The sequence below is a fragment of the Topomyia yanbarensis genome, chromosome 3, assembly GCF_030247195.1.
Source record: "Topomyia yanbarensis strain Yona2022 chromosome 3, ASM3024719v1, whole genome shotgun sequence".
Taxonomy (NCBI): domain Eukaryota; kingdom Metazoa; phylum Arthropoda; class Insecta; order Diptera; family Culicidae; genus Topomyia; species Topomyia yanbarensis.
In genome coordinates this window covers 53,550,274-53,611,221 of record NC_080672.1, presented here as the reverse complement: position 1 = coordinate 53,611,221, position 60,948 = coordinate 53,550,274, and the positions used below count along the sequence as shown (strand labels likewise).

At 41.8% G+C, this 60,948-nt stretch overlaps 1 protein-coding gene across 2 annotated transcripts; it reads right to left on the bottom strand.

The window, feature by feature from the left end:
• Positions 1-1,835: 1,835 nt before the first annotated feature.
• On the bottom strand, positions 1,836-25,472 carry LOC131688432 (chitin deacetylase 1). Of its 2 annotated transcripts, none has more exons than XM_058972651.1 (5): positions 25,204-25,472; positions 5,791-5,926; positions 5,343-5,473; positions 3,734-3,883; positions 1,836-3,660 (listed from the first exon to the last, which is right to left on the bottom strand). In XM_058972651.1, exons 1-5 carry the CDS (start codon positions 25,253-25,255, stop codon positions 2,507-2,509), a joined length of 1,623 nt encoding a protein of 540 aa, XP_058828634.1. In that variant the 5' UTR covers positions 25,256-25,472; the 3' UTR covers positions 1,836-2,506. The 2 variants fall into 2 exon arrangements, with proteins under 2 accessions (XP_058828634.1, XP_058828635.1); XM_058972652.1 differs by lacking the exon at positions 5,343-5,473 and adding an exon at positions 5,002-5,114.
• Positions 25,473-60,948: the final 35,476 nt, after the last annotated feature.

Genomic DNA, 60,948 nt, shown 5'->3' with positions numbered 1-60,948 from the left:
CGCAATTCGCTGCTATAATGAAAATGTTGATAAAAGGTCGTATTTGAAAAAAAATGTAAAACGTATTTATTTTTTTTCCATCTCTGGCCCTGGCCTGCTAGGGGGAATTGGTAGTCGAAAATCGCCGAAAAAAGCTACGTCATTTGAGTATGACCCCTTTACAAAAATGTTTCGGTATCATCTCGTATCTGAAAATGATTTTTTATAGATTTTGTATCAATGAACGGCAAACCAAACATATTAAATTTTGAATTTAAATTTTTGGATTAATTTCGAATTCTTTTGGTATATCAAGAGTTTTTGATGACTCATTTGACATTGATCTCTCAAATAGAGGTGGGGTTGCCGCCTCTAGTGGTACTTTGACCAGCGGAATTTTGCTGAGCAAGGGATAGACTTGAAGAGACACATGCGTATACGTTGAAATCAATTAGAATTTCGAAATAAATTGATCACTCGACAAAATTTTGGAGCGCTTCCATTGCTTTTTATTTTATAAAACGCTTAAAAACAAATAAATATGCACTGTTTTATTTCTTATGTAGCTCGTAGCACTAGGAGGAAAAATATATTATTTTTTTCACATTCACCGTAGAGTGTAATGTTTTGGTAAAGCACTTCACCTTTCTGTGCCGTTCACATTTAGTTGTATGTTTTTGCATTTGTAAACAGTTTTGTTGATTTAGTTGGATGTAGTAATTCGCTTTCTCGGATATTCACAAAGAATCCAAAAGCATCAACCACTCTCGCTGTGAAGGATAACCCGAGCGAGCTTAGCTCTGCTCCTCAGTAAACAAACATGGGGTGTGAAATCACACTTCAGTTTCTTTCGAGAATCTTTGTGAGGAACACTAATCCATTGACGCGAAGGTTCAATGGGGTAAAGTAAACCCAAATGGCTCCTTTAAAATAATATTTGTCAACGCCAAGAGGAGCCCTCCTTAGCAATTAGGGCCTGCAACCCGAGGATGACGTTTATGAGGACTGGGTGCTGGGCGATTCCTTGTAAAGAAAAGGTCAACGCAAAATTGCAAAATAATCCAATGGATTCTTCCGGGCGAATTTGGATGTAAATGAACGAAGACACGGAATTCGTCTGGTGTGGCAACCCTAAGCAGGGTTTTTTTTCTTTCAATAATTACTTTCGATACTAATCCAGCGCTTTCGAAGATTGGATTCAATTCAATTCAATTCAATAAATCCAAAAAAATAGATTTCAAATTGGCGAAATTTGAAGACAACTTCATGACTTCTAATCAAACCATTTAATTGTTTAACCCTGACAAGTCTGATCATATTTTTGTTTCGATTATAGACATTTTAATCTTAAGTTCATTCGCTTCTTGATTAAGATTAGAAATTTTCCTATAACAAATCTCTATTCCTGTGTGCGGGGTTGCGATTCGAACCCAGGTGAGCTGCTTACATGACATTCAATGTACATATTCCGCTATACCCGCTCGAGCCTGATCTTGTTTCGATGCGAGAATTAGGTTGGTATAAACATAGTTGATATCAAATATGCAGTAGTTTAGAATTTTCTCTATTCTAGTTATCTCATACACAAGATATTTTTAATTGTATTCTCAAATAAATTTTTGTCGGAAAAGTATTTGTCAAAATTTTAGTTTCTGTTAAAAATCCGGGCCCCCTTCAAAACTCCGGGCCCGGGGGGAAACACCCCGGTCCCCCCCCCCCCTCTCGGCGGCCCTGGTTCTTATACGAACTTTCGTTTGTTCGTAATGATTCCGGAACCTATAGACGTGTACTAAACTGCCTCTGCGCAAAACTCTGCCGAAAATGTCATCATGTTCAAATAAAAGTACGTATAAATGTATGTTTTGTAGTTTTGTATTCAAAATCTATCATCATTCTCTGTTTGACGTCATCAGCCACAAGCACTTTACCACTATAGGTTCGATCATTCTACCTGCGAAAATCGCAGCGCACACTATGAACAGAAAAGAAAATGCCTGAAACTTGCGGCTCTGCGATGTTCTGCCTTCAGCAATTTAAGTTAACAAATTTATGAATAAAATAAAATAATTAGCAAAATTATTCGGACCTTTATTCCCTAGTTAAATAAGGGGCTTTGAATGGCCGTTTCTCGCTCTCTCTCTATATTTATCTTCCGAGTGCATGCGTTGATAGTTTGCAAAGATAGTGTTTAGGTAGACAATACAATTATCACGGTCTAGCATTTTCTTTATTTTATTTAGTTGTTCCCGCCAATTTTTCACTAAACAAAAATGGCGACTTGTGAGCGTCCAGGAACTTTTCGGAAGGGGTCGGGATAGGGATTGGGAATAGGGTAGGTTAGGAAGGGATGTAAAAATATTTACAACAGATGTCTCTGCCCTGTTGGGAATAAGAAAGGAGACGGTGGAGATACCCTTCGAGCGTCTCCATATTCTGTCTTCGTCGAGTGTTTCTTTTGTTTAACTGTTCTCTTCACAGAACTAAATCAGACTTTCGGTGGATTGGAGTGGCTCCCCCTTGGGTTGGTTTACTTGGTAGTAAAACCATCTCCAGTTGGATCCAGGATCCATGGGTAGTTGTTCGGGCACTCCATGCAGGTGAAGAGACGCAGTGTTTCACCAGGCAGTTCGCGGGTCGTCAGCGGGCAGGCATTCGGCAGGGAGCAGTAGGGTTGTCCCTTGACATCGCACTTTTCCTTCCATTCCTGGAAGTCACGCAGAGCGTTCAGCTCAGTTGGATTCTGCATCCACTGGATGACCTGCAGCATGGTAACGAAGAAGACGTCGTTGCGGAGAAGCATTTCTTCAATAAACTTGATCAGCTCTTCACGGTATTCTTTCTTAGATTTCAACCAGGAAGCGTGGAAGTGGAGACCCAGAGGCGCACGGTTGGTATTGTAGTGGCGATTGAAGTTGTGACGCAGAAGACGTCCGAATTGTTCTCCGGATTGTACGTTGGAGCAGGAATCTACCATATGACAACCGGGGAGGGATTCGTCGAAGGTTGGATCATCACGACGATCGAGCTCATTCATGACCATTTCCCAGACCGGGTGGCTACGGGATGGACAGTTGTGGGCATTACCATTGCACTTATGTGGCATGCGGAAGTATAGCGTGTAGGGCCAGATGGGAACACGTCCCAGAGAGGCGGTGATCGATGCATCATAGACGAAGAACTGGTCGGCCATCATTTCGAACTGTTTGTTGCCTCCGACACGTAGATAGGGAGCTCGAACACCGATGATTGAACCGTCGGTGATGTTGGCGAAGCGTTCTATAATCAGTCGAGCACCAGCCATTTCCGCTAGCCAGTCATCGTAGGTTCCCTGTGTCCAGTAGTTCGGGTCATCTTTGTGAGTTAGCGAGAAGACGGAGATCTCGTGTCCTTTGCGGTGCAGATCTTGCACGGCCGAGTAGTTGGTGTACTTGTGCGAAACGAAGAACGTACCACGGATCTGACAACCGTTCGGATTCTGGCGCTGTCCGTTGAAGATATCCTCGTACAGATCAATGTTATCGACGTTGGCGGCACCGTTGAAGGTGATGGTGATCATCTGGGGAACCTGTTGGGGTTCGATGTTTCCAGGGATTCGGGTACCGTCAGCAGAACAGAAACAATCCGGCAGTACGCACTGGTTGGTGTCGCAGTCCGGCGCACGGTTCGGGTCCAATTCAACGGCTGTGGATGAATGATTGTTAAACTGTAGTGAGCAAATTGGCTGCTTAAAACAAAGATGTCAAGTCGAACTTACTACACGCATTTTCGTCGGATTCATCCTTGCAGTCGGGTTTGCCGTTACAGAACAGCTCCTTATCGACGCACTCTCCGTTGCCGCAGGATAACTTGCCATCCGGGCAGATGGGTTCATCGGTTTTCAGGATCGGCAGAACCTTTCTTGGTTCTTTGTAAGTCGACGTCAGGTTGAAATTAGAAAAGCATTAGATACGTGGTAAAAATCTGGTTTTGTCGTCGCAATAAGGGGGGTGTGGGCGGTTGGAAACGTGTGAGCGTTGCTCGCACTAGATTGGGAGAAAGTTGTAGAACGTGTTGTAAATAGGTGTGTACGTGTGACGGGGTGTGAACGATTGGAACATTCGACTGGACGAAACGCGCTTGTTTGAAACTGGAATATAACAACCTGGGTGTTTTCATCATCAGAATTTGCTGAACCTAGCACTGCCTTCGGTGTTTTTGAGTGTCTAGTGTCGCTTTATGTGAATTAGTTTGACTTTAGAGTGTTACACGAATTTGTTGTTTTGTAATGTATAAACAGTAACTATAATTTATTTTGGTTTTTGTTTGTCTTTGTGTAGGAAAATCATGCGATAATTGATCAAACTTTGAGGTGCAATGATATTTAGAAAGCCATTCGGTTTAGATAATATGCTAACAGAGAGCTGAAAATGTGTGATTTGAAGTTCTCAAAGATGTGTAAGTTTTAGAACACCTAATTTTGCAAACATTCGAGTTTTTCACATACTTCTGTAACCCGAATCGAGGCACATGTAATCTTTTCATTTTTCAGAAAAGTTGTGTTATATTTAAAGCGTAAGTGTTCAGTGATCAGATATGTAATTTACAGACACATTCTACAAGTGGGTTAGTAGACAATGGAGATACTTTTATAGCGATGTGAGTTAATTTTCCTTCACCCGTTAGTTAAGGTTAGCCTAAAAATCCTACACTTAGAAGAAGATACAGTTAACAGGACGATGTTAGGTTATGTCAGTGTCACGTGTCTTCCTGTCGAAAAGCTAAAATGTATACTGAACCGTTCGTTGCCTACTGGGTTGTGCATTCCCGGTACCATTTTAAGCCTTGGACGATAGAGTAGCTCTTATATTTGTTCTAAAAAGTGCTAAAATCCCAAACCAACTCGCGTGTAGATAACTAATGGTAATGTATCGAGTGCAGATAGCGTTTCTCTCTTGTCAGAAAGAAACGTATGTACAAAGCGTGATCTCATTTTGGCAACACTGTTTTTTCCCTGGCCGAAAGTTGCTTGGTTTGGGGACTTACTTTCCTTCTTGTCACACGATTTGACCTTTGCTTTCCAATCGCAAGTTTGTTTTTCAATGTCGAACGCTAGACCGGATGGGCAAGTGATTTGCTTCAATCCGGCACGGGTACACCTATTTATTTTGCAACACGGGGCCGAAGATTTGTGTATTTTTTATTGGGGAATTTTTACAGTTTTTTTTATAGTTTTTGGTCAAGACGATGGAAGTACACAAAAAAAAGAAAGAATGGTTTTAGTGGTGACAGTTTGTATCCGGTGGACAGTCCCGGGATGGAAGCTTGAGAACCAGAACTCGGAATCATCCTTCCATCCACGGGCCAGCCCACCGTAGTGGACTTACTTCCTAGCTCATCGCAATTTTTAACATTCGTTTTCCAATCGCAGGTCTGACGGTAAACGTCAAAGTACAACCCGGTTGGGCAACGTACGCGTGCCAGTCTTGTGATGCCATTTTCACCAGCGTTATCGCACCTGCATCAACGAGCAATCGAAATATGTCAATCTATGAAATCTTCATTAACAAACAATCAATAAAATATCCTAACAAGTCGGACTTCCTACAGAGAACATCCGGTTCGGCAGGGGTTGCCTTCTGCTGAGCAAAGACATCCACTGCGAACCGGTTGTTCTAAACTATAGTGCTAAAATTCTTCAACCGAGGGGTACTAAGGCATCACAAAGAAACACATGGCACACACATGCACTACACGCTACACTTTTTGTTTCGTGTGAAGCGCGCGCGTGGTGGAAGGGGGAAAGCGTGCTTCCGGGACGGTGGTAATTATCACCTCACGACTTCACGGCAATCACCCTCGGTACTCAGACGGAAGTACTCATCCGCCGGTCGGTCTTTGCACAGCTCCTCGATGTTGTCCTCCTGGTCGCCATCATCGTCCTGTCGCTTCACGCGATATTCGGCACCAGCTGAAAAATAAGAGAGAGAGAGAGAGAGAGAGAGAGAGAGATAGAAAGCAATCAATGTTTATGTCTCGGGGTTGATTAGATAACACGAGACGGTTACGGCATTCGTGGTCTGCTTGCGCCGAGTATGCAAATGCGGTGTTGGGTAACCGTTATTGATTAACGTATGGGTTGGTTCTCGAAAGGTGCTTATTATGGAGTAGCGAAGTTTCCGATGCTGAGCTAGTTTAGGGTATGAAAGTTTAGTTAATGTTTAACAACTTTCATTTGCCATTACGTTATGGTAGAAGTAGGTGAAATGGGTAAAAGTTGGTTTTGATTACAAATGCTTCATATAAAGCAATTAAACGTCCCCGGTTAGGCTGCTTGTTCTAAAGAACAGGCCCGAAGCAAGGATTCGGCTTCGGGAGGGTCTTGAAAGTTCAATGCATAATGCATTTCGTTGACATTGGTTGACCGGCCAATTATTCACAGAAAATTGAATTTCGAAACGCTTTGGGAACAAATTCGATACTAATTGAAATGACTCCTTCAAGAACGATTTAGCAAGATGTAGTACCGTAAAAGTATTACGGCCAAGTATTGCGTGTAGCGAATATAGAAAGGAACGATAGACGAGCAGTATTCCAGCATCGAAACATAAGGTGGTGTTCTCACGAGAAACGCTAGCATGCAGCCAGTTGTAACATTTTGGTCGTTCTTTAAAGTTTGGATACTTTTCATTGTGTCAAGTCTACTTCGGAATTTGTCACCAACGATGGAGAGCGACTGAAGTGTTGCTACTGGTTGCAATTTGAAATTATTCGTAAAGGCACATGCTATAAGAGAAATCAGATACCAAAATTTATTTTTTTATATATATTTGTGACTACAAAATTTATGTCGTTAACCCTTTCATGCCCAACTTTATTCTAGTGCATGTAGGATTTTAAAACTATTTTTCCTTGAAAACGGTGGGGTCAAGAAACACGAAAAGCCATTTTTCATAAAGATAGGTGCTTCCTTCGCAGTGCTAGAAGCAGCTCAATTTCCAATTATCAATACAATTCTCCTATAATATTTACAATAGTCCACTTGTGTGGAAAACGTAGCCAAAGGCACTCTAAATTGATAAGTTTTGTCAGTTTTCAATAATATTGCAACATAACGAAGATATATAAAAAATTCATTTTTCGTCGTCAACGTAAACTGTCGCTGGCAGCACTGCTCCTATAGAATGTAATCAGACTAACTGCAATAACTTCAGTTCTAGAGCTGATCCTTGCAACAGTTAGTACTCAAATGAAAGACAATAGTCACATTTATTAGCCTTACTTATTTTTGTGAGCAAATCTTGCCTCAATCAAAAGTTATAGCTGTTTAAAAACGTTGTTGTCCACAAACAACATGGACATGAAAGGGTTAAATACGTGCAGCTTTTCACATTGCTACTGTATGCATAGCAACTCACTTAACTCGATTTTGTACCAATGGTTATTACTGATTTTTACAAGGTTTGTTTATTGTTTTGCGTATACTGTCCATTATAGTTCCTATATTCATAGTTAGGCTGAGACAAAAGCCAGAGAACTGACAGCTCTTATTTCAGAAATAAAATACTGGCATCTCATGCAAAAGCTCAAGCTATGTTGAATGTTTTCATTGTCAACGTCGTGAGCGTAAATCAAAACGATGGTAGATTCGGCAGTGTCTCCTCCTAACCACGGCTCACAGAAACGAGGTTTGCTACTCCGCGAATTGACAGTTTTCGGTGACGTCAGAGAAATCGTTGAGATAAACAAACGGATTTCTCTAAAGTTGTTAATTGACAATATTTGAGCTCTTACAGTGGAAAAAATAGTGTGCAATGGATTATTGATGTAAATTACGCCATAATTACACTAGACACAGTGGATAATCAGTGAATCTGTGTAACTATTAGCGAAACTCGGGAGTTTGGCTGCATGCCATAGAAAACATATCCCACCGTAATTTTCTGTTCACAGCAAAGGTTTTGGACATCGGCATAGCTTCCTTGTGATTTATCAGGCGTCGATCATTCGTTAGCAGCAAACAATGCAATGAATTTCATGTAATTGTTTTCGCCGACGATTTCTATGACGCGCACTCGTCAAATGTTTACACTCTAACGAGCTAGCCTAGTATACCTAGTATATGTAAGCCGTGCTCCTAACTATGAATATAGTAACTATATTATCCATTACACTGTTTTTTTTAATCCATCCATATAACACGACTCAACGCGTCAGTTTAACGCAGCTGCGTGTCTTATATTTATATTTATAGTATCCCACTATTAGTGTCTGTCAGATATTCTGCAATACCCGCAGCTTATTATTGCGCGTGGAGATTTTTTTCGTGACGGGGAGTAATTTTTACTCACCAACTGGCCTGTGTTGAGTCATACCACACTAAGTAACATTGTATCGATTTAGAGAGTTTAAAGTTTGAATCGCAGCATGTTTTACATTTGGCATATCGTGATTGCTGTTGTGTGTGTATACAATCCATTTCCCACTGTCCAGCAGTGCTTTTATGGAAGAAACTTTTTTTGCATCTATGTAATGGTATGATTGTTTTCATCGATAGATGTACACATGTTTGGCCCTGGAAATGAAAGGCGATAGCTCTATTGTACATCCAACGACCCCTTTTCAAGAATGCCTGTTCCTCCTCGTACATTCTGAGGCTGCCTTCATATACAATAAGCCCCACGAGAAAACATTCACGTATCAATTGGATATGTGCAATATATTCGCACTTCCAGAATGAAAAACAATATTTTTGATTCTGGCACGTATTTCCAATAAGGTAAAACATAATTGAAAAACAACACAAAACGATCTCACCGGCGTGTTGCCCTGAATTCGTTAATTGATGTACTTCGTAATTCATTCTGATTTTTTTACACAATCTTCTCAATATAATTAAAAGTCTAATAATTCAATTTTTGGTCTCTTGACTTAAATCTTAAATAGCGGGGAAATTAAATAGATCAAAAATGTTTTGGGGTGACCAGCTGCCGTTGTGCATGGTTCTCGCTTTGCAGGCAGGGTACGATCACCGTCGCCAGTGGGATAATCATATGTTCTTTCTGGGATGTCACCATACTCAGGGATAGCATAAGTGTTAGTGCATTGGGCCGGAGTCTCAAAGGTTGCGAGTTCAAATCTCGCCTCTGGGGAGAATTTTTGAAGTAGAATACTTCTAACGTTTCTATATGGGGGTCCCTTTTCAAAAATTTCCGCTGGGATATTTTCCCAGTGTTCAAACGCGACTAACTTCTGTTGTACTGATCGAAATCGCTATATTTTTGCACTATCTGGTCGGAAATATGTGCACGTATATTGCATTTGATTCCGTAAAATGTACGTCTATAGTCCACTTGTGTGGAAAACGTAGCCAAAGGCACTCTAAATTGATAAGTTTTGTCAGTTTTCAATAATATTGCAACATAACGAAGATATATAAAAAATTCATTTTTCGTCGTCAACGTAAACTGTCGCTGGCAGCACTGCTCCTATAGAATGTAATCAGACTAACTGCAATAACTTCAGTTCTAGAGCTGATTCTTGCAACAGTTAGTACTCAAATGAAAGACAATAGTCACATTTATTAGCCTTACTTATTTTTATGAGCAAATCTTGCTTCAATCAAAAGTTATAGCTGTTTAAAAACGTTGTTGTCCACAAACAACATGGACATGAAAGGGTTAAATACGTGCAGCTTTTCACATTGCTACTGTATGCATAGCAACCATAGCAACTCACTTAACTCGATTTTGTACCAATGGTTATTACTGATTTTTACAAGGTTTGTTTATTGTTTTGCCTATACTGTCCATTATAGTTCCTATATTCATAGTTAGGCTGAGACAAAAGCCAGAGAACTGACAGCTCTTATTTCAGAAATAAAATACTGGCATCTCATGCAAAAGCTCAAGCTATGTTGAATGTTTTCATTGTCAACGTCGTGAGCGTAAATCAAAACGATGGTAGATTCGGCAGTGTCTCCTCCTAACCACGGCTCACAGAAACGAGGCTTGCTACTCCGCGAATTGACAGTTTTCGGTGACGTTAGAGAAATCGTTGAGATAAACAAACGGATTTCTCTAAAGTTGTTAATTGACAATATTTGAGCTCTTACAGTGTGCAATGGATTATTGATGTAAATTACGCCATAATTACACTAGACACAGTGGATAATCAGTGAATCTGTGTAACTATTAGCGAAACTCGGGAGTTTGGCTGCATGCCATAGAAAACATATCCCACCGTAATTTTCTGTTCATAGCAAAGGTTTTGGACGTCGGCATAGCTTCCTTGTGATTTATCAGGCGTCGATCATTCGTTAGCAGCAAACAATATATTAATTTCATGCAATTGTTTTCGCCGACGATTTCTATGACGCGCGCTCGTCAAATGTTTACACTCTAACGAGCTAGCCTAGTATACCTAGTATAACATATACCGTGCTCCTAATTATGAATATAGTAACTATATTATCCATTACACTGTTTTTTATTCCATCCATATAACACGACTCAACGCGTCAGTTTAACGCAGCTGCGTGTCTTATATTTATATTTTCGGTATCCCACTATTAGTGTCTGTCAGATCTTCTGCAATACCCGCAGCTTACTATTGCGCAAGGAGATTTTTTTTCGTGACGGGGAGTAATTTTTTACTCACCAACTGGCCGGTGTTGAGTCATACCACACTAAGTAACATTGTATCGATTTAGAGAGTTTAAAGTTTGAATCGCAGCATATTTTACATTTGGCATGTCGTGATTGCTGTTGTGTGTGTGTATACAATCCATTTCCCCTCTGTCCAGCAGTGCTTTTATGGAAGAAACTTTTCTGCATCTATGTAATGGTATGATTATTTTCATCGATAGATGTACACATGTTTGGCCCTGGAAATGAAAGGCGATAGCTCTATTGTACATCCAACGACCCCTTTTCAAGAATGCCTGTTCCTCCTCGTACATTCTGAGGCTGCCTTCATATACAATAAGCCCCGCGAGAAAACATTCACGTATCAATTGGATATGTGCAATATATTCGCACTTCCCGAATAAAAAACAATATTTTTGATTCTGGCACGTATTTCCAATATGGTAAAACATATAATTGAAGAACAACATAAAACGATCTCACCGGCGTGTTGCCCTGAATTCGTTAATTGATGTACTTCGTAATTCATTCTGATTTTTTTTACACAATCTTCTCAATATAATTAAAAGTCTAATAATTCAATTTTTGGTCTCTTGACTTAAATCTTAAATAGCGGGGAAATTAAATAGATCAAAAATGTTTTGGGTGACCAGCTGCCGTTGTGCATGATTCTCGCTTTGCAGGCAGGGTACGATCACCGTCGCCAGTGGGATAATCATATGTTCTTTCTGGGATGTCACCATACTCAGGGATAGCATAAGTGTTAGTGCATTGGGCCGGAGTCTCAAAGGTTGCGAGTTCAAATCTCGCCTCTGGGGAGAATTTTTGAAGTAGAATACTTCTAACGTTTCTATATGGGGGTCCCTTTTCAAAAATTTCCGCTGGGATATTTTCCCAAACGCGACTAACTTCTGTTGTACTGATCGAAATCGCTATATTTTTGCACTATCTGGTCGGCAATATGTGCACGTATATTGCATTTGAGTCCGTAAAATGTACGTCTATTATAGATAACGAAAATAATGTATTTTGTTAAGGTGGTAATTATCTGCGCTGATTGGTCCATACAATTCAGTCAAGCAGCGAGCGTAGCTAGGAACTTCGCCAGGTATAAAAACGGCACATAAGCGAAAATTCGTCAGTTTGCTTTCTGACCTCGTAGCAGCTGCAACGTTTTGTGTCAGCTCAAACTCCGGTTGGAATATATTCAATGACTGTCACCAGTCATCATTCCATCCAATGATGCACAGGCGTGGCGTGCATACAATGATCAGCACACATCGCAGAAAAAGCAGATCGCTCTTTTTTCGGAGTTCAATACGCGGATTGCAAGTGTGCGCGTGCGAAGGGGTGGTTGAGTGCGAAAGACCCCGCTCTCTTGCTCTTTAAATTATGCGTGGCGGGCTCAGATAAATTCATCATGTGGTTAATTTTCTTTTGGTAAGCGGTAGTACCATTGACGATGACGATTTTAATAGCATTGGTTGTTGTGTTGTGTGAAGGAGATGATGTTGGCTTATTGGATACTGATATAATATGTTTCTGCCGTTGATTTGATACTCCGGGCAAACTGGGACAACTTTTTACATATCATCTATGTATATGCTGCTGTAAACACAGTTTAATTGTATAACTGCTGCATGTATGACGGGATTTGTACATCCACATTAAGACCGGTTTATTTTATGTTCATATAAATGATTTTACTTATTTCGCAGTTCAACTAGTGAAATGTTCCATTAAAAGTAATGTCTTGGCACCAGCGATACTAGATTTACAGACATGTCGGAATTTTACAGACTTTTGATAGCCTCCTACAGACGTAGTTAGAAATCTACAGACTTTTTAAAGAGTAATAGTATTTAGCAAAATTGTACTAGAATAACTGTATTCGACTACGAGTGATTCCTTCATTAATAGTATTCTAATTTCAAACCATTTTTAAATTAATATTCTAGTGTAACTAGGATTTACACAACCATCTAGAGACATTTGCAGGCATTTTAATTATTCCTCTACAGAAATTTCATAAAAACATGTAGCATCGCTGCCTCGCACTACATTCGTTGTTGGTTATAATCATACGTGGCAATTGCAGGGTTATTGCGAAAACTTCATGCTAAGAAACCTGCTTGGTGAAAGTTTGAACATATTATGTAAAGGGCATTCGCCTCTCTAATGCTGACATTGCACACGCAAATGCCCTTCTGCTGGCTCTTAACTGTAGAGTAAGTACAATTTACAGTAAGTCCAAAAACTATTTGTTTTCCGATTTGGCCCTTAGTTTACTTTATTTGTACATACCATACTTTAAAGTGGCCTATTTCTAAAAATATTCAGCAAGACGAATGCATTTTGATCCCACTATACATATGTGTAATGAAATATTCAATAATCAGGGCCAGTGGGTAATGTGAGTAGTAAAGGTAGTACTATCAACTTGTAAATAATCGAGTTGGTAATTACCCACTCGAAACTATGGAACAAACCCAACATTTGAATTTTGCCATGTATGTGTCTCGGGTGCACGTTTGAAATTTTCGAGGTATGACCAAGATTCCATTTGCACAAACGCGTCGCGAGTAATTTATGTGAATGTAATGCAAGCGTATGTAGAGGTAGATGGGGTAAAATACACCCCTAAGAAAATATAATCATAACTTAGCTATAGACCATCAATTGGGAGAATTTAATTAATGATATCATTTAGCCAACATTTTACTCTGAAATCACAATCGCTGTGCAAAATATTCAGGGACATGAAAAATATTCAATTTTTCAAAATCATTATAAATTGCTCTTTGAAAAATGGGCAGGGCAAAACGCACCTGTGCAGGGGGACAATACATCATAACAAATAACGAAATAGCTGGCTTTTAATGCAGAAGATAGCAAAAATTGCAACATTCGAATTAACAGCTTAAGTGTATTCTACTTCACTTCGGTTATGTCTCTGATATTACCTACCCATTTTTTCACCTCTCGGCGTTGTCCACACTCCCTCCCCTGTCTATGATACCCAGAAGTAGGAATTCGCCACCGCTCCCCTCCCCTGAATATCTTCCCGGCATTGAGTCACTTTAAACAAAAAAGTATATTATTCAATTGGCTTAATCAGCATGAGTTCAATGTTATCTTTATGTGATAATCTTTTGAAATGCTTGGCGAATGGGTTTGGAAGGGAAGGGGGGAGGGCTTAGCAGAGTGAGAGTGGAGGATGCTATGTAAGGATGTAAGGGTAAGAGGGGGGTGGGGGTGATGCAACACTCAACTGCTTATTATACCTTCCATTTGAGACTTAGTTTGAGAAAATCCGTTTAGTCATCACCGAAGAACCAATATGACTTTAATTGTCGAATATTTCCGAATTACTGCAACTTGCGTTTGAAATCAAGTTTATAAAAATCGGTCAAGAATTCGTTGGAAAATATGTGGGACATTATCTTAGGACCTGGCGAGTTCCCCGGGGATACTATCAATAGGTACCCAATGTGGTTGTCGTGATGCTTGGAAGCCATTTTGTGTCTGCTAAATATTGGAAATATTTAGCAGACACAAAGTGGCTTTCAAGTGTCACGACAATGGCGCCGGTGACGCTTCCACAAAATAAGTATATTTTTTCAGAGATTACTTCGTTATGGAATTGATATTACGAAAATGCGTAGAGGTACACTGACAAATTAGAGAGAATTATTATCAACAGTAATTTGGTTGAAGAAAAGATTGGCAAAAGAAATATAGATAAGCCATTCTGTGTTATAAATTTGAGGCGAGCGTCGGACCGCCTGCCAATATTTAGCAGACACAAAATGGCTTCCAAGTGTCACGACAGTGATCAAAGCTACTTTGATTGGACATTAGTGATCTAGTAATGTTGCATCCATTTTAAAATGTATCACATCGTTCGGTCATCATGGTGTTACCAGTTTACCAGTTACTAGAACTGCAAAAGATGTGGAATTGTTTGAAGCTATTCCATAAAAACGATTATATAGTCAATATCTATATAGTTCTATTAAAAGTTTACTATAACAATTCCAAAGGAAGTAGAGCAATAAATTAGTCATCAAAGTTCAGTAAAACAAATCGATTAACATTATTGTAATGCCCTAATTTAAAAAAATCTAAAATGTAAAATGCGAAAATTGGCACCTTCAAGCAATAATGGTATCGTGTCTTTTCAAATAAACAGACTGAATTAAGGTTCGCAGTATCGACCCTTTTTGGCGAGAACCGGTACTACGGTACTGAAGCTCCCAGTACCGGTAAAGTACCGGTACTCGAATATTTTTTTTAAAAATTCGAAATAAGCTTCAAAGTGAAATTGAATGCTCAAAATGATGACCTTATTCTCAGATGATTGATTTGTGCTGATCAAAAAAGTATGTTTATTGTTTTCAATTGCTTCGGAATAGCATGACTCATCCCAACAGAAAATATTTTTCGTATGCGGTACCTTCTTTTATTTCGAAATCTAGGTCACTTTGAAATCAATAACTGCTAAGCGGTGCGACATTTGTCGACTTCAACAGATGGTAAATGTAAGAAACACTATTAACAACAGTAAATCAAAGCGAGAACAGTAAATCAAAGCGAGAAAGGCAGCAGGTTATTCGCATTTCCTCTCTTGATTTTCTGTAAATTGGTTTCGACCTGCATACCAAGGGTCCTTGCTTTCCTGTAAACTATGGAGTTTTGCTGAATTTTCCGATCACCAATAATTACAAAATGGCTCCATTTGGAGTAGTTCATCAAGTCTAAAATTATTAGCTACTATATCGCTGTTCGTTCTTTTATAAATAAAGGTTAAAGAGCAAATCAAAGACATGACTTAGACCATAGTCTTATTACGCGCCACCCAGTGAATAATGAAACCTATCAAAATGTCGCTAATAAAAAAATTCAAGGCAAATTTTTACGTCTCTTACGCTAGATGTGAATATATTGAAATTTAGTACAAGATCGTCTAAATTTAATTTCAACAATTTCAACAAAATAAAGCAGGAATTTAAACATACCGTTCAGTACAACGGGAGCTAGTAATGTTTAACTTTTAGAAGGTAATTAATATAATTAAAAGTCATCTTGCAGACCGATACTTTCAAACAGGTTCCCCTAGAGAGTACACTTATTTTTCAGAAAAAAATTGTATGGTACCGAAAATACCGGTACCGGTTTTGTTCAGTACCGATATTACGGTACCAAAAATGGGTCGGTATTCCCTGGATTTTCATGCAAAATCTCACGATAATATTGGAAGGTTCGGACTACTGCACTGAAAATCCAATGCTTTGCCGAAATATTTGCCATGCCGTAGGCTAATATAATGCGGTCGAGTAAGGAATTGAATTGATATTGAAATTGCCCAGCTTTTTTCATAAAAATTCTAAAATAATCTACTTCACAAACTGTATTATCAAATTCTCGTCGTTATAGATTCTCAAAATGATTCGAGGGATGAGATCTGTCAAAGTGAATTGTATGTTTATTTTACGTTATTGGAGAATCAAACGAGCTCAATTCCGCAAAATAAAATGGTTAGCAAACAAAACATGTTCAGTTTGTTCTACACTTCGTAGTGTCCATGGGCCTTCTAACAAGATTTGATACGCAACCAACGTTTATAGTTAATATAAGCTTCTATCAATTATGACCCATTATATCAACACAATAGGTATTTTCCAAGCAACATGTGAACATTGCATATGCATTATTAATTTTTCCCACCAATTTTCCTGGTCGCATTTTCTTGTCTGACCATGACCAACCAAAGGAACGAACATAGGTGTACCTACCTACTTTTAATATTTTTTGCCGACTATGTATGCTGTTGATAATCGTAAGGCCGTCCACAGGAAACAGTCATCATTGTACTGCATGGTTGTGCGAATTCGAGTCTGTTCAGTTATTGCCAGACGATGGACAGTAAAATCATTTTAGACAAATAGATATCTATGCATCCCTCTTTATTTGCATAGTTCGAAGCTCAAGATTCAACAACACAGATGCTGAAGTATTAATTCGAAGACGCCACAATTGTAAATTGCGGAAATCACTCAGTTTTTACTCGTCGTAAACCTAAGCCATTAATCAAAAGTTGTATATACTACTCCAGGCAATTCTCCTGAAGATCATCTCAACTGGAGTGCCTTATGGACAAGGCTCCATGTCGCGTCGAACATCACCGCGGGCTCGGAAGAGATTTACAACAGATCTGCACTTCCAAGGTCCAAGACACTTGCGCTGTATAACCCGAGACGATTCAGTTTACTGTATAGGAACCGGTAAGCGATCGAGTAACTACACACGTACGTCTGCTTGCATCTACATATACGATCAATCCTTTGATTGATGTCTGATGTCATAGCCTTTCACAAACCGAACCGGTTGGGTAAGTGACGGAAAGGGAATGCTCGCGACGTACTTATAATACTTGGTTGGTGATCGATGACTGTACCTGTAGGCGCTAGGAACTTCAAGCTCCAGAAAATGAGTTGAGGCTCTTTTTAAGGATCGAACGACCTCCGTTGCCGAGGGGAAAGCTGTTTGGTAAAGGACCAAGCACTTGTGAACTTTGCAGCAAATGTTCGTGTTTTAGGTTGGCATGAAATTACTGGTGAGAGATTGCGGGAAAAGGAGATGGTGTAGAACGAAACTGGTTTCGATTCACGACTCGCGTCGTCGCCATCATTGCAGCCAAAACTGCAAAACGCAGCTAAAAATGAAAGCAAATAGAGACGGGAGTTACAGGTGGAGGTGATTGTAGTGGTCGTAGACCCTCGAGTAATTTGCAATGGACTGTGCCGTAAAAGTGCGGTTTTTGGACTGACTGAGGTTGACTAGTTGAGTGGTGTTTGCTGATTGAGAAATCGTTGCGGTCATGTCATTGCAGCAACATTTCTTTACGTCGTTTTATATCGTAAATATCAGACTAATTGTTTCAACGTTGTCTAAAAAGCAACATCTGCTTCTGACTGAACTTCTAATGGTTGAGCTCGAAAATACATTTCGCGAGAACATACGACGCCACATATTTTTTTTAGAATATTGCAAAAACACACATGCAAGCAAGGTAAATATAAATTTGCCCCACGTATGTCTTTTGTTATCGTCTGTTAAATTGTTGGCGAAGATTGAAATTCAATCAGTAGTATTCTAATAATGCTTTGAATATCTTGTTTCTTGATTAGTGAGGGTTGTCATTTGCCACATTTTTCGGGTTAGGAAAATCTCTTATGAAAAGCTTCTAACCCTATTTGCGGTTTTGGGAAGATTGTATAGAAATTGGCGAAAAAACAGGTTTTTTTTCGTTTTCAATGTTCAAGCCTGATTTTTTTTCGTTTTCATGAACAACTTCGAAATCCGTTTTGATATCACTTAATCCCATTGCAGATTTTAGAGCAAATGCAATGAAAAGGCGTTTCGAAATATTTTTCAATAAGAACAATCTCGCAACCAGTAAATTGTTTGACTGAGATACTTCCGTGACTAGTTTGTATTGGTCGATGATGATCATTTTTTCATTTTTGTGTGCCCCGTTGTTACCTACAAGTTTTGATTCTATTGTTAATTCAAAATAATGAACACTCTCGGCGGCCGGCTGCCCAGAGTTTGGAAAGAATCAAAAACTAAACAATATCTTATTCGAGCGATCATGTTCTCGAAGACTAACTAAACTACTACCTAGTGCTTTGCAGGTCGCATCGCTTGCTTGGAGCCCATTCCCTTCCAAACCACTAACTCCTCGACACCTATGGAAGAGTCTGATGAACCTTCTGTATAAGATTCCGCATTTTATTCAAACGATCGCCGGGTAAAATCAGCACCGACACGATAGAAACCACGAATAAATTCGTCGCGTGATTGAATATTATTAAAAAATATAAGCAGTGCTCCTTATAGCCAGCTATCCGGAGTTCAAGTTGCTCATTATGCTAATCATATTAATACAACAAATGATAAATTTCCCATTTTGGGCAGCCGGCTGCCCAGAGCAATTATTACATGATAACGCTATTGACACATTTACTAACATCTCTCCCCTTCCCGTGATACATGTGGAGATGCAGAAGACACCTCGGTCTCTAGTAGCAACATGTATCGGACTAACATTCCTTCCTTTCCCAGAAGATCTGCATTCGGACGTAGCCGGCGTCGATATTGATCAGCATGCAGGGATCAGAATAGATTGTACAATGTGGCTCATCATGTTATTCCCAAGCATGTTGTTCCAATGAACATTTTGCAACCTAATTTTGTTCTGGTCAATACCGGAGTAGCAACTACGGGCGATCGCTTATGCTTATGCTTTTATGCTTATTTTTAATTCAAAATAATGAACAACCGAGACAGTCGAAATCAAAGACACACAATATTCGCTTCCTTTTTCAACTGTGAAAGTTCGAAACATAATTAATGTATTATTATAGAATCCTTCACACGCATTTTACCGCGACGAGCGGAGATTTTTTTTCCGCGATAATGGAAAATTTATAGCGCTACCCGCCTCAAGGTTATTCGCGCTGATTTCCCTGATTTCGCTTTCATCCATACTGTTATTACTACTGTTATCTTGAAGATCACGGTCGATTTGATTAGCTTCTTTGATTTTCAACTACGGTTCTGGAGCCTTCCTTCTTCTTGTACGCAGGGCCGGCAGAATACTTTTTTCCCGAGTGGATAGTAAGATTCGGAGTAATTTCTACTCGCATTGATGAAAGTTTAGACGTGGCGCGTGTAAGTGAAAATAAAAACTCCCTGATAATAGCTTGTATTCATTTGGAAACACCTTTTGTTAACAGACTGTATCACCGACGGCTTAGCGAAAATGTGTTTATTGATACTACCTATAACATTTGTACAGCTAAGTATCAATCACTCCATTGTTTTCAGTTTCGTTACATTCCCTACGCTAGAACCTTCTTTAGTGGCTATTAAAGTCCGCATGATAATATTGGCTAATGGGAAGGTAGCTCCGACGACCGACAGAGAACGATTTGAATATTTCTCCGATCACAAAAATAATGCCGATAAGTCTCCTTTTCAATACAAACCATATCCATCATCCAGCCCTTGGACGGTCTACTTCCGGACCATATCGCGTGATCCAACTAAACAACACTCGGGCGTGTACGAATAAGTATTTGTATACGTACCCGTCCGGGAAGTAGAGATTGATGGTGTAGTCTCAGGGAGGGGCCCTAATTGCCAAATATGGGATTGGCTCCTTCCAAAACCCTTCGCTTTACTAGGTGAAAATTCTGGTTTGCAAGCAATTGCGTTAAGCAACAATCGAGGAGTATAAGAAAACAATTTATTTTCCATTGGCCTCATTTCGAGCCTTTCGCCGGATCTGTTCTTCCAAATATTGTTCTTTCGAACGGGGCTCGTCTAGCTGTTCGCCTTTGTGTTCATGAACTACCGACGTTGTAAATAATAGGGTTATATAGCTACCCATTGTAGAAACAAGGCACGGAGCACTAATTTCTACGCTTACTAAAGAGCGACATTCTGACAATCCCATTCAGGAAACATCTTGTAATGTGCCTATAAATTTCCTCTCCGGAGTTTCCTCGTAAACGCCTGAAAGTGTCCCTTGATGGGTGCTATTACGAAACCGAAGTGAGTGCGTCACTTCCATTATTTTCACGATTACATAATGTATTTACATAATAGAAAACCTGGTTAATTTTCGACGCAACTCTTCCACAATTTAAAAATTATTCGTCAGAGCCGCGAAAACACTATGTAGGAGCGTTTTAGGGATCAAATTATGCTATTATTTCAATCGGATTAGCCTTTGTTCGGTGCCAGGTATTGAAGTTGTCGCTTGTCAAATCCGAATCAAAGGCAAAGACTTATTGATATTGTTTCCGTACTCATCGCACCTCCGCGGGTTCTAGGCGATTTTAACTTCCACTGTATGTCATGGGCTTGTCTTCACGATGATAACCGATCTATCTTAATGAATGATATTCGCGACAATTTCAATATGACCGTCTTGACTACGATGAAGATGACACGAACGCCAATTCCACCAACTCGGTCTAGCGCGTTGGATTTATCATTGTACTCGACCTCGCTACATTTGGTGTGCCCGCGTCCACTATATCCGAAACAATCGAATCAACACAAGAAATTCCTCCGGTGGAAGCGTACAACGTTTTGACTGGCATGATTCAGACGAAACGAAAAATCGTACCAGATTGCCAGATACTAATATTAGTTTGAGTTCTTTCACATAGCTTCAATCCGGGAAATGAGAAGGCGGATACTTAGGCATTAGAAGGAGATATTTATGAAAGATCGCGTAACTTCAACGAATTTTTCAGTATATCTTGTCAGAGGACGCCTGAGAATTTATCAAATTTCGTGAATTCCTTTGAGTGATATATCGGTTCATGTCCAATCATGGTACGTTGAGTGCGCATCTTCGGAGCATTGGGTTCGGGGAGAACGGTCTCGGCGCTTGTGGTGACGGTTATCGCAACATTCAACATGTTGTCTGGTCGTGCGCATAGTGTTCTAGCGTCAGTTATCCGATCCTGTCATACACATATTTTTAAAAACCCGATAAATATACGAATTTAGTTATCTATTCTCTTTTGGTTGACATGCTAACATGGACATGGAAATCTGATCCCAAGAGTTCCCGGCGGATCCAAGGAGGCCAGTTGGCGATCCGGTTCATGAGGGTAATTTTCTGTTTGTCAAAAAACTGCAAGTTTGAAGGGCGAACACGAAATTATTGCGACACATTCAACAGGGCATAACTTTTTTATCATTGGGTAAAAATCAACCAAATTTTGCACACTTTCTCATTGATGTGTATTGTTTACATGCTGTCAAACTCGAAGTCGTGTTTTTCGATTCAACGAAAACGGAGGTGAACCAGAGAGAAAACAAATTCTTTCCAAACACCTGGAATTTCCCGACCTGTCGCACCGGCAGTTGGGAAAAATGTTGAACATTCACCATTCAACCGTCTCCAGAGTGTTGAAGCGGTTCCAGGAGCGGTTGACGTTGGACCACGGCAAAGGAGCTGGAAGAAAACCGGGACCGGAGAACAAAAAGACGGAGGGAAAGGTGAAGCGGATGATTAAAGCAAAACCCAACGTCTCAAGCCGTGATTTGGCTAAAAAGATCGGCATGTCGCAGAGCTACGTCCAGAATGCAAAGAAGAGAGCTGGACTACATACATACAAGGTACAGAACTTCCCAAACCGCGATGAGCGGCAACAATCGACGGCTAAAACTCGGGCTCGGAAGCTCTACGAGAAGATGCTGACAAAATATGGCTGCTGTGTGATGGACGACGAAACGTATATAAAAGCCGATTTTAAGCAAATTCCGGGGTTGGAGTTTTTCACCGGCAAGAGCAAGTTCTATGTGGACGACAAATTTAAGAAGAAGAAAATGTCGAAGTTCGCCTCCAAATATCTCATTTGGCAGGCCATCTGCTCTTGCGGACGGAGGAGTGAGCCTTTCGTGACAAAGGGCGCAGTAAATGGTGAGATCTACAAATCTACAAAGTGCCTCGAGAAGCGCCTTTTGCCGTTCTTGCAGCAGCACGACGAAGCTTCGCTATTTTGGCCAGATTTGGCATCATGCCACTATTCCAAAAGTGTCTATTTTGTTCCAAAGGACATGAATCCGCCAAACTGTCCGGAGCTGCGCCCGGTGGAGCAGTACTGGGCAATGATGAAGCGGGAACTTCGGAAGAGCAAGAAGACAGTCAAAGACGAGAATGACATGTTAAGAAAATGGAAAAAAAACTGAGAAACTGGTACCGGATGACACTGTAAAGACTTTGATGGAGGGCATCAAGCGAAAATGCGTTCAATTTTACACTCAAGGCTCCATCGATTAACTTTTCTTTTGATTTTTGAAGTAAATATATGTATAAAACTACCCCAAAATTAGGAGCTTTATGGTTAAGGTGCATAGAGCACCATGTTCCGCAATTACAAAGAAAGGAATGAAGCGGTTAAGTCGCATTTTCACCACTGGAACACCGTTTGCAATGACGGGGAAAAGATCCCTCCAAGAATCGTTTGAAACGGAAACCAGTTCACTGTATTCCGGCATGAATCTGTAAATTTCGCTATTCGGTGACATATCGTGCAGTCGAACCTCGACTGTATCATTCTCCAGATACACTAGGATCTCGATCTTTGCGCTATCATGTTCAACAAAATGTTACATGTTGTTCATGTAGATAATGTTACCTAATTGGACTCGTGGAATAGTATTTGCATCACATTCCACATGTTGGAACCGAATAAGGCGAAACATTTTGTAATAGACAATACACATTTTTCTTTCAACAAGCACTTCCTGCAGAGTATTTGCTGTAACGACAAAACATGCTGTAAAAGAATGAAAACTTTCAATAATTGCACAAATTTTGGAACTTTGCGAGAATAATGCTACAAAAAATCAACCGATTGAGTAGCTAGGCGCCAATCTGCGTCAGGACGTAATGAAGCAAATATCGGACAATCTGGCGTGAGTGTTACCAATAAAATTGGAGGCTTTTAAACAATCGAACTGAACCATAAAGCAAAACATTATGAACAAGACACGAGCCAGAAAGCTGTATAACCTCGATTTTAGCAAATTCAACGAATGCATCCTTATGGACAGTGAAATGTATGTTTGTGTTGCCAGAAGATGTCTCCTAGAACTATAAATTTATTTTTGGGGGACTTTTCCGTTAAGCTGACTATCTGGCAGGGAATGTGCAGCTGTTGCCAGAAGACAATTGTACATAGACGATTGCCGGAAAAACGTGTATTGACGTTCAAGGTTTGGTTAGATTTATTGAGGCTGATATTACTGTAAGAATGCGTAACATTTGTTCCGCGATAACGACAAAGATACCATTGAGAAAGGAATGAACCTCCCAAACTGACCGGAATTCCGCTCAATCTAACTATATTTGAGTTTCATCAAACTCAAGCAAAACTCAAGAGGAGTGCAAAATGGTCAGATACTGAAAAAAGCAGTGTAGAAGGTGATAAACACGTAAAGTAAGGTTCAAATTTTCGAGGAGAATTAACATCGTGAATCCCAGATCTGATGCTTAAACTACAATAAATAGACAACATTTTCTTCTAATAATAGATTTTGAGATAAAGCGGTCCGATTCTGTATTGGCAGGGTTATACGTACAAGGTTCAAAACTTTTCTTTCAAATCACGATGAACGTCAGTAAATTGTTGTCAAAACACGTGCTAGCAAGTTCTATGTGAAGATGCTGGCCAGATATAGTTGGTGCATTATGGATGACGAATCATACGTCAAAGCTGATTTCTAGCAAATACCAGGACAGAAGTTTTCCACCGAAAATGACAAGTTTGAAGGGGAGGAAACAAACGTCAAAATTTGTCTCGAAATATTTCATTTGGCAGGCAATCTGCACCTGTGGAAAGCGAAATAAAATGTACTACAGAAAATGTACTATCAACAGTAAAATTTACAAAACGGAATGACGCACAGTAAACTATGCTGAAGACATGTATAAAATTTTCCTACAAATTTGGTTTCCATTCGATATATTAAAGAGATTTGACGGTAAATTTATTATGTTACAATAATTTCCTGTTCACCCCTTATTGTGGTTTTGTTTGTCTCTAAAATTCGAAACTCAGTTTAAAGAGCACTACTTCTCAATATAATGGAATGATGGAAATCCAGAAGCTTCGATAGAAACAATCACAACACCCGTTAACTCAATCCAAACTAGTTTAACTAGAATGTTTACGCCGCAGTACATAATAAGAGAAAATTATCATAAGTTGCAACCAAAAAAGGCAAGATCAAGTACTTAGCAGATCGTTCTAACGAGGTGCAGCAGTCTCAATGGCGCACCTTTGGAACCCCCATAGCTTGACACTTAGACTCGAACATATGCACATAAACTCGCACCGCATCCCGCGAGCCAAAGCAACTGGGGAGTGTGATAGCAAACAAAAGTGAAACCAGATCCGCTGCCACACCGCACCGCAGCTAATGTTGAGCTAAAAGTTATGCAAATACTTGCACTCCGAAACCACAGCTGGGTTGGGCTAGGTCGGACTGGGGCCGGGGCCGTGTGGTTTGGACAAAAACTGGTTTAAGTTTTTATGCTGCTTCACATTTTCGCCACCTGTAGCGACTTGCTAGCAAGCGTGTCTCGCCCAGGGATATGTTTCTTCATTTTCCAGTCAGTCTCCGCTCCCTCTCCCCATCCGGACAGGGGGGGTTACCCATTCCGTAACAATCTGCGCCGTGTATCCGAATGAGAAATGCAAATGGGATATTATATCATCGCTGGTTCACTTTTACCACATTATCACCATCATCATCGGTGATGGGACGGCGGCTTCGATTGGTTCGACGGCACAATCGGAATGGATATTAGAAACTTAAGACAAACAGTTTCGTAAGGCGGAATCTGATTATCACCAGTTCGGTTCATCATGTAATTAAAACACACATTCGATTTTCTGCTCGCTCGGAGGCAATCGCCTTTCACTTCCCACTTTAGTTTGTCACCCGTTGATTTACATTTCTGTTTCGCCTAAGCACTTCCTTAAAGTATGAGATAAATTTTTCTTACCGACAGTCACCACTAAGCACAGAAACCCAATCAATTTTATCACATTCGCCATTTCAAGGCTACTGCACTCTGGCACTCCTTACGACGAACTGTTTTTTTTTACTAGTGCGCACACACACACTCGGCCAGGGAGCGCACTTCTAGCGCAAATCACACACTCTCCTGCAGCCTGTTCCCAGGAACTGCTCAGCTGCCCACGGAAATCAAACGAAGCGATCGAGATGTGGGATCACACTCTAGCAGGACGGTTCGAATGTCCAACAGTACTAAAAGCTTTTCGGCCCGGCCAACAACTATTTATATATAGGCGTACGCGTTTTGCAGTGGCGGGTGCGCACCTAGCTACCACTCAGAGCCTCCGCGCCTTCGGAGTCGGGGATGCAAAACCCCCCACTGTAAGGAACTCTTGAATTCTCTCCCGGAGCTCACTCTCCGGAGCGACGCGAGTGTTTTTGCGCGGGTGGTGGCGATGACGGTGGGGGTCTTTCGCGATCATTCCATCATTTTTAACCTGAAACTAAATAGTTGGTGGTGATCGAGGAGGTTCGAGAACTTTTAGTACTGCACGGATCTGATCGGAATGTTTTCGATCATTCTGTCAAATGAAAACCGACAATTGATCAGGTTTTACTACCTAAAGCATAAGCGATTTTTAATAATAGTTTTTAATAAATGTAGTGAAGACTTTCATTTTTCCATTACTGAGCTCCGCACGTTGAGAACCATGGCATGCCAAAAGTGGTGGCATTCGCCGGCATCGAATGGAACTGCTTTCATTCGGTTGAAAACATGTGGAAGGGGATGAGCTCTTGAGCGAGTGATTGAGTGCATAGGAGCGAGTGAACCCAGAGAACTTCGTTTGGATTGTAACGGCGGTAATTTCAATGAGCTTCAAGAGATGAACTTCGTGAACTGTTCTCTAGTTATTTTGATTTCTTCGGAATATGTCCTCGCAAACCTCTGAAATCACTTTTCTATTTTGTTATTCATCACATATTCAAGACTATTTTTAATGCAAGTCACCCCGGTATAACTTCCTTTCACATATAAGGATAGGATTGTATTGTGCACTCAAGTGACAATAAAAAAAATGACATTAGCTTGAACTTATTCTCATTGATAAAAAATAGAAGAAAACCACAAATAAAACTTATAACATCTCGACCGTCGTGATGTTAAAGGGTTATACCACTGCACAGACCAAAATATTTTTTTCCATTTTTTGTTTCGTTCCATTATTTTTACATACCTAAGAACCTACTGTATAACGTGGCAAAATTAGGAGTATATCAAAAATTGTTAAAGAATTTTTGCATGTATGTCCAATGGTGATATTTTATGGGACATTTTATTCGTTTTCGTTATATATTCAGCAAAATCGCTTTCTAGTGATGATGACTGTATTAAATAAGACAATATTATTACTTAAAACTAACTAAAAACGGTTTTAATCCACCTAACAGTGTGATGAGACATTTCTTATAACTCTTATCACTCTCTTCGGATATTATATCGTTTGAGAACGTTTAGAACTTGATGCTTCGCGATGTTTTTGATAACACATACTACATGGGATAGTGACAGGACTCAGAGAATCGCTCAAATCAGCATAGGACAACATCAGTGCTAGAAATCTCAAACCAAATCAATGTGAAAGCGAAAAAATGGCCCATAAAATAGACATACAAACGAATTATTGCTAATGCTCTGTTAATAAAATATTTAAATTCCTCTATCAATGCATTGTGGTGGGAAAACTGAATTTTCCTAAAGGGGTTATGTATATTGTACTGAGTCAAAAAAATCGATTTTTTTTAATCGATCTGAAGTTTATACTTTACTCAAATTTCCAACGCGACTGAGAACTAAGAAATCAACGCTTTTTCTTGAAAAAAAGCGATACTAGCAGTGACACCGTTCAAAGAAAATCAACAGTGAATATTTCCAGACTTGGTTTTATTTCCTATTTAAGAACTATTGTGTTTTTTACATCCTAGATTGCATGATTCAGTGATCGAAACCCAAAACTTCATGAAGTATTTGAAATTATTAAATTAAAATTTGTGTTTGCTATTGAAATTGACAAAATGATAGTATATATAGTATATAGCCCTTTTGGCGACTGTTTACTTTTTCGATCCCACCTATCAGCATTGAAGTATCGCCCTTACGTTTTTTTACAATACCAATTTTACAATTGGTGGGGGTTTGGTGAAAATCGATCTTACTGTCCAAACGGCATAATACCGAAACCGTGATTTTTGAAGTTTTAAAATTATGCAGAATTATTTTTCAGAAAATATTAACAGAGTTCGTGTCTTTAGCGAATTTGTTGAGACTTTATTGTAGTCATGAATATTAACCTGAGAAAATTCACCATAAATACTTCTTGGACGATATACCGTCCAAATTATTTTATCAAATGATGCGCTGTTTAACGTTTGTAAAACTCATCGAAGATACTAAACCTCCGAAATTGGCGGTTTCGAAATGATGTTATCTTGACCTTAAATTACTGTTTTTGAACATTTGACCTATACATATAATTGGTCATACAACAAAAATCAAATTCTCATCAAAATCGATCAGGACCTGCAAGAGTCGAATGGAAATCGTCATTTTTCATAAATTTCTCTCTACATTCGGAAAGTGTTATCCTCGTTATTAATCATATTACGTTTTCCTCTCAACTCGACGCATTCCCAAAATAAAAACCTGTTTTAATCCACCTAGTGGTGCAATTGTGCTTTTCTCATTTGTCCAGACTACGATTCCATGGCTGGTTATGTTCAATACAATGGTGGAAATGAATATTACATGTTCAGTACGATTTGCACATACGTACAATGGATCGACAGCCACAATCTTGAGATACTATGTGATACTGAAACATCGCTTGACCGCCGCTGGTTTCAAGCGATGTTTCAGTATAACATAGTAAGATCCGGGAGGTCCGGGTCCTGCCGAAAATTTTCAACTTGTTAAGAAATTTTAAACTAGTTTTAATTTTAAAGTAACAACTTCTCACTGCATACTCCCTCCGGGCCGGTATGATTGACGATTTTTAGAGTGAATGCATAACCTTTCTATATGAGAAAGGCAAAAATGTACCAAAGTCCAAAAAAATCAATTTTTGTCAAACATTATTTTTTTCGAGTTTACATCAAATCTCAATGTTTCATACATTTTAAAGTGATTTGGCATCAAAAATACAAATTTGATTTTGAAAATTTTTCATTTCAATTTATATGGGAATTTGCTGTGTGATTGTACTCTTCAACTCGTAACTCCGGAACCGGAAGTCCAATCAATAATTCAATTGCAGCCGATCATTGCAGTCAATAGAACATTTTTTCGGGCAATTGGGGGGTCTAGGGTTAACCTCCTCTCAAATTTTAACCTACCTCAAAAATAGCTTATATATAGATTATTCCGCGCAAAGTGACCTAAAAACACAAAACTTGGAATCGACCTTCATGGATTGGAACCAGTTTTGAAGAAATTGTTCATTTAGAGCCAATATATAATAACCTAAATTGTTGTGTCGTTTAAACAGCCCCTCAGTCCATGGGAACATTCTTAACCGTTATGTGTCCGACGCGGTACCCGGATACCTTTTTAGATTACAAATAATGAAATTCCGATGTTTTATCCGTAGCTGGAAATTGAAACTTTGTGATATCTTAGAACTTCACTAAGTCAAGCTTTTGGGATAATAATGTTTTTGATATAGTAAGAAGAGAGTGAGGAGGGGCTCCTGATTTTTTTACTACGTCCCAGGCCGACGTGGATACCCGGATACCCTCAAAACTGAAATGCCAATAACTAAGGTAATTTCCAACCGATTTTGATGCTTTTGGGTGTTTTGGATTCAAGAACTCATCTACTTTTAGACTTGGTAATTTCAACCGGTTCCCGGGAATCCGGATTTCCGGAAGCATGTTCCAGTGTTTGGATACTATTTGTGAATTTCAATGGAATACTAGCAATATTGGTATCAAAATTCTTGGCATAGCATCAATAGGCTGTATTTCGTGGTATTGGAACCATTTGGTGATTTCACCCCGGAACGGACATTCCGGAGCAGGTTCCTGTAGGGCCGTGAATGGCCATTCCATTCCAATTCCATTTTTCAAACTACCATAGGGTCCCGTAACAATAAATAACAGACTTCCGAGACAATTTGAAGAGTTTTGATATTCATTTTGCTAGGGCATTATTTAAATTTACAAATCATACCCTAGTACTGTAATCCGGAAAATCCGGATTACCAAGAACCAGATCCATTCATCCGGTTCAATGTTACAGAATCAAAAAGTTGACGACTTCCTGAATCTATAACATCTAAATAGGTGTTATAGGTGTTTTTTGTTGGACACATAACGGTTAATTTTAACAAATTGCTTAAAAAAAATTTTTTCTTCGGATTATATCCCTGGTACTGTTTGCACTAGAATCAATCAGCGAGATATATTTGTTTAGGGATTCCAAAAAAATGAAAAGTTTTTAATGCCAATATTGCCAAATATGCAACTTTAAATTTTACACTAAAAGTACATTTTTCTCGTAATACATCGGTTACTGTAGGCCACATAAAACGTCATTATACCTACATTGCTCGTTCGGTTTCTGGCTATCTCTTGAGATAATGATAACATGCTTCTCAGCATTCTGTTTGAACACTTTTCAAGATTCTGATCGAAGTTTTCTTAGCATCCCAATGGAATCTATTTCAGAACTTCGATTCAATATTTATCCATATTTCTACGATTTTTTCTCTGAATTTTGATGCAGGATTCTAGAGAAAAGCTTCTTAAATGTCTAGTGGAATCTTTCTCAAGATAGAATTCCGCTGACGATTATGCTTTTGCCAGATACTGATAGAATCATGGTCCTGATGAATATCCTGCTTTGAGTTCCAGTGGACTTTGACACAAACAATATTGCTCTTCTCCCCTTATCCCCTTCAATAAGTGATTCATGCTCAGAATTCCAATAGCATCTTTAACCCGTTCGTGCCCTTCTGGTTGATGAACAACCATGTTTCTATATGACTACAACTTTTGGTTTACACAACGTCAAGTAAGGCTAATAACTGCGATTAAGATCTTTCATTTGAGCACTAAAAGTTATAAATATTAGCATTAGAACAGAATTCATTACAATTAAACTACTTGGGTTCCGCTGAAGCAGTGCTGCCAGGGATAGTTTCTGTTAATGGCGAAAATGAAATTTTGGAATATTTTCTTAGCCTGGGAATATTATTGAAAGCTGCTAAATCTTTCTAATTTAGATTGCCACCTTTTTTATGCAATTGGGCTAGATCGGAAGGTAAATATTGAGCAGCTGCAAAAGAAGCACTTATCTTTCTTAAACCAGGTTTTTCGTGTTACTTGACGCCAACAGTTTTAAGGAAAAATAGTTTTAGGACCCTATACGCGATAGAAAATAGTTGGTCAAGAAATGGTTAACGAGATTCTGAAAAGAGACCCGGCCGTCACTGGAGGTGATTTCAATTCTTGGGTAGCTCAAGCAAAGATGAATGATAGGCTATATAAAGAAGGCGCCAGCAGTACTTCTCGCTGAGGCGCCCGGGAACCTGTCAAGTATGAGTGGGACAGTTTGCGAAGACTACACGCGTAGTTATTACCTGACAATACAGTATTGGTCAACTAAATAATGCTACGAGGACAAGAAAAAGGATCTCTTTGTGGGTGCGCAACACGCCCTCTTCTAATTAGAACGACTGGACATGTTAGCTGTGATATGTGACACTCCACGTAAATTAAACTAGAGCCAGGAAACAGACGACCCCCAGTTTACTTACAAACTTTATTTTTTCTGGTATTCGAGTAATCGAATCAGTTAGCTCGGAAAATCTAAGCCCTGGGTAATCGAGTTTGACTTGTATTGCAAAAGACACACCTTATTAAAAAGTTTATCTTAAAATTCTTATACAAATAGCTATAAACAACTGATACATATCGTTAACTCGTTACCAATATGAATAATAAATGAAAACCAATTGAAAATACAAATCACACCCTGAAAGTCTGAAAAATCGACTAGGGCCAAAATAGGTACATTTACATTTAACATAATAGGAAAATTTGCCCTGGTCATTTTATTTCCAATTTCTCCACGAATGAAGCTTAAATTCATGAAATAACGCAAAAAAAGTTTGATTCGATTATCCGGGGTGAGATTTTTTTCAAATCCCCGGATAATCGAGTCTGACCTGTATTGATGCAATTAGACAAGTGTGAAATCAAGACCAATAGATCAGTTACATATCAGGACCCAATTCCGACAATTTATCAAAAGTCCTCATGATGTTTACAACAACAGGTTATCAATCTACGGATTAGATAATTATTATTGTAATATTGAATTAAATCAGTCTGCATCAATAAATTTTCAACTTCAAACCAATATTTTATTTTGGTGTTTTTTTTTGGGGGGGGGGGGGAGTTGTATGGTGTTAAACCCCAAAACCTTCTCTTGGCTACGCCGTTGTTTAGAGTTATTTATTTCGCTTTTCATTTTCCGATATGTTTCAGATCGATCCGATGGTTATGAGTTAGAAAAATTGCAGTAAGAAGGTTCGCACAAATGAACATTTTTGCACTGATAGGTTATCAAATTCCTTCCAGACAACTTGGAAGTGTTCGGTGATTATTTCTAGCGGTTGTAGATAGAAAAATGAAATACAAAATTCGTTTTATCGTAATAATGTTTGGCTTATTTATTTATTTTTTTTTAAAACTATATTGAACAATAAATAGGCGACAAAAGGTAATCCACAAACAACAAGCCATAACTTTTAAAGTATTCAAAATAGATATTTGAAGTCTTCAGTAAAGTTATTCGCTAAAGTAAGAGCTACAAATTTGCTGAAGGCATCATTTCATTAATCACTTCCAAGAAAATTTGTGAAAATATCTCACTCATAGGGGAATTAATCAGCAAAAGCATAATACCAAAAGAAAGGGCATATTGCCTCCACTATATTCTCCGAAGATACTATTGACCTAAAATAAGCCGTTTTAGCGTTAATAATAGATTACATGTTTTTGGTCATATTTCTGGCAATGGAAAATGATAAAAATCTTTCGTCCGCATTTAATGTTAAATATCTTTTTTGATAATAGTCCGATTTCAACAAGATATAGCTTGTTCGAAAGGTATTCGTATAAGCTATCTAAAAATATATAAATTGGTAATCTATGTTGTCAATTTCGGCAGATAATTTAAAAAACTGCAAAAAACACCATTTTTGCACATTCAAACATTCATATCTTGGAAACTAACTAAACATCAGAATCAAAAACAAATTAATAGCATTCTTACTGTTTGTTAGTTATTTCATTTAAAATTGGTTTGGATAAGATCGGTTCAGCCATTGCTGAGAAACACGAATGAGAGTTTGTCCGTTACATACACACACAGACATTGTCCCAAATCGTCGAACTGAGTCGATTGGTATATAAGACTCGACCCTCCGGGCCTTGGAAAAAATCTTGAAAGTTTGAGCGAATTCTATACATTTCTTTTATAAGAAATGTAAAACAGTTGTTTTTACAAATTTGCATCACCAACTTACAGGGTCTAGAGTTTTTTTTTCAAAATCGAGCTAATTTTATTATCCAAAAAGAAATCGCCGTATTTTTTCAAAAAACTCTTCACCAATTTGACACTTTTCACTGTATCTCAATAAAAAGTAATAAGAAGAGTTGCCAGACTCCTAACAAGTAGATTTCATAAGATTGGAACACTTCTCACTTCATATTTCTGCGTTATGAACGAAACGAAAAGGTGGCAATATAGTTGCCACTGCCTTATAAAGGGTTAAATCGGTACAAATTCGGTTGCACATGTCCAACTTTTTTTTGCATTAAAGAAGTTTATGTTCAGATAAAACTACGCAACTTTCTAGTATATTCGATTAATGTACATATTCTGATACGTCTTTGAGTTACGATGATGGGATCAAGTCTCCCCGGGAATCAAGTCTCCTCAGTTTCCCCTATCGGAGTTATAAGGGCTGTTATCCTTGGTTTTATTTCGGAGTTTCATGTACCGGAATTTCCCTCCGATTCAGCCTTCACAGTGAATTGCATTTTTGCACTAGCGCAACTGATTAACACCGCCACGTCGCATATGATCATCTCTCTGACGCTCGAGTGACATAAGCCAATGACAATGCCAAGTAACCAAACCACATTCGATCACATATCGATCGAGTCTGAATTATTATTAGCATCTGTATAGATTGCACTTCCAACGCTTCGTTTTGCGTCCTACCGAAGGTAGTTATTTCCTTGTCCTTGAACGCCCACCCTTCAACCCCCACTGCAGCCATGCAAGTACACCAGTGACCGTTGCTGCACTTATTATTATCATCATCATCATCATTAGCACGCCTTCGATCGGGTTGAACCGGGGAAACGGCTTTTGTTTCGTAAAAGGTGAAAGTACTTCGCACTCCTACCACCAGGTAAATGGCAGGTATGTATATGCAAAATTGAGCCGGGTTGTATGTATTGAGTGAAAAAAGTTGCTACTAGGTAGGTACAAACAACAACCGCAAAAAATTCGAACGGCCTTTCAACACTTTATGGATACGTCTCGCGACCTGTCACGATGACGCCTGTTATGTCGTCCAGTCCAGACCGATCGACCGGTGCGATTTCGATCGAACCGTGCTGTCGTAGAGTGAATGTGTTATTTTGACTTTGCTTCCAACTTCGATCGTACTCGATGCGATTGTAGGTTGCGCAAAACTAACCTTACCAAAAAGGGGTGTCCGCTGAAACAATGATGTAGACTGTAGTTTAGTTTGGAGGCAAGCTCCGGGAGTAAAAATATGTTGGTGACTGTTTTTGCTATTATGTTAACAGTTAAAATTTAGCAGTGAATTAATGTAACAAATTGTTTCTGTGTACATTTTCATAAGCGTTTGGTAAATCCTAAGCATTCCAGGTTCCAGTAGGATTGTTGCACTATTCCGGCTTTTGTCATGTATGCTAATCAACCGTAAAAAGAACGGTAATTTTTCGATTATAGAGGTTTTAACCGTAAAGCTATGACCTCTTTTTCGGTTTAGAAAAATCTTCAATACTATGTGCGCGGATAGGCAATCGATTTGCCAACTACGCTAAGTCTGCAACAAGATTTGACTTTTTTGCATACTCGAATATATTATTTTGTGTTATACCAGAAGAAATGGGAAAAATCTTTAAACTTGTCTAGAAAACTAGACCGATTCAGGGAGTTAGAACCGACATGAATTGCGGCATACTTCAAGAAATGCTGTCTCTATGGTCTATCTCTTCTTCCAATGTAGATCGAAACAAATGTCACGGTCGAGTCGTCGCCGCTCTTCATTTGCCTATGACTGATAACAAAGCATCGTCGCCGAGGACGACCACAAGCGTTCGGGCTAGACTAGTCTGCATTGATTGATCTCGCAACTGCAGATTGCTCTTTGTCGAAATCTCCACAGGTTCGGATGGCCTTGCACTAGTCGCGCTACATATATTTACGAGAGTGGTGCAAAACGTAAGGTATTCGGTGCATTTCAAACGGGCTCCGACAGTGCAAGGTCATCAACAAAATCGATGCTAATAACTATTAATTTTCATGTTGATTTGAGCCACGGTGTACGGGCCGGTAACGAACGTTCGTAACTAGAGCGGATGAATTGCTGCACACTTCTTTCTGTAGCAGAAAAAATTCAAGCGCGGGGCTTTTATTTAAATAAAAAACCCGCCCTTCCGTGTAATTTAAAATATTACGTACACGAAAGGAAGTGTTCTCGGCTTAGCAATAAGAACAATGTATCAGTTAAACTCCGATATTCTTTGTTATATCTCTCCCTTTAGAATAAATTGGATACAAACCATTTGTGCTGGGGAGATTTGTAATATGATGTAATATACCTAATATGATCATTGTTTTCATTTTTGTTTCCTTTTGGGTTCCCAAATAACTATGCAATAAAAACGATATAATTTAACATGAAGGTAAGCGAGTTTCAAAATTTACAACGAAAAAACTCTAAGAACCACCAATTTGTTGCCGTACACTTTACCGTAAACACCTTGGGATCTCGCTATGACGCTATGGATGGCTATGACATTAGGGGCCCTTACACGCGCAGCAAAAGTGTCATTACTAAGTAATGACATTACTGGAATTGTATGGGAATTCCATCATTACTCGCCTTACACGTTCATTAAAAGTGACATTACTGCTCAGTAAAGACATTACTAACGCCTCGTGTACGGGCCCCTATTGGTAACATTGTAGCAACACCAGACGATATTAGGGGCCCTCACACGCGCACTAAAAGTGTCATCACTAAGTAGTGACAATACTGAAATTGTGTGAGAATTCCATCATTACTCACCTAACACGATCATTAAAGATGACATCACTGGTCTGTAATGACATTACTAACACCTCGTATAAGGGTCCCTTTTAGATATACCGAAATTCGAGCCGAAATTGGGCAGCAATTGCTGATAAAAATGTAGCTAAAGTGGTCGATGCACATATTTATATCAGGAAACTTTCACGCTCGTGAACAATTCGTGATTATGCCGGAGCTTTTAAGTTGACATTTGATGACAAATAATACAATACTAAAACTTTTAGACTGTTATCAAACGTATGGTATACGACAAGGGCTGACTTCTAAGCCTAGTTAGAGATGTTAGTGGCACACTGCGTAGATGGGAGACAACGGTCCATTAAGGAGGGAGTATCATATGAACGGTTACAATCATACTGAATATCAGCGAGTGGTTAAAGACGTTTCGATGTGAAATGCTTAACCTTTTTGCCTTTTTCAATAGAAAGGATATGCAATCATTCTGAAAGCCAGATTTTTAACGGTGGCTCGGAGGGCCGAGTTTCATGTACCATTCGTCTCAGTTCGTCGAGATCAGCAAATGTTTGTATGCGTGTGTGTATGAATTTTTTAAGCTCACTCACTTTTCTCAGAGATGGCTAAACTAAATTACTCAAACTTAGACACAACGGTATAACGGGTGTTCAATAAAAAATGAGAATGATTTCAATACCTTTCTGTAATCAAAGTAAAGAGCGTAAATTTTGTTTTCTGCCCAAGAATTGCTCTCTGGATTTCCCAGAAATGGGTAGCATGTTTCTTTTCGCTTGAGTGCTATCAGTTCAATCTAAGATGGCGTCGAAACAGCAATCACTTCGCGAGCGTGTTGTACGGTTCTACGAAACGCATGGTCATCGTGCAAAAAGGGGTATATATATATATATATATATATATATATATATATATATATATATATATATATATATATATATATATATATATATATATATATATATATATATATATATATATATATATATATATATATATATATATATATATATATATATATATATATATATATATATATATATATATATATATATATATATATATATATATATATATATATATATATATATATATATGCTAATTTATATACACAAATCAAAGCAATACACTAAATACGCGTCGATTTTTTCTTTCTTGGCAGGATTCGAAAGTTTTACTGTAATGTTAAAATCGAATTGATACAAACATTACATTAAGGCGGGGCTGGTTGATGGAACGATGACCTCGGAACATGTCTGGCGCTGTACACGAAATGGGTCATCGGAAAGTCAATTGAGCTAACACCTACCTAAATCAGTGTACCAAGTTATTTACATCAATATGTTTAAGTACATGCAAACATCTTTTTTCTGTAAATCACTACCAGCTAGTGAGAGATAGGATGGTTAAAACCAGTTCACAAAATTTCGTGCACGCGTTCAATCTTAAATATGCCTTGCCTGTGTGTACAGGTTCGCATCTAACACCGAACTCAAGCGAACGATGTGCAAACTTAGGTTTAAACACCGTGTACGTACACCGTGTGAGTACACAAGAAAGGCTACCACAAAACAGAATGAGTCAATGCTAGTGATGATGAGTGAGAGAAAGAGAAAACTAGTATCAAGAACCTGTGTGTACGAACACCGCGTACGTACATGGTGTTCGGTTGTGCAGACGAACATGTGCTCGTGTTTTGGTACGTATTAGCGCGTTCGAGTTTGAACACGAAATGTGGGTATAAGATGAGCACAGAACTAGAGCGAACTTAATGTTCGATGTTCATTTGGGAAGACTGGTTAAAACACAAACACACAAACAGTACATGACTGAAACAATTCTCATTTTTTTTAACAACCTTTACTCCCACCTTTACGAGCCTGGAAGAAAGGCAGACCATCATAAAATTGGTTTGTCAAAATTGGCAGAGCGTAAGGGACCGTTCTCTTTTTACCATTTTTTTTGTTAACCATTTTTGTTAACGACCTATTGAGTCAATTTGTCAACAGTTTTTACGGCATTTAATTAGCAAGGGACTGGAAGGTGAAGTATATTTTTCAATATTTGGAGCCATAGTACTCAAGGAAGAGCAAGGTGTTGAAGGGAGAAAGTTTAGAGAAGCGTGGAAGGATCATATATGCAAGCTTAGAGCTCACCGGCGACTTAACTTTTTGTTTGCTACCGTAGGAGTCAGGGTCTTTTGGCATTCGAAATGCGAATCACCTACGGCATGTCCGGACAAGCGTAAAGTAACTTGTTACTTCATGCTGTCGGAACCGACAGTGGGTTATTGGGTGCATTGCTCAACCTCGCTAAATTTTGGACGGATAGGTAAGCCTTTGAAATCGATCGCTGCTGTGTCAATGCTCCACAGTCAGAGGTTTTGAAGTAGAATACTTCTAACGTTTCAATATGGGGTCCCGTTTCAAAAATTTCAGTTGAGAAATTTTCCCAGGTTTGAAATGCGAATATCTTCTGTTCTACTGATCGAAATCGCAATATTTTTGCACTATCTGATCGGAAATTCGTGCACGTATTTCGTATTAAATTTCGGAATTAGTGCGACTACTATAAATAAACCAAAACAAGGATTTTTAGAAAATCCTTCGAAAACAGCGATGAAAATGCGTAATTTGCAAGCACATCTCACGCAGAGCCGTCAAAAAGGAGCATGTAAGCGTTTCATTACATACGGGAATGTTATATATACAGGTCACGCGAGCTTGTTTTGAATCAGTGGGTGCTCGCTTACCACACGAGTAACATGCTCGTTCGGACGGTACAATGCGCGGTAACATGTTTGCGTTCCCTACCAAGCGTCATCGCAAGGTTCTTGGTGATAAAATCCAGGGAATCACCAAATTCGGCGTCTGGCTCGTCGTGGTGGTGTAAAATGCATTTCCGATTTAATCTACGAATGCTGATGGTGTGCAGGAAAATGTCATCCGAGATGCCGTGGCCTACACTGAACACGCCAAGCGCAAAACCTCAATGAATGTCGTCTATACTCTGAAGCGGCAGGGACGCACTTTGTATGGATTTGGAGGTTGAAAAGGTAGAACTCACTTGTATCATTATAAAAAAGGCCCTTTTCAGGGCCACCAAAATCATTTCAAAGAATAAGTTTGCATTTTCTGTTTCATGGACTGTTTCTCCCTGGAGAGCAATTTGGGTTAAACCCTAAATTATGATTTATTTCAGTACGCAAATTGCAAATATGGTCTGAAACAAACTGGAGTGAAGTGGAAAACATTTTTACTAGGCGCATTCAAAAAAGGTTTCAATTCTCAAACATTTTACCAATGTGCCGTATTACATTACTCTCTTTACCCTGAGTGTTCGATAATCTCCGTATTGGAAACACAATTTCAATTTTGTTCTTGGGAAGCAGTACGGTTTGGATATTTGGCAACACACCGCCCTGAGCAATTGTCACTCCGGAGAGCAGTTTTTTCAACTTTTCGTTGTTACGAATCACCAGCTGCTGAAGACGTGGGATAATTCGTCTTTTTGTTGTCACGGGCAGCATTTCCTTCCAATTTAAACACTTTAGCAGCAAGGTATTCCATTACAGCTACGTTCAACACAATTTGCTTGTGTATCGATCAACGAAGGGGAGGAGCTGCGAAGAATACATATTAAGGACAACACAAAAAAGGACGAGCTTACGTTGTGCTATAATCAGGTATAAAAACTCAGCATGCTGTTGCTCACGCTCAGTTTGTTTGCAGCATCAGCATGCAGCAGTTCGTTTGCAGCATCGTGATTGAAACTGTACATCTACATCTACAAGGTGCTGAAAGAGGTCCATCCAGATACTAGAGTCTCGTCGAGCATCATAAACAGATTTATTAGACATTTTCGAACGCATTGCAAACGAGGTCTCCCGCCCAAATCATTACAACAAGCGCTTGACAATAACCTCCCGCGAAATTCAACCCGCCGTCCGTTTGCTGCTGTCAGAAGAGTTGGCCAAGCCGTCTCAGATGGCACCAAAGCTGTTACCAAATACACCAGCTCCAAGTAAATTCCGTACACTGCCCAAACAAAAGGCCCTTTTCAGGGCCATCAATTTATCAACAAAGAATCGAATTGAAATTTTGTTATTACAAGCATCCGAAAGTGGCTTGCCAAGAGCGTTCGATGGCAAGTGAGCTACTTGTGAACAATATCGTCGATTTCACGTAGAATGACACAAAATAAAAAGTTAGCATTTGTGTGTTTGTTTACAGTTTCGTGTTTACTAGGCGCATTCCAAAAGGTTTCAATTCTCAAACATTTTACCAAGGTGCCGTATTACATTACTCTTTTTACCCTGAGTGTTCGATAACCTCCGTATTGGAAACACAATTTCAATTTTGTTCTTTATTAAAAATATGTGGTCGACCAACGAAGGGGTGGAGCTACGAAAAACACACATTGAGGACAACACAAAAAAGGACGAGCTTACATTGTGCTGTAGTCAGGTATAAAAGCCCAGTATGCTGTTGTTCACGATTAGTTCGTTTGCAGCGTCAGCATGCAGCAGTTCGTTTGCAGCATCTCCCGCGAAATTCAAACCGCCGTCCGTTTGCTGCTGTCACAGAAGAGTTGGCCACGCACGCCGTCTCAGATGGCACCAAAACTGTTACCATATACACCAGCTCCAAGTAAATTTCGAACACTGCCCAAACAAAAGGCCCTTTTCAGGGCCATCAATTTATCGACAAAGAATCGAATTGAATTTTTGTTATTTCAAGCATCAGAAAGTGGCTTGTCAAGAGCGTTGGATGGTAAGTGAGCCACTTGTGAACAATATCGTCGCTTTCAAGTAGAATGGCACAAAATAAAAAAGTTATTTGTATGATTTCTAGACAGGTTAGTGTAATGATTCAATTTACAAAAATCGAACGTTTTCTAACGTTTCGATATAGGTGCTCCGTTTCAAAATTTTCGGCCAGAATGTTGCCTGTTTTTCTAAAAGTGAAAATCTGCTGTTGTACTGAATGAAAACCTTCGATTTTTGCGCTGATTGGAAATAGTTGTGACTAGTTGTGTAGAATGTACAATTACTGAAAATAACAGATTTTGTGAAAGCAGTGGTTGGTCCATACAATTCGACTCCAAGCGAGCCAGACTAGTGTTCGTTGGAAGGTCGACCTCTGACAATAGAAGTAAACTATTTTATTTTGAATTCAACTACAACTTCCTTGAAAACAGCGCAGCTAAAAAACTTTTAGAAAAACGCGCAAACCTAAATTTTCCACTATAATGGAAACTGCCTGTGCCACCGCCGCACAGAATCATCAAGATTGATAGTAATTCAAGCCGAAAGGAAAGGGGGAGGGGTTGTAAGGCAATGGAAAACGAAAATTTCATTTATATCTTACTGGAATATAATTGGCTGGTCCTGAAAAGAACTTGTTGGTTTGTGGTTTATTTTGGGCCACAATTTAGGCCCGCTCGATTTCTGTGATAGCTGTGAATTTTTCGTAGGGCGACAGTTTCTGTTCGGTAGCGATGAGGCTTCTTAACGTCAACCGTGATTGGGGTACTTTTACACGGCCTTAGTTACCAACTGCTTGCGGGGAGCCTTTCCTCCGGTGGACTTACGAGCGGTTTGTTTGGTACAGGCCATGTAGCGAAAAATGCTGATCTGCTACTTCTCTGATGCTGGTAGTAGGACGACGGTCAAACGCTCGTTTTCGTGCCTTCATTCATAAAAGTTCAACAATATTTTCAAAGAATGTTGCAAATTGTCAACTTGATAATTCCAAAAATACTCCAAATAAACTATGAATGTTCCAAACGACGACAAAATCGCATAGAAATTGCTTATTCCAGAGCAGAATTTACCGGTCTAAAGTGTATTCTACTTCACTCCGGTTATGTCTCTGACATTACCCACCCATCTTTTTATTCCTTGAATTTGTTCATTTCTTACTATAGAAGTAATAAGCATAATAAGTCTTCGATCAACAGAAACAGCAACAGATCCAACATACTTTGATTTGAACAGTTGAATGCATACAATTCATTTAATCAAGATTCAAATAGGTAAGTTTAGAAGGGCCCGTTAGGATTACCAGTCTGGGGGCCCGATGCGGCTCTCGAAGGCCCTGGCCATTATTATTCCGTTAAAGCAAAGATTTTGAATTCTAATGACATCATGAGGTTGTGGTTGTGGTCAAGGCGGCTGTACCATACTACAGAGACGAAGTCACAAGGTTAATCCTATCTTACTAAAACACTAGTGTTGCGGCGCAACGTACGTCGTGAACGCTCCCCTTCTAGTATCATCGAAATTGACAGTCAGCTCTTTACTCACATCTAGGTAATATTAAATATGTACGTTAGTGTAAGTAGACGGTGCAATACTTGACAGTGTCTTGTATCCGTTAAAATGTAAATGTTCCTTACAAATAACCATTGTACTCTAAGTTCGACCACCGCCATGCGCGGTTGGTTTGTTTCGGTCGTAAATAAATCGATTTTACCAAGAAAATATGTCGAGTTAATTACGCGACGTGTCCTTGAGCCGCCAAGAATTGTACGTATATTTCGCTATTCTTCGCCGTTTCTTCAGCCTAAAGAGGAACAAATGAGTGTCGACTGGTAAACCTACCATCATGCCTGAACCAACTAAAACACAACGTAGGACCTATCACTGGCGCGATCATAATGGTGCCGTGACCAGGATTGCCAGGAACCCCCAAAAGGACTACGCATCTGGCATAACAACAATTGCCCGATATCGAAAGTTTATACATTCGTCATTTCATAAATGAATCAGCTATCGAACCTTCCCGCCGCAATCTAACTAATGTTGCACTACCGCCATTTTGTAACTTATAACATTAGGTGAGTTACGATGAGTTTCGTCTATTACAATGTTTTAAACTCGGAGCCCAGCCCTCCGTGCATTGATCGGAACCAAGTTCCCCACCCGTCGGAGCCAAGTCCTCCATTGTTCGGAGCCGAGTCCTCTTCCCGCAGGAGCATAGTCCTCCACTGTTCGGAGCCAAGTCCTCCATTGTTCGGAGCCGAGTCCTCCACCCGCTGGAGCATAGCCCTCCACTGTTCGGAGCCAAGTCCTCCACCCGTCGAAGTATCGCCTTCCATTTGCCGACTTGCCTTCCATACCAACTTCCATCGCATTTACTTTGGCAGTATCCTAATAGGAACGCAGGTCTCGGACTCTACGAAGTCAGGCTTGGGTTGCCTCGTGCGTATCAGCGAGCAACCACCATAATCCAGGTCGTCTCCTAGTGGCAGTTATTTCTCACCGGAATCATCTTATTCATAAACCAATGGTTTGTTGTCGCAAAGCAGTTCCGTCACCATACATACCATCATCATTAGAGATAGGAATCCAGTGTAAACAATCGTCCAGTTATCGTTGCTTAAATTTTGGAATTGGCACGAATCATGAAAACCTAAATCATCCCGTAAAATGCAAACATTAAGTGCAGCAGAATGTAAGCGGCAATCGATTCCAGACAGAAAACAACATCTTACCGAGTGAACCAAAATATCATATCAACAGTTCAAGTGAATGACGTCCCCAATCTCCGTCACAAGGTTGAAGTTTCAAATTTCGCAACGCTTCTGAAGCGGTTGGATGATCGTGTATTTAAAACCGTTGGTTTTGGCCGGAGAGTATGTTGCGGCGCAACGTACGTCGTGAACGCTCCCCTTCTAATATCATCGAAATTGACAGTCAGCTCTTTACTCACATCTAGGCAGTGGCGTAGTAGCGGGGGGGGGGGGGGTTTGGGGACGAACCCCCCCGAAATATTTTGGAGAAATTTGAAAAAATTGAATATGTTAAACAAAAATATGCCTAATATTTTAAATGAAATTCTCAAAGTTTCATTTGCAAAAGTTATCTTGTAAAAAAATTTCCTTTCGGCACGTTGTGGAGGCTAGCTCAACCGCCGAGGACTATAACGAGTAGATCACGGCGAAGCGAGGAGCTAGGAGCTTAATGGTTCACGAAACGGATATCGGTACCGAGAGAAATTTCGCCACATTCTGTAGTCCTTGACTGACGGCGAACATGGACTGGAGAGTGTGAGATAAGTATCCCCATAGAGGCCACCAGGCGATTCGCTACCGCATCGGTCAATGGAATCCTGCTGCAGCACGAAGAAGGACGGGCGGCAAGCTAAAGTCGAAGACGAAAGCCTTTAACGAAAACCTCTTTGTTGAGTTACTTCGGCGAACAACGGAATCAAATACGTTGATACGGCTGACGGCTAACAAGAAGGATTGTGACGGCTTGTGACGTTACAATGTCACGAAAACTAGGGCCATGTAGTAGACGGCGTGCAGCTTACTGGTTAAATGAGTAACTCAGTATGCTATACGCTGCTTGTCTTAGATCCAGAAGGCGGGCTCAGAGCGCACTCTCCGATCGAGAGAGGAGCGCAAGCGACGTATCTAGAAGGTAGACTCTTTAAAACAGGAGATCAAGCTTAGCAAGCCAATTGCCATAAGTAGCTGTGCTGAGAAATAAACGCCAGTCCCTGGGGGACGCGTACTGAGTCGTCATGACGAAGATGAGGGTCCGTCGACACCAGCTGAAATATGCCCGGGTAAGCTAAAGATAATCGTTGAGGGTCTCTTCCCGAATCACGATTCAACTACCTGGTCACCGACACCGTACGGCGAAGAAGAAGGAGGTAACACAGTCGAGTGGCAAGTGACTAACGACGAGCTCAAAGACGCGTCGATGTGACTAAAATCAAAGAAAACCCCTGGTCCGGATGGAATACCAACAGCGGCGCTGAAAGCTGCGATCCTGGCATATCCGGACATGTTCAGGATGCTACTGCTGAAGTCTTTAGACGATAGTAATCCCCGAAATGAGGAAGGTGCAGAAACTGATGTTGCTGCCAAAGTCAGGGAAGTCACCGGGCCATCCAGCCTCGAATAGACCAATGCCGCAGCGTGGCATAAAAGAATGAGCCAGATCCTGAAGAGCTACTTCCAGAGTAGAGCACTGCTGTACCAGACGAACAAAAGGGCAGAAGGCAATGCGAGTCGCAGCGGGCGTTACTCAGGGCTCCATTCTCTGTCAAACACTTTGGAATGGGATGTAAGATGCACTGATAACATAAATTCGTGAATATAATAAATCATGCAATGCACGAATTCATTCGTTGTTTTCTGCAACGAAGTATTTTCGTGCATTGTAAATAGTAAGTTTCGTTCATTTCATGAACAAGAATGGCCGTATGGTGAGCGAAAGCTTTCGTAAATTTTACACATTTAATGTACACTGCACGAATGATATCGTTGATAACGACATTATTTTTCGTGAATGAAATGAAATGTTTTGTTTATTTTAATAAACGTTTGTGTATATTACGAACAATTTCGTTGGTCGCACGAAATCTTTTCGTTTATCTTAGAAAAGTTTTCGTATTTATTGGCCTCTTATTGTTTTCAGTCGATCTTTTAAGATGGATGTTTTTTTTATTTAAAAAAATCGATCTGGCCAATACGATTTTATTGTGATTCGAAGAAATGGCCGCTTGATGAACGAAATTTTCGTTTATTTTAATAAACGTTTATGTATATTACAAACGAATTGTTGGTCGCATTCTATCTTTTAGGATCGATGTTTGACAACACCGATATCGCTCTGGCAGAGAAAAACTCAAAATTATTCATACAAAATCAATGAGCAGTTCGCGACGGCTCAACTGATTCTGTACTGCTCCAGATTCTGAATCAACTGGAAGCGAAAGAGGTTCTGGAAATCTTCCCGCAACCGGCGGACACGACTACGACTACTAAATAGTCAGACAACAACAATTATCTGACGAATAGCAACAATGGCTCCATATTGCTCTTTTGACGTGGACGGTTTGACGAATGGTGCTCGTAAATATTATAAAGATATTCGTATATAACAGCGAACGACTCGTTTGCTGAATGAAGCTGTTTCGTAATAAGCTAACGAAAGTCATTTCGTGGTTTTCACGAAAAACTCGTAATAAAAAACAAAAGTGTTTCGATAGAACTACGAACGATTCATCATATGTACGAAAAATTCGTATATTTTATAAAAGTTGTTTGTACGAAATTAATTCCTAGAGATTTACGAATATATTCTATCAGTGTGGGGTATTAACACTGCGGCTGCCCAGGAAAGTGAAAATCGTTGGTTTTGTGGACGATGTGTCAATAATGGTGAGAAACTTGAAGAAATGGAGGTATCGGTGACGGAGACAATAGATGCGATCGAGAGCTGGATGAACGGGTCAAGCTGAAAATAGCTCACCACAAGACGTTGTTGTTGGACAGCAACTGAAAAGGGGTTCAGTGGATACAGATCACCATCGAAGGGCATGTGATTGCATCGAAGCGTGCACTGAAGCAATTGGGAGTGATAATCGACGACTGATTGAGCTTAAACAACCACGTTGATTACACATGCGAAATGTCGGGTCTTTATCTAGTATTTAGTCATCGATACTGCTTGGGGTGCGGCGCTGAAAACCAAGTGAAACCGCGAAAAGCTGAACAGGACGCTTCGACTACTGGTCGTACGAGTTGCGATTGCGTACCGGAGGCAGTATGCCGTGATGCCGAGATGATCCCCATCTGCATTACCCTGACGGAGGATATCAAGTGCTACAATCAATGAAATGTCAGAAACGTGAGGAAGATGATGAGAATCGATTCGATGATGACGTAGCAGCAGGAATGGGATAATACGGAGAAAGGCAAGTGGACCTACTGGCTCATCCAAACCTGTCGACGTGGGTCAATAGAATGCACGGAGAGATGACCTTCAACCTGAAACAGCTTCTACCGAGCCACGGCTGCTTAAGGAGTATCTTCATCGGTGTGGGTACGCAACGTCAACACTGTGCCTGGAGCGTCTTTGAATGTCCGGGGTTTCAAGTATTTGAATGTCCGAGGAGAGTCTTTGAATGTCCGAGGTTTGAAGTGACGTGCAGGGAGCTACTTAAAATGGGAGAACCGGACATCAACCCGGATAATGTAGCCTACAGAATGACAAGCGACGTAGAGACGTGGAACGCAGTAAACAGAGATATGATGTAGATCAGTGATTCTCAACCTGGGGTCCGCGGGCCCCAGGGGGCCGCGAAGTCATTGCTGGGAGTCCGCGAAGAAAAATATATTTTCCGAGCGCATATTGAAATTTCAAATCTTGTTTCCTAACAAATTGAAAATAACCTATTGATAGCATACAAAATTGATGTTTATCTGTGGGGGTTCGCAGCAACCCAGTGTGATATCTAAGGGGTCCGTGGTACGAAAAAGGTTGAGAACCGATGATGGTATGACCGTCTTACAGCGGAATAGACATCGAACAACGATTTCGGGCGAGCAATCACCACCAGGGAACTCTCCGAAGGTATAAGCTAGATCCACCGCCGAGGACTAGTCGAGTAGACCGCAACAGAGCAGCGAGTATGAGTCGTCGAAACGCCAGCGAACCGGACGTCACGCTTCATGCGAATTCGCCGGACCGACCACGGCTCCCCAGAATCGATATTGGGAAAACTTTTTTCGCCAGGGAACTTTCCGTTAGCGTAAGCTAGATTCACCGCTGGGGACTAGACGGATTAGACATCAATGAGACACCACTAGTCGCGGGTCATCGGCGCACCAGTGCACCGGATACCCAGCTTCACCAGAATCGCCGAACTGACCTCGGCACCTAGCTGATTGGCTCGATCTCGGGAGAACTTCTCTCGCCGGGGAATTCTCTGTCGGAGTAGGCCAGGTCCATCGTCGGGGACTAGACCGAGTTGTTCGCGAACAAGTCGAGGACTGAATGGACCATCAAGGAAGTAGTGCTAAATGGCCCAAGAAGAGAACTAAATGGCTTAAAGGAGTTGCGGTGCTAAATAGCACCGGTTACGGAGCCAAAGGGCTCAAGAAGTTGTAGTACTGAAACCAAATAAGAATCGGTATCGGGAGAACTTCTTTCGTCTGGGGCCTCTCCTTTAGCTTACAGTCAGATTCACCGCCGGGAACGAGACCGCGTAGACCGCGACGATACACCACCAGCAAACCGGATGCCCCACTCTACCGGCATCGCCGAACTGACCGTAGCACCTGGCTGGTTGGCTCGAACTTCTCTCGCCGGGGAACTTTTCGTCGGTGTAGGCTAGATCTATCGTCGGGGACTAGACCGAGTAGTTCGCGAACCAGTCGGAAGATCAACGAGGAAGTGGTACTGAATGGCACAAGGGAATTGAAGGGCTCAGTAAATTAGACAGTCTGAAGTTTGCCGCCCAGATTGTCCTCGTAGGGGAAGAGCATTTATTCTATACCAACAGCTAGTTTTCCTACCTTGACTACCCAAACCTGTTCCCTGAGTTGTTGGTTTTTGAACATTTTTTCCTGCTCAGAATGTTTTTGATCATTTTTTCATATATATACAAAAAAACATTCATATCCCCCCCGAAAAATTTTCTTACTACGCCACTGCATCTAGGTAATATTAAATATGTACGTTAGTGTAAGTAGACGGTGCAATACTTGACAGTGTCTTTTTTTTTTTTTTTTTTTTTTTTACAATGGAGAAGACCTTTATGTCCTAGCCCAGTACACGTGCTAACGGTAGGGTCCAATCTACCACACGGGGTGCACTGGGGGCGTGTCGGACTCGAATGGTGACCAGCCATTAATACCGACTAAACTCCATTGGGCTCCGCCATCATTCCTCCCAGGAACTACCTCTCGGTATTACTTCTGGGGGGATGGCTGTACTAAGTGTACTCATTCACTCTCACTCGCGCGATCATACATCCTGTATGAGGCTTACTTGGGTGCTCTCTCAATCACACTTTGATTCACTCTCAAACACTCCCACATGAGGCTGACTTTTGTGCTGTGGGACATTTTTCTTAGGCCCCACTTCTGACATACCATGCGAGGCTGACTTTTGTGCTCACCTTTTTCATTCCTTGCTAGGCTGACTTTTGTGCTAGCCTCTACCAACCTGTGAGGCTGACTTTTATGCTCACCCTTAACATGCAGTGTGAGACTGACTTGGATGCTCACCCTTTCACTCCTCTGCCACGCCATGAGGCATCGATAGCTTAGTTCCAACATACTACGCTACGACCCTCCCGTCTTGGCATGAGGCAGTCCACTTATACGCCTATACACTCACTCTTCTGTCTTGCTTCGGGGTGGCTGGGTTTACCCCTTACGCGGTTGCCATTCGCTGCGCCAACCTACCTCGGTATGAACAGACCATTCACTCTCTTATTTTGCGCTTGGCCTTTTTCGCTCCAACTAACCAATCACTAGTTAGCCGTGCCCGCCGTCTGTTGCTCGGTTCGCCAGATTACCTGTAGCCTACTGGCAATCTGGATGGTAGCAGCCGAGACTGCGTTCCACTTCTCCACCGTTTGACACATCCGCTGAATAAGGGTATCCGGGGTTGTGTCCCAGCCACAGACGTCAAGCATTGCTCTTCTTTCGACGTCGAACCGATGACATACGAACAGTATGTGTTCGGCAGTTTCATCTACACCTGGGCAGTCCGGGCAGACTGGGACCTCCGCGTGCCCGAACCTGTGGAGGTACTGACGGAAACAGCCATGGCCTGACAGGAATTGTGTCAGGTGGAAGTGAACTTCCCCATGGGGTCTTCCCACCCAGCTCGATATGCTAGGTATCAGCCGGTGGGTCCACCTACCTTTCGAGGAGTTGTCCCACTCACGCTGCCATCTGGCGACCGAGGTCACCCTGGTGCGCTCGCGGGCTCCCCTATTTCCACGTAGCTCAAAGCACTCCTCATCTTCCCGAATGACCAGCCCGACTGGCATCATGCTCGCTATCACGCAGGATGCATCGTGTGACACCGTGCGGTAGGCAGATATCACTCTGAGGCACATCACGCGGTAGGTGCTCTCCAGTTTCTGTAGGTAACTGGTTACCCTCAGTGCTCTTGACCATGACGGGCCGCCGTACCTGAGGATAGATACGGCAACGCCTGCCAGTAACCTACGTCTACTGGCGCACACCTTTGAGCTGTTGGACATCATTCTCGATAGTGCCGCAACAGCAGTCGACGCTCTCTTGCACGTATAGTCGACATGGCTGCCGAAGGTCAGCTTGTCGTCTATAATGACTCCGAGAGACTTCAGACTTCGCTGTGAAGTGATCGCGACTTCTCCCACATGGATAACTGCATGTTGTGCCGACTTGCGGTTGTTGACGATAACTACCTCCGTCTTATGATGAGCGAGCTCCAGGCCTCTCGCGCTCATCCATTCCTCCACCGTGCTAATCGCGTGTTCTGCGGTTAGTTCTACCTCAGGAATTGACTCCCCGTAGACCTCCAAGGTTACGTCGTCGGCAAAGCCGACGATCTTGACCCCAGGAGGGAACTTCAGTCTCAGAACCCCGTCATACATGAGGTTCCATAGCACCGGGCCTAGGATCGAGCCCTGCGGGACTCCGGCGGTAATCGGAACCCTTTTCTGACCGGCATCGGTCTCGTATATCAGTACGCGGTTTTGGAAGTAACTTTCCAGGATCCGGTACAGACCCACCGGTAGGCTAAGCCGGTGTAACGAGAGCGCGATGGCATCCCAGCTTGCGCTGTTAAATGCATTCTTCACGTCAAGTGTCACTAACGCGCAGTATCGAATACCTCGCCTTTTTCGTTGGATCGCTATCTCGGCAGTATTTATCACTGAGTTGAGAGCGTCCACTGTGGACTTACCCTTCCGAAAGCCAAACTGGTTGCTTGACAGACCGTCCGTACCTTCCGCGTACGGGGTGAGCCTGTTGAGGATGATCCTCTCAAGCAGTTTGCCAGTCGTGTCTATCAGACAGATTGGTCTGTACGCCGATGGGTCGCCTGGCGGCTTCCCGGGCTTCGGCAACAGCACCAGTTTCTGCCTTTTCCATCTATCGGGGAAACGGCACTCGTCAAGGCATCTCTGCATAGCTAGCCTGAACATGTTCGGGTTCGCTATGATCGCTGCCTTGAGAGCGTTGTTCGGAACTCCATCCGGCCCTGGAGCTTTGTTCATTGCTAGGGATTTAGCCACTGCGAGTAGTTCTTCATTCGTCACTGGAGCCACCATTTCGACCGTGCCCGCACTGTCTCGTAGTGCAGGTGGCCAGGGGCTTGTGGCTCGAGACGGGAAGAGTACTTCGATAATCGTTGCCAACCGGTCCGGAGACCGTTCTGGGGGTGAGGAGCCCCCTTTGGTCTTGGCCATCACAATCCGGTAGGCGTCACCCCACGGATTCGCGTTGGCACTCTCACACAGGTTGTCGAAACACGCTCTCTTGCTGCTTTTAATAGCCTTGTTAAGGGCTAATTTCGCAGCTCGAAACACTTCACGGCGGTTCTCTCTTGCATCCTCGGTGCGAGCTCTTTGCATCCTACGTCTAGCTCTAAGGCAGGCTGACCGTAGAGCTGCAATCTCGGCACTCCACCAGTATACCGGGCATCTACCGTTTCTTGGCAGTGTTTTTCTCGGCATAGTGGCGTCGCACGCGCGTGATAGAACAGCTACCAGCGCATCCCCGCTTAGACTGTCGGTGTTGGCCTCCAGTCCCAGGGCCGCGGTGAAAGCTTCGCTGTCGAAGTGATTGGACTTCCACCCGCGTACCTGACAGGGATCTCCCGCCCTCGGATGCTGCACACCATAGTTGATCTTAAAGCGGATTGCTAAATGATCGCTATGGGTGTAGCCTTCGTCTACCCTCCATTCCATGCCTGGAGCCAGACTCGGGCTGGCAAAGGTCAAATCAATCCACGCCTCCACTCCGTTTCTACGGAATGTACTAGCGGAGCCATCATTAGCTAGCACAGTATCGAGTTTCGCAAACGCTTCCATTAGCGCTTGACCCCTGCTATTTGTACAGCGGCTGCCCCACTCCACTGCCCAAGCGTTGAAGTCTCCCGCTATTACTACCGGTTTCCGGCCCACGAGGTCCGACGAGAGCCTGTCGATCATCTGGTAGAACTGTTCTATTGGCCACCTTGGTGGGGCGTAGCAGCTGCAATAGAACACACCATTGATCTTGGCAATCGCCACACCCTCGGCGGAGGGGTGTATTATCTCTTGAACCGGGAACCTTCCCGTTGTACAGATTGCCACCATTCCAGACCCGTCCGACACCCAATTGCCGTTGCCGGCAGGGATGCTGTACGGGTCTGATAAGAGGGCGACATCTGTCCTCGACTCTGAGACCGACTGCCACAGCAGCTGTTGGGCTGCTGCACAATGGTTAAGATTTAGCTGTGTGACTCTCACGGCTTCTTCTTATTTAACTCGCCGAAGGGACACGAAGGTCCGCCCATAGCATGTTTATGGGCTTGCTTCTTAGCGGTGCAGATAAGGCACTTATATGCCTTAGTGCACCCCCGCTCTTTATGCCCCTCCTCGCCGCATCGACGACATAGCTTGCTCCTGTCTGTGCCTTTGCATTCGTAAGCTTTATGGCCGGATTCTAGGCACCGATAGCACCTGTCCACTGAAGGCGGCTGGGGTATACTAATAGGGCATACCGACCAACCGATCTTCAGCTTCCCTTTCTCGGTTACCTTTTTGGCATCCGCATTCAGTAGCCTGAGGTAGGCTACTTGGGTGCCAGAGGGTCCGTCCCTCAATCGCACAGAGGCCCGCTCGATTGTGACGCCGCATTGCTCTTTGACGGCTGCGACGACGTCTTCTGCGGTCGCGAACTCGTCCAAGTGCTTGCACTGGAGAGTTGTTTCCGCACCTAGCGACCTGATTTGGGCGCCCTCACCAAGGACCTCTTGGGCCAAGGCCTTATATACTGCACTTGATTGTGCGCCTCGCTTCAGCACCAGGAGCATCTCTCCCGTGTTGGTGCGTCTTACGCTACGCACATCCTGCCCAAGGGCCGAGAGGCTTTCGGCCGCCTTCATCGATTTAAGGACATCGGCGTATTTGTCCTTGTCGGTTTTTAACCACAAGGCTTCGCCTCTGTCCTTGGCCTTCCTCGCAGGCCGCGGTACCTCCGGTTTCGGTGCCGGCTTTTTCTTGGTAACCAGCGTCCAGGGGTTTGAGCCCCCCTGCCCCGGTTGTGCCGGGTTGCTGGTACCATCGCTCTCCACAGCGAGGTCACTCTCGCCCTCGCTTACCTCACCCAGGCGGCGTTTGACCTTGACGGTTGCACGCCGAGTGGTGTCGGTTTTGGCACCCTCGCCTGGCGACTTCCTAGGGCGCTTCGCATTCGATGCGGAGCGGCGACCGAGTTCCCTTTCCCTTCGAGGGGAACTCGGTCGCCGCTCCGATCGACGTGGCTGCTCCGTAGAAGGTAAAGGCCACTGTCTGTGAACCTCTATTGACCTTCTCTCGCACTGTCTGGGTTTCTCTGTCGGGCCTCTCCCGACATTCCACCCTCTCAACATATGCCTGCTGTTCCTGTCTTGCGACACGAACAGCTTTCCGGAGCTCCAGAAGGCTCAACTTCAACTCCTTGGCTATGTTCTGCTTTGCGCTAGCGAAGTCGATTATAGCATCGAGTTGCTTCGCTACTTTGCGCATCGCAGCTATTGGCCCCTCCGATGCATTGGTAGGGGTATTGCCTACCGCTGCTGGGGGGTCACTGGTGCTTTCGGGTGCAGCACTCATCGTTCCACTACTCTCCCCACGGGGGGGAGACCTCGCCAAACCACCTCTTGCGAAGGGTTTTGGCACCTCCGTCTGTTTATTTTTATTTTTATTTGCCTCCATGTATAGTCCCACGAGTAGCGCGGGAAATATATGTCCGCCACGCCAGAGCTCCGCATTAGCGTGGTAAGGGACGCTTACTGTGGGGGTTGTCCAGGTACCCCACAGGCTCCGTTAACGATCGAGCATCTTTTTCACCCCCTCGATCACTCATCCCTCGGCACGGGTCGCTTCACGCCTTGGAATTGGGGTTATGCCCTACCTTGCCTTACGTGGTGATCTCGGCCCGGATCATCACAACCATCCTCCTTTACCAGGGCTTTGGACCTGTAGCTCTGGATCTCAATAGTTCCATGTACGTATGTTATTACAGACATGCTACTATTGGGATCCGTCATTCGCTAGCGGAGTTTTCCATTAGCGCTTGACCCCTGCTATTTGTACAGCGGCTGCCCCACTCCACTGCCCAAGCGTTGAAGTCTCCCGCTATTACTACCGGTTTCCGGCCCACGAGGTCCGACGAGGGCCTGTCGATCATCTGGTAGAACTGTTCTATTGGCCACCTTGGTGGGGCGTAGCAGCTGCAATAGAACACACCATTGATCTTGGCAATCGCCACACCCTCGGCGGAGGGGTGTATTACCTCTTGAACCGGGAACCTTCCCGTTGTACAGATTGCCACCATTCCAGACCCGTCCGACACCCAATTGCCGTTGCCGGCAGGGATGCTGTACGGGTCTGATAAGAGGGCGACATCTGTCCTCGACTCCGAGACCGACTGCCACAGCAGCTGTTGGGCTGCTGCACAATGGTTAAGATTTAGCTGTGTGACTCTCACGGCTTCTTCTTATTTAACTCGCCGAAGGGACACGAAGGTCCGCCCATAGCATGTTTATGGGCTTGCTTCTTAGCGGTGCAGATAAGGCACTTATATGCCTTAGTGCACCCCCGCTCTTTATGCCCCTCCTCGCCGCATCGACGACATAGCTTGCTCCTGTCTATGCCTTTGCATTCGTATGCTTTATGGCCGGATTCTAGGCACCGATAGCACCTGTCCACTGAAGGCGGCTGGGGTATGCTAATAGGGCATACCGACTAGCCGATCTTCAGCTTCCCTTTCTCGGTTACCTTTTTGGCATCCGCATTCAGTAGCCTGAGGTAGGCTACTTGGGTGCCAGAGGGTCCGTCCCTCAATCGCACAGAGGCCCGCTCGATTGTGACGCCGCAGTGCTCCTTGACGGCTGCGACGACGTCTTCTGCGGTCGCGAACTCGTCCAAGTGCTTGCAATGGAGAGTTGTTTCCGCACCTAGCGACCTGATTTGGGCGCCCTCACCAAGGACCTCTTGGGCCAAGGCCTTATATACTGCACTTGATTGTGCGCCTCGCTTCAGCACCAGGAGCATCTCTCCCGTGTTGGTGCGTCTTACGCTACGCACATCCTGCCCAAGGGCCGAGAGGCTTTCGGCCGCCTTCATCGATTTAAGGACATCGGCGTATTTGTCCTTGTCGGTTTTTAACCACAAGGCTTCGCCTCTGTCCTTGGCCTTCCTCGCAGGCCGCGGTACCTCCGGTTTCGGTGCCGGCTTTTTCTTGGTAACCAGCGTCCAGGGGTTTGAGCCCCCCTGCCCCGGTCGTGCCGGGTTGCTGGTACCATCGCTCTCCACAGCGAGGTCACTCTCGCCCTCGCTTACCTCACCCAGGCGGCGTTTGACCTTGACGGTTGCACGCCGAGTGGTGTCGGTTTTGGCACCCTCGCCTGGCGACTTCCTAGGGCGCTTCGCATTCGATGCGGAGCGGCGACCGAGTTCCCTTTCCCTTCGAGGGGAACTCGGTCGCCGCTCCGATCGACGTGGCTGCTCCGTAGAAGGTAAAGGCCACTGTCTGTGAACCTCTATCGACCTTCTCTCTTTCCTCCCTATTGGAGGCCACTGTCTGGGTTTCTCTGTCGGGCCTCTCCCGACATTCCACCCTCTCAACATAGGCCTGCTGTTCCTGTCTTGCGACACGAACAGCTTTCCGGAGCTCCAGAAGGCTCAACTTCAACTCCTTGGCTATGTTCTGCTTTGCGCTAGCGAAGTCGATTATAGAATCGAGTTGCTTCGCTACTTTGCGCATCGCAGCTATTGGCCCCTCCGATGCATTGGTAGGGTTATTGCCTACCGCTGCTGGGGGGTCACTGGTGCTTTCGGATGCAGCACTCATCGCTCCACTACTCTCCCCACGGGGGGAGACCTCGCCAAACCACCTCTTGCGAAGGGGTTTGGTACCTCCGTCTGTTTGTTTTTATTTTTGTTCAACTCCATGTATAGTCCCACGAGTAGTGCGAGAAATATATGTCCGCCACGCCAGAGCTCCGCATTAGCGTGGTAAGGGACGCTTACTGTGGGGGTTGTCCAGGTACCCCACAGGCTCCGTTAACGATCGAGCATCTTTTTCACCCCCTCGATCACTCATCCCTCGGCACGGGTCGCTTCACGCCTTGGAATTGGGGTTATGCCCTACCTTGCTTTACGTGGTGATCTCGGCCCGGATCATCACAACCATCCTCCTTTACCAGGGCTTTGGACCTGTAGCTCTGGTTCTCAATAGTTCCATGTACGTATGTTATTACAGACGTGCTACTATTGAGATCCGTCATTCGCTAGCGGAGTTGACAGTGTCTTGTATCCGTTAAAATGTAAATGTTCCTTACAAATAACCATTGTACTCTAAGTTCGACCACCGCCTTGCGCGGTTGGTTTGTTTCGGTCGTAAATAAATCGATTTTACCAAGAAAATATGTCGAGTTAATTACGCGACGTGTCCTTGAGCCGCCAAGAATTGTACGTATATTTCGCTATTCTTCGCCGTTTCTACAGCCTAAAGAGGAACAAATGAGTGTCGACTGGTAAACCTACCATCATGCCTGAACCAACTAAAACACAACGTAGGACTTATCACTGGCGCGATCAACTAGTTTACAGTGATTTGTATCCTCACAATATTTTTATCATTTCCGTAGAAGAATGGCTCGCTGAAAACGAAAATGCTATTGAAAAAATTCTGTATGGAACATATTTTGAGATATTGCGAAAAAATCCGTTTTTGTTTTTTAAAAAATTGGCCATTCACTTCATCACAAATATCTCCAGTTGTACTCTACCGATTATAACGATTTTGATATCATTTGATCGACAATTGCAAGACCTATCAATTATTTCTAGAACATTTTTTGATCACTATTACAATTAGATCTCTATTCAGTAATTAATTAAAAAATAATTGCTATTTCTTCACTATGCTATATTTCACCCTAAGGAGGAAAAATTGGTAAAAACCAAAATTTCTCACTAGGGTGAAAATTTGTTGGTAAAAACCAGTCTTTGTACATGAGGGCACAAATCCTTATGAAGAGGCGAAGCCGAAACGCAACATAGTATGAAATAAGGATTTGTGCCCTTCTGTACAAAGACTGGTTTTTACCAACAAATTTTCACCCTAGTGAGAAATTTTGGTTTTTACCAAATTTTCCTCCTTAGGGTGAAATATAGCATAGTGCTTTCGCATAGGCCTGCTAAGCCAAGACAAATTTCGGCTTCACTTGTGTCTCATCGGCATAAACAGAACTTCTGCTCGAACGGGACATCACGTTTGATCAGTCGTTTGATTGAAACACATAGTGTGTTTTAGTTTTAAGGGATTTGCGTCAAGCCGGCGCTAATCTATTCCGACAATACGTTAGTGTCGGTTTCTGAAGAGGCGAAGCCGAAACGCAACATAATATGAAATAAGGATTTGTGCCCTCCTGTACAAAGACTGGTTTTTACCAACAAATTTTCACCCTAGTGAGAAATTCTGGTTTTTACCAAATTTTCCTCCTTAGGGTGAAATATAGCATAGTGCTTTCGCATAGGCCTGCTAAGCCAAGACAAGTTTCGGCTTCACTTGTGTCTCATCGGCATAAACAGAACTTCTGCTCGAACGGGACATCACGTTTGATCAGTCGTTTGATTGAAACACATAGTGTGTTTTAGTTTTAAGGGATTTGCGTCAAGCCGGCGCTAATCTATTCCGACAATACGTTAGTGTCGGTTTCTGAAGAGGCGAAGCCGAAACGCAACATAGTATGCTATTTCTTGCAAAATCTTTATTTTTTTTTATTTGACGGTAAATAACTCAAAGAAGAACCATTTATTAAATATTTTTTATTCGTGGGTATTGAAATATGATCAATTACGAAAATAATGAGCGGTTGTTCATTGGAATCTAAATAAAAAATAGAAGTCATAACTTCTGTTTTTGTAAAACATAGAAAAAGTCAGTTTTTTAGAGTTTTGCGTTTCTCATATAGAAAGGTTATGCAATCGGTCGGAATTTCGACCTTTCAACCGAGGCCCGCAGGACCGAATATCTTATACCATTCGACTCAGTTCGTCGAGATCGTAAAATGACTGTATGTGTGTATATTTGTGTATGTGTGTATGTATGTATGTATATGTGCATGTGTCAAACAATCTCTTCGATTTTTCTCAGAGATGGCTGGACCAATTTGTGCAAACTTAGTCTCAAATGAAAGGTACTACCTTTCCATCGGTCGCTATTGATTTTTTTTTATTGTTCCGATTTCCGGTTCCGGAGTTACAGATTGAAGAGTACGATCACACTGCAAATTCATATATACACTGGTACCACCATGATGTCCAAATGAAGCAATACATATTAAAATGTGTGCAACATTGCTAGGATTTGCATGTCTAGATCATTGATGACCCACCGAAGTCGCTTTGATCATATTGGCCACCTATTATGGTTTTTAATGCCCCGGGGAACTTATCAAGTCCCTACGTTAATGTCATACCTATTTCTCAGCGAATTCTTTACCGATTTTTACAAACTTGGTCTCAAATAAAATGTACAACGTTTCCATTGGCTGCTGTTGAATTTCTAAGTAATCCGACTTCCGGTTCCAGAATTATACGGTGATAAGCACGAACACGCAGCAAATCCCGATTTCAACGTATACGGCGATGAATGTAAAAAGGTGAATTTTTTTCCAAAATGTGACCACAACTGCTTGGATTTGTAGCTCTAGGTCACTAACAATCATTCATAGTCGCGTTGGCCACATTGGCCACCATCGACGGTTCCGGAAGCCCCGGCGGAAGAATCCAAATAATAATAACAGAATAACAGGTACATCCATTTCTCAGTGATGACTGGACCGATATGACCAAACTTAGGTGTTACGTCACTTAAAACTGTTATTTAATTTTATTTCTATTCGACTTCCGGTTACGAATCCGATGGGTCATCAACGATCTGGACTCGCAAATACAAGTAATATTGCACACATTTTAATATGTATTGCATCATTTGGACACCATGGTGGTACCAGTTTATATATAAATTTGCAGTGTGATAGTACTCTTCAATCTGTAACTCCGGAACCGGAAATCGGATCAATAAAAAATCAATAGCGACCGATGGAAAGGTAGTACCTTTCATTTGAGACTAAGTTTGTACAAATCAGTCCAACCATCGCTGTAAAAAATCTTTGAGATTGTTTGACACATGCACATATACATACATACATACACACATACACACATACAGTCATTTTACGATATCGACGAATTGAGTCTAATGGTATAAGATATTCGGCCCTGCGGGCCTCGGTTGAAAAGTCAAAATTCCGACCGATTGCATAACCTTTCTATATGAGAAACGCAAAACTCTGAAAAACAGACTTTTTCTATGTTTTACAAAAATACTCATAACTTCTATATTCAATATATTCTATATTATTTAGATTCCAATGAAAAACCGCTCATTATTTTCGTAATTGATCATATTTCAATACCCACGAATAAAAAATATTTAATAAATCGTTCTTCTTTGAGTAGTTTACCGCCAAATAAAAAAAAAATTCCAAAATTTTGCAAGAAATAGCAATTATTTTTTAAATAATTACAGAGATCTAATTGTAATAGTAATCAAAAAATGTTCTAGAAAGAATTGATAGGTCTTGCAATTGTCGATCAAATGATATTAAAATCATTAAAATTGGTAGAGTACAACTGGAGATATTTGTGATGAAGTCAAGGGCCAATTTATTAAAATACAAAAACGGATTTTTTCGCAATATCTCAAAATCTGTTCCATGCGGAATTTTTTCAATCGCATTTTCGTTTTCAGTGGGCCATTTTACTACGGAAATGATAAAAAAAGTTGAGTATATCACAACTTTTTGAAATTTGTAAACTAGTGAAATTTAAGATACAATTTAAGGCAATGATAGCAACTTTCCTGCAATCAATCTTTCATATGATACTGCTTTAAAGCGAAAGATACGAAAACCTGATAAAATTTAAGAAACTCTTCTCTGTTGCACATCTTCAAATAAACGCAGTCGCCATTACCTCAATTGTATACTTATTCAAGTTTCTTTTCTTCATTTCACGCCAGCAATCGGCAAAATAGAAGACAATCATCAATATATAAAAAATGGGTTCAATTGCCAAGTGTTATCGTACTCTTCTCGATCTGGAAATGTACCATCTGAGAGTTCAATAAACGCCTATAGAAATCAGCACTCCGAGGTCAAAAAGCGAATCATACTCCAATTGATAATGGGTTTTTCCGCTGTGCAAATTTCTCGATCAATAAAATTGAAATACTGCTCTCCGACACGCGAGGGATCCTTGACTCGCGCGGTGTATCGAAAGCAAGGCTCATAACTCAACTCATACGGTGGGATTGTTCTTGGAATTCGCTGGAAAATTGTTGATAGAGCAAGAATCGTCGTCGTCGTCGTGGTCGTTCAAGTTTGCCACGCGCAAACTCGCTAAGCAAGAAATTCCACTTAAAGCCACGGCTGCTGGCTGTGATTCGATTGATCACCGATCGCTTCACGCCCGCAGCATGAAAGATTGTTGTTATTCATTGGATAGCAGTAGATCTGCTGTGGAGTTGCGGTTCGTCTTCCACGCCGGTGGTGCTAGCACCAGTGCAGTGGTGTTCTCTGTTCGCCCCGGAGTTGTGCTTTTCTCAGTTGGATAATAAATAGCATTTTAAATGCACCCTCCTTCGGCGTATTGATGCCAAGGACATCCGCCGCAGCAACTATACTTATTGGTTTCGGACCGGCTCGTGAGATGAACTGCGTATGCGATGCGATATCTTCTTGCCCGGTCCAAGAGATAATTTATTCGCCGGGATCACGATTTGCGAGTGCTAGTGCTAAGAAGGAAGTTTTTGCCTCGAGATGACCGGCTGCTAAACAGAGCCGGTGTGATCGGTGCAAATTTCCTGGAAATTTTTGCGTCTCACCGTGCTTAATAGGTTTTCTGCTGAATAATTCTACATGAGCGGGATAATTTAGATATTGATTATGTGTTAATGGTTTCTAAGCAGTTAACGAGGGTGGTTGACATTGATATTCTGATTAGTGTCCGCTGTGCTTTGTGGTATATTAATTGCAATTTTGTTAGAATGAAACGGTGTCTACGGCCTGTTTATGGTGTCAAAACATCTATTTGTTAGTGTTATTAATATTGGGTAATATTATATACGATCTCCCAATTACCTAATCTGCACTTAGTTGATGCAATATCACGTTGAAAATTTCGACAGGAAGCCTTTAGTCTTATGGAAGTGGCGTTAATATCTACATCTAGGCCAGAAGTTCCGAAACGTTTTTGCGAAAAATTCTAAAAGTC

What these genes read in the sequence shown, in the direction of transcription:
- LOC131688432 (XM_058972651.1), bottom strand. Translation starts at nt 25,255, where the DNA reads ATGGCGAATGTGATAAAATTGATTGGGTTTCTGTGCTTAGTGGTGACT. An exon ending in GATTGCCGTGAAGTCGTGAG is followed by an intron (nt 5,474 to 5,790) that starts GTGATAATTACC and finishes TCGTTGATGCAG; the next exon opens with GTGCGATAACGCTGGTGAAA. An exon ending in ATCCGACGAAAATGCGTGTA is followed by an intron (nt 3,661 to 3,733) that starts GTAAGTTCGACT and finishes ATTCATCCACAG; the next exon opens with CCGTTGAATTGGACCCGAAC.